Source organism: Vicia villosa, linkage group LG3 (assembly GCF_029867415.1).
Source record: "Vicia villosa cultivar HV-30 ecotype Madison, WI linkage group LG3, Vvil1.0, whole genome shotgun sequence".
In the NCBI taxonomy this organism is placed as follows: domain Eukaryota; kingdom Viridiplantae; phylum Streptophyta; class Magnoliopsida; order Fabales; family Fabaceae; genus Vicia; species Vicia villosa.
In genome coordinates this window covers 40,617,356-40,689,444 of record NC_081182.1, presented here as the reverse complement: position 1 = coordinate 40,689,444, position 72,089 = coordinate 40,617,356, and the positions used below count along the sequence as shown (strand labels likewise).

Here is a 72,089-nt window from a genome sequence, read left to right as displayed (position 1 = left end):
GGTATTGTGTACTTGTTGGAGGAAACCTTATATCCTGGAAAGGTAAGAAACAAAATGTAGTTGAAAGATCAAGCGCCGAGGCAGAGTATAGGGCCATGGCAATGACAACATGTGAACTCATTTGGTTAAAATAGTTACTCAAAGAACTTCAAATTGAAGAAGCAAGACCAATGGCACTTGTTTGTGATAATCAAGCTGCATTGCGCATTGCTTCAAATCCAGTCTTCTATGAAAGGACCAAACATATTGAGATAAACTGTCACTTTGTCAGAGAGAAGATTGAATCAGGCGAAATTGTTACAAGCTTTGTCAACTCCAATGATCAATTAGCATATGTGTTTACAAAATCCCTACGAAGTCCCAGAACTAATTATATATGTGGCAAGCTTGGTGCATTTGACTTATATGCTCAAGCTTGAGGGGGAGTGTTGATATTTGTGAATATATAGTGTTAAGAATATTTGTATATAGAATAGTCCCACATCGACTATATCATGTAATTAACTGTAATCTCTCTCTATATAATAAAGTCTCCGTAGTGCTTTACAAAACACACTGTTTATTCAAATGCCTCTTAGTCTTTCGTATCTTAACAAGAACCATCCATGCCTCTGGTCCTCACTGCAAAATTTAAACATATAAGGAAAATAACTTCTTTTTAAAAAAAAATTGAAATACCGAAAATTTCAAAATTTCAGGTATGATAATACGCACTGGAAATTTCAAAATTTCCGATAATATTGGTAAAAAAATACCGGAAATTTTGAACCGGTAGCAAATACCAAAATTTTTGAAATTTCCAGTACAATATACCGAAAATTTCACAAAATATACCGTAAATATAACTTGTTTTCGCCAAATTTCCTGTATCGTCAGAGAATTTGAAAATTCCGATTCTTCCAATAAATTTATGAAAATGTGGTAATGAAAATCGGTTAGACAATTTGGTCTTTTCATAAGTTTGGGGGGTGAGAAAATAAATTCTCCCGATATGTCTACCGGTAGATATAATTTTCATTTCTATTCACATCACAGCTGACCTATCACTAGTCCCGCGTAAGTGAAGTAAAACCGTCCACGGGATACTCAACGAAAACAGTCCATGCGATAGTTCTGAGTCTCATTAATATTTTGGACAGCATGTTTTTGGGAAAACTTATATCTGTAATTTCCAATTCAGTTACGGTTAATTCAAGAGTCCAAATATGCGCCAGTCTTATGTTCCACCAATTCAACAGCGAGGAGAATGGCTCTCTTACTAGTTGAAAATACTACAATACAAGTAGACTGGAGATAATATTTTAAGCTAAAGTCAATAACATACAATACAATGTCTCCAATCCAATGTCCAAACTTGAAATACAAACTTCAAAAAGTAATATTTTGACAGGAAAAGTCGACAGCTTCATCTCAGTCAGCAGTTAAATATGTGAACGTCGAAGTTTTACTTGGAAAATGGCCTATTTACACTGGAAATATGACAACTTAACTAAAGGATTAACCCAAAAGCCATAATAGAATCTCATTCTGCAAATTCTATTTACAATTTCGCAATAGAATCTAAATCCAATGAAAGATCAAATTTGTCATGTTTCAACTTAATCAACCATGACACACCAATGGTCTAAGTGAATTTTGGACGCACCACCATAGAACTAAGACACGAGGACGTTCTTTAGTGGTAGAGAATATATACTCTTCATTTTCTTAATTCAAATCTACATGCTAGCCCGCAAGAGTTTGCTCCAGAAAGGCCAAATGTTTCTGTTAAGATCTTTCTGTATAACGCAAACTGAAACTGGCTACAAAGTCAAGGAGGGGGACATTTTTTGGACCTCTCTTCCAAGACCAGATCCGCGCTGCCGCAGAATTTCGAAAATCTAACCTGATAAAACAAAATAATATAAACAAAACATGCATTTGATTTCCAGACGATACCATGATGAAAATATTTAGTCAAAACTTGAGCAGCGACTCCATCTTCCTTGCAAATAATCCTCCAATGAGACAGTCTGCTCAGTGCTACTGATAGAAACTGCATCATCCTCCACGTCCAGCAAAGCAAGGTTAAGGTGGGACTGGATATTTGTTCGAACTGGTTCCTCATCAAATCCATCATGTGTCTCTGGTGCACAGACTTCTTGTTCTGCCCATCGTGTTATTTCTTCATCACCGTGAAGAAGTTTCAGTATCTGCATTATTGAAGAAACATGATTGATAACCCAAAGGACACGGCATGAGACAAAACGGAAGGGAATGAATTTGCATAGACAAAGGACTTACAACTCGGATTTGAGGTCGCAATCTAGGAACCCGTCTAATACAAAGAGTAGCAGCTAAAATCATTCTCTTGATCTGACAATCGTTGTATTCACTGCCAAGGCTTGGGTCAAGCAACTGGGAAATCTTCCCACTTTTCAAGATTGATGTTGCCTGAAATTGGATGTGGTCATTAGTCATATTGACTTCCAACTCTTAGGATACAATACTAGTGGAATGCTGAGTTCTAGTATTAGCACATGCTTTATTTATATACATACAGTGTTGTAACTATCTTAGATGCTGAACTCATAAGACTATTATTAAAAAACAACTTACCCACATAACAAGGCTCTCCTGGCCCTTTGGAGATTCGTTGTTAATGGGTTTCCTATTGGATAGAAGCTCAAGGAGTACAACACCAAAAGCATATACGTCAATTTTGTCGGTAACTCTACCGTGCATAAAATATTCAGGAGCTAGGTACCTGTCAGATAAAACCTTTTCAGACCAAATCAAATAAAGATAAACAAGCCATGGAAGATAGAAAAAGGAATGCTACTCACCCAAATGTTCCGGCAACATCAGTACAAATAATATGAGAAGAAGAAGAACCCCAACTAGCCAGTCCAAAATCTGAGAGCTGAAGAAATAAACATGTGGCTTAGAGGAAGGGTATAATTGAAATCAAGTCCAAAGAAATATAAAAAGATGACAATGCCTATCAGAGAACAAGAAGAATAAATATATTACAGTACCTGTGCCTCAAAATCATCTGAAAGAAGGATATTCGAAGATTTGACATCCCTATGGATTACTGCTCGGGCACTGCCATTATGCAGATAATCCAAGGCCTCGGCTACACCTACAGCCACTCGGTACCTCTCTTGCCAGCCAAATGAATTATAGTCAATTCTGTTACCTATTCCAAAGAGCACAAGAAAAACAAATTAGAGAAAGTAAAGAATTACGCAATCACTAGCAATTTACAAACAATGCCAAATAAATAATCTACCGTGAAGGTTTTCTTCTAGGCTTCCTCTTGATAAAAAATCATAAACCAGTAATAAATGGTTTCCCTCTAGACAAAAACCAGATAGAGATATTGTGTTCTTATGATGCAAAGTTGTAACAATCTCAACTTCTTGAGCAAACTCTTGTACAACATTCTCAGACGGCTTCAAAATTTTCACAGCCAATTCCTTGCCTTCGGGAAGACACCCTCTGTAAACATCACTACTGCCACCTTTGCCAACCAAATTTTCTAAAAAACACAATTAAGGAGAGTATCAGAACATATCTCAAGCATATGGCTAGAATGAAAATTGGGAAACAAAAGTTGGATTCATGAAAGCTTACCGGATGAGAAGTTGATGGTTGCAGCTACAAGTTCCTGCAAACTATACAATCTACATGAAGCCGAGTACTTCTCTCGTAAAACCAACAATTCTTCAGGAAGGCTACCGCCATCACTGCAAAGGGTGGGAGGAGGTAAGATAATAGCAGATCCAAACGGCACAATGGCACCACTCTCCCCATCCAGGGTAGACTCGTCAATTTGATCAACATTAATCTGTTTATGATCTGGATACACTACAGCTGAAGAATGACTTCCGGAATGTCGTATTGCCCGTTGAAAAACAAATGTATTTTTGGGTGAAGACTTAGCTGTATGCTTTTTGTGCTGAAATACATTCCGAATGAGTGACCAACCAGGTTTTGTCTGTTTAGAATTACCCACTACGGAATCATCTTCGTGTTTTTCAAACGGTACCAAAGCAAGCGGGTTTTCCGTTTCACAATCATCAAACAACAACTCCCCTTGATTATATTCATTTTCAGAAATCTTGTATTCAGTTTCAGAAATCTCTCGCAGAGCACAACTTTCACAATTCTTCACACTTTTATTAGTAAAAATCACCAACGACTTTGATGATAAATGTGTACCTTCCTGTAATTTCTCTGCCATAACAACAACAACAACAACAATCAAATAAACCTCCCAAAACAAGAGAAAAAAAAAGACCAACACAGGATCACAATTCATAGCCAAAGCTGAAAATAGCAATAATTCACGCACGAAAAATAAATCAGAAAAACAAAGCGGGAACCAAAACCTTTATCACTAGCTTCTCTATGGAAAGCGATTTTCCCATTATCAACAGCGAAAACAGAAACACACTTATGCAATTTCTTGGCGCAATACTTAGCCACCCACGAAGACGACCGAATTGCATGATGAGATTTCGAAGTTCCTAGAATCACCGTCGAAACTCCAAACGCCTTCGCCTCTTGCACTAGAAGCTTCCGAACCGAATCACCTCTACACACTTTCAACCTAAGATCAACCTGAAAATAAAAAACAACACAGTCAATTTCACTTTCCAAAAACCGATAAAATCTTCCAACGGTTCATTAACCATTTTCCCTCCCAAAACAAACCTGCTTCAAATTGCAGAAGCCTTCGTAAACGGCGAGAACTGAATCGAACGTCTTCACCAGAGATAGCAACGACGATGTTCCCTCTACACACAAAAAACAGTCACATTATATATTCAACACAACGCTTCCAACAAAAGCAATGTTAATAAACACACACAGAGAGAGAGAGAGAGAGAGAGAGAGAGAGATACCAGTTACGGTGTCGAGAACGTGAAGCGCGATGACGAGGTCACCGGGCTCAGCGACCTTAACGAGTGCCCACGTCAGCAACTCGCGGCTGCGGGGATCTAATTTAACTCCGACCAACACTTTCCGGCCACCGGCGCCGTCGTCGATTAACTTCATTGGGAGAAATGAGAATCAGTTTGTTGTTTTGTGATTCTCTCTCTTCGTGTTGTTGTTTTATCTTGGGAATGGCGAGAGGGAACGAATCATGGTTGAGGGAAGGACTGTAAAAGCAAACTGTCTCGGGAGGAATGTTACTCTGCTACTCGGTTCTATGTAATCAATTCTAGATTCGATCTGAGCCGTTCATTAGAGCCGACCATTATCGTGTTAATTTAATTCTTTTAATTAATGTGTTTATTAATTATGGATTGTCATGCACTTAATGGACCCGTTGCTGATGTGGCGGACGCTAAATCACAAATACCGGGATAGTGTGTGAGAGAAAACACTGTAGCGTAGACATCGGAGACCGTGCTTTGAAAATGACTGATTTGAAGCCGTTGATTCTTTCACGGTGTTAACTGTTAGTAAATAAATGCTTTGAAAAATCAAAGAAATTTATAAGTGATGTCGAAATCTTAATTTAAAAAATAATAATTATTGTGCGAATCAAAACTTTGATTTTAGTAAGAACCATTTTTTCCTTTGTTAGTTTAATTAATGTGATTTATTTATAAAAAGAAAATGATACTACTTTGATGCAGGGTCCTTCCTTGGTTATTTAGAATGATTATGCTTCCTTGTTCATGTACTATTTAGAAAATGATCAAGGTACTTAGCTGGTAAAAATGATGAATATTTTTTTTTTTTTGATAAACAATAGACATGGCAATAAAACCCAGACCCACGGGTACCCACCCGAACCCGTCCCGAAGTTGACGGGGAAAACCCACTTTGACTGGGTTTGGGTCCGGGTTTGGGTTTTCCCCAATTAGAAAACATGGGGATGGGTCGGGTAATGGGGACACTAGTACCCACCCCGAACCCGTCCCCAAACCCGCCCCGTTTATTTCAATATGTACATTATTATTTATATTTCATAATTTATATTATTAAATATGTGGTTAATGTTTTAATAATTTGATTTGTATTTATTATTTTAAATATTTGAAATATATGTATGAAATTTTTTGAGATTGTTTTATTTTGTTATTTGTAATGTAATTTGATTTTTGAAAAAGTAAATATTTTTATTTTAAAAATTGATTTTACGAAATACATGGTGAAAGGGCGGGGATACCCAAACCCAACCCGAACCCGTTAAGGACGGGTTTGGGTTTTAATTCCCCATCCCCGTTTGGGTTTGGGGCGGGTAACGGGGATTGATTGGGGATTCGGGTTTGGGTTTGGGGGAGATAAAAACCGTCCCCAACCCGCCCCGTTGCCATGCCTAATAAACAACGTGCTACTTACTTCCCTTTTAAAAGGAATATTATTTTAATTAAATAAATTTCACATTTAATTATGAAAAAACAATAAATGTCTTTTAATTGTGTCCCGACTCCCGCGTACTATGTGTGCCTTTTTTTTAGATTAAATTACGCTTTACATTTATGTAGATGAAAAACATATTTAAATAATAAAATCTGTTTAAATAAAGTGTCATGTTTTTTTAAATAATTTTATTAGATTTTGTAATCTATAAAAGTTTTTAATGATACTCGTTTTTTAATAAAAAATTATTTAATTATAAATAAATTAAATTATAATTTGGATCTCTTATTTTAATCAATTTACAAAATAAATATCGCTTTCATTTTTAAATAGATAACACAACTAAGTGAACATGATAGAGAAAACAGAAAATGACTTTCGCTGATAACGGCTAGTTTCTCACGGTTGCGTCCCGTTTTTCCTCCTCTCTTCCCCTTTCCTCTTCTCTATGGATCCCTCTCTTCTATTTCCTGAAACACATCTCCAACCTTTGCCTTCGGATTCGTCTTCTAAGAAGGTCACGCCTCATCCTCAAGGGAAGTCTTTTGCCTCAGCGGTTGCAAACAGTGTTTGTGATATTCCTCTTAGTCAGCTCCCCATCCCTTGTCTTAAAGGGGACAGGCTTGCTATTACGATTCCAGAAGATGAATACAAACTGGGGGTGGATGCTTGCAAACATCATCTTCATGGAAGGGTTGTCTGGTCTAAGGGAGCTCCTCCATTGACCGTGGTTAATCTGAAAAACAAGTTAATGCAACTTTGGCCATCGATTGGGAAATGGGGTGTAACTTCCTTGGGAAAGGGTTTCTTTGAGTTCTCCTTCTCCTCCTTGGAGGATGTTCAAAGGGTGCGATCGGTTAATGCCTGGTCAATTCCTCAAGGAGTGCTCAAGTTGTTCCCCTGGACCAAGGATTTTGTTCCATCCACTTTAAAACAGACCTCTGCCCAGGTCTGGATACGAATCCATGGCTTATCTCAGGAGTATTGGAGACCTCGTATCCTTTTTGCCATAGCTAGCAGCATCGGAACACCCATCTGTATTGATTCCGCATCCAATATGTCTGCTTTTGACAGGCCTTTTGGACATTTTGTAAGGGTGCTGGTTGATTTAGATCTTACTAAAGACCTAAGTCACAAAATTCTTGTTGAAAGGGTGGGCTTTGCCTTCTTTGTCGATATTGAGTATGAAAAAATCCCGGAGTTCTGCTCATATTGTTCATGTATTGGTCACTCTGTGGCTAATTGCAAAAAGAAAGAGATGAACCAAGGTAAGGGTAAAGTTTACCTTGCCAAAACTGATAAAGCTTCGAATGTTTCTGCAGGAAAAACACCTCCCATGGATGAAGGCAAAAGCCAGAAGGACAAGAGTCAAGGGCCTGAGCAGAACACAAATGATGAAGTCAATGAAGAGGATTTGAATTCTGATCCTGTCCTCTTGGAAGTGATAAAAGAGAATGCTATTGTTCCTGTATCTCAGAATAATATTGAACAGTCTAATTCTGATGTTCATATTGATGTCACACAAATGATTGACCTTGTCCCTGAAACTCAAGTGAATCAGCTGGAAAATAACATGGTGAAAGAATTTCTTCAAAATTCTTGGGATAATATGGCTGATGGTATTAGTGACGAGGAGCTTGGTTCTGACTGCATCCCTGAAAAGGAGTTCCAGCAGGTAACTTCTAAAAGGGGGAGAGGTAAGAAGTCCAAGGTAGCAGGTAATACTAGGTTTAGATCTAGTTCTAAAAACTTAACCTTATGAAGATCCTCTTTTGGAACATTAGAGGCATTGCTAATAAGGCCTCTAGGTTGGCCCTTAAGAATTTAATTCAGAATAATCACCCTAACTTAGTTTGTATAGCTGGGCCTTGGATGGACTTTGAGAAATTTCCTCAAAGATGGCTTCATAGGCTTGATTTCAAGGATTTTGCTTTTAATAAGAGAGACAATCTCTTGCCTAATCTATGGTGTTTTTGCAAATCCAACTTAAACCCTAATGTCCTTGAAATTGATGATCAACATATTAGTTTCACTTTAAATGTCTCTAACAATATCATGGGTTTCTCCGTGGTTTATGCTTCCACTAGCTATGTGATTAGAAGGAATCTCTGGAATGCCCTGAAGCAGACTCCTACTGGTGTTCCTTGGTGCTATATTGGTGACTTCAATGCCATCATTAGTGCTGAGGAGCATAAAGGTAGGTGTGCTCCTGCCAAGGTGCCTATGGCAGATTTCTTTAACTGGTCTAATAATCTTAATCTCATACATTTGCCTACTACTGGTAATCAATTCTCTTGGAATAATGGTAGAAAAGGCCTTTGCTTGACTGAAAAGAGGCTGGACAGATCCATTTGTAACATGGATTTGTTGAACAATTGTAATTTAGTTGTTTGCAACACCCTTACCAAAATAAGATCTGATCATTTTCCTATTATGCTAACTTGTGATTTTGAAAAGGTGCACTACAGTTCTCAGTTCAGGTTTCTAAAAATGTGGACCTCCAGCATGGAGTGCCTTCAGGTGGTCAAGGATTCTTGGAGCACCAATCTTGTGGGATGCCCTATGTTCATCCTTGATAAAAAGCTAAAAATTCTGAAAAACAACTTGAAGGTTTGGAACAGAAATAATTTTGGTGATGTCAAGGTCAAGGTCAAGAATGCAGAGGCACACCTTCAGAATATTCAAATGGAAATTGCAAATTCTGGCTACACTGATGACTTAAAGGAAAAGGAAACCAAAGCTCAATATGATATGGAGGCTGCTTTGAATATTGAAGAGGAATTTTGGAAAGAGAAGGCTAGAATCAAATGGCAAAGTGATGGTGACAGGAACACCAAGTTCTTCCATACTTATGCCAATATAAAGAGGAAAACAAATCTTATCTCCTCCCTAAGGATCAATGACTCCATTGTCACTGACAAGAATTCCCTGGAGAATCATATTGTGGAGCATTTTCAAAATCTTTTCAATAACAATGCTGTTCTTCAAGAGGACAGCTCTCTGCATAATGTGATCCCTAACATGATCTCTGACCAAACCAATGCCCTGCTCACTATGGTTCCTACTGAAGATGAAATCAAGCATTCTGTGTTTAGCCTCAAAGCTGACTCTGCTCCTGGCCCTGATGGTTTTGGTGGTTCTTTCTATCATCACTATTGGGATATTATTAAAGGAGATGTTACTAACGCTGTGTCTCAATTTTTTCTGCATGGTTGGATTCCAAAGGGCTACAATGCTAATTCAATTGTACTCATTCCTAAATCTAAGGATGCTGAAACCTTGAGTGACTACAGACCTATTGCCCTTGCTAATTTCAAGTTCAAGATCATCACCAAAATTCTGGCTGACAGGCTTGCTTCCCTTCTTCCTTCTTTGATTTCTTTTGAGCAAAAAGGGTTTATTAAGGGCAGAAATATCAGGGATGGCATTTGCCTAACCTCTGAAGCTATTAATTTGCTTAATAACAAGAGCTTCAGTGGTAACATAGCTTTGAAAATTGATATAACCAAAGCCTTTGACTCTATTAGTTGGAAGTTTATTCTTAAAACTCTTAATAGCTTTGGCTTTAGTAGTATTTTCTGCAATTGGATATCTATAATCCTTCATTCTGCTACCCTTTCCATTAACTTCAATGGTAAATTGACTGGCTACTTTAGTTGCTCGAATGGGGTGAGACAAGGAGATCCCTTGTCTCCCTTGCTTTTTTGCTTGGCTCAAGAGGTGCTTAGTAGAAACATAACCTCTTTGGTTAGTAGCAATCAATTCAATAGGATTCAAGCTACTAGGAATTGTTTTGTTGATTCACACACCATGTATGCTGATGATATAATGATATTCTGTAGAGGTGATCAGAAATCCTTGTCTAATATTTCCAATCTGCTCAATACTTATGCTGAGCACTCAGGTCAGTTTTGTAGTAAACATAAAAGTCTCATATATGCTGGGGGGATGTCTAGCTCTAGGCATAAAATTCTGGCTGATATTATTGGTTTTAAAATGGCTTACCCTCCTCTATTATATCTTGGTGCTCCTATATTTATTGGTAAGCCCAAGGCATCTCATTTTCTTTTCTTGGCTGACAAGATCAAATTAAAACTGGCAGCTTGGAAGGGTAGTATGTTGACCATGGCTGGGAGAGTCCAGCTTGTAAAAGCAGTTATTCATAGCATGTTGATTCATTGTATGACTGTCTACTACTGGCCCTCAAGCATTATAAAACTCATTGATAAATGGATTAGAAACTCCATATGGAGTGGGAATATGGATAAGAAGAAGCTTGTCACTGTCAAGTGGAAGACTTGCTGCACTGGCTACAAGGAGGGGGGTCTGGGCCTGAAGTCCATTAAAATATTCAATGATGCCACCTGCTTGACTCTTGGCTGGAGCTTTCTTCAGAATCAACACAGCTGGGCCTCTGTGCTGGCTGCTAGAGTTAGAAGGAAAAACAGATTCATTAATTACTCTATCAAATCATCTATTTGGAGCAGCATTAAAGGCAACTTATCCATGATCACTGACAACTGCCAATGGCTGATAGGAGATGGAAGCAACATTAATTTCTGGCTGGATAACTGGTACGGGGAACCCCTTGTTGATGTGTTTAAAATCCCGAGTGTTTTTCATCAATCTCTTCAGGTGAAGGTGAAAGACTGGTTCACTAATGGCAGTTGGGTAATTCCTGGAAATGTGCTCACTGCATTCCCCGAGCTTATCAATATCACATCTAAGATTTCTTCTACTGCTGAGAAAGATACTCTTATTTGGAGGGCTGCTGAGGATGGTATGCTAACTGTCAAGCTTGCTTATGACTCCATCTTAAAGCCTCATCACTCTCAGAAATGGCTCTCTTTCCCTTGGCATCGTGATATTCCTCCTTCTCAATCCATGGTTGTTTGGAGACTGATTCACAAGAAAATGCCCTCTGATGACAATCTCAAGATTAGGGGCCTATCTTTCCCTTCCATGTGCTCTCTGTGTAAGTCTTCTGAAGAGAGTGCCTTTCACATTTTTTTTGACTGTACTTATGCGAAGAAGCTTTGGAAATGTTTGGCTGTCAAGTTGCAATTTCATAGCTTTCACAACTTTGAAGACTGTCTGAATTGGATTCAAAGGAGCTGGTCGAACCAAGCCAAGGTGGTATCTTTTGCCATCATTATTAACATGATACACCATATATGGAAAGCTAGGAATTCTGCCAGGTTTGAGGACACTCAAATATCTTTTGAAAGATGTTGCTCTAATGTTACCACTGCAGTGAGATTAATAGGGAATTCTTCTACCAATTGCTCCAATTCTGATATGGATAGTTTCCTGCTCCTCAAGTCTTTTGACATCAACATTCGCCCGAGGAAGCCTTCTTGTACGGTGGAAGTTATCTGGTGCCCTCCTCCTCTTGGTTGGGTAAAATGCAACATTGATGGTCTGGCCAAAGGCTCTCCTATGCTTAGTTCCTGCGGAGGTATCTTTCGCAACCATAATGCGGATCACTTGGGAAGCTTTTGCGAGTTTTTGGGTGATGGTAACTCGGTATCAGCGGAGCTTTGTGCAGCTATGCTTGCTATTGAAAAAGCTTGTGTCTTTAATTGGAAGAAGTTGTGGCTAGAAACCGACTGCACTGTAGTGGTTCAAGCTTTTTCCAATCCCAATCTCGTTCCTTGGAAAATCAAGGCTCGTTGGCTTAAGTGTCGTGCGTATACTTTAGAGATGGATTTCATGATCACGCACATCTACCGTGAAGCCAATTTTTGTGCCAATTTTATGGCTAACCTTGGTTTACTTTATATGAATTTTACTTGGTTTTCTTCTTTACATTATGGTCTTGTTAGCAATTTTTTGTTGGACAAAGAAGGCACCCCTAGAGTAAGATTTTGTATCTAATGGGCCTCTTTGTTGGTTTCTTGTAAGATCCTCTTTTTGATTAATATATTCTTCTTTTTTTTAAAAAAAAAAAAAAAAACTAAGTGAACATGATAAGTTGTGTTATCTTAGGTCATTTATATTTATTTTTTAATACGGAAAAAAACTATTTTTTAAGATATATGAGATGAAATGTGATTTTTTTTTTAAATTCAAAATAACCTCAGTTTAAAAAATTTATCAAATAAATCACATTTCAATTTAATGATTAAAAATTTACCAAAACACTTGAGTAACCGTACTGAACGGCTAGTTTAAGTGCATGCGTCATGCACGATGGCTCCAGTGGCGGTTCTATAGCCTAGCGAGTCCGAACACGCGTCGGGGCTCAACCCATATTTTCTTTGTATTTCCTCCAATTTAATAGTTGAATTTTAGACGAAATTAGGAGTAAAATTAATAAAAATAAAGATGTGAAAACTAAAATAGATGGGTATCCAATGGTCCAGACAGACCCAACCCAATTAATTATATATGAATTATAACAAAAAAAAATTTAAATTAATTATGCTACAGTGTTATAGACCGGCTGGTGTTTCATCTTTCCCCTCTCTGTCTTTAACGATTGGTGTTTCATCTTTTCCCTCTTTGTCTTTGACGGTTGGTGCTTTAAGATATACACATTTAATCATTATTATTAAATATTACAATAATAAGAGTTTTATATTGTTGATAAAACTCCAATCAACTAATTATCTTCTTAGTCTTTTTTTCTTGAATGATACCATTTTCATTTTTAAGTCTTTTTGCAATTTATGCTTTCAGAAATTTATAATTGATTAGACCTTCCCTAATTTTATAATTTTTTTTACTTCTTTTCTATTATAATTTTATAGCGGCATTATAATTTTTCATATATTATAAAATAAAACAAGAAATCATGGGCGTTTAAATTTAATTAAAAGGTAAGAGTAATACAAATTAAAATGTATGAAAATGGTGAGTTTTACTATGTGGTTAAATTAGAGAGTTCAAGCAAAATTAATTTGTCAATATGAAAAATTATCTAAGTTTTTCACATAATAAATAACATTAAAATTTTTGGTTTTTTTTTTTTAAGAAATAAGTTGAAAATGTCCAACTATTATTTTGTTAGCTTTTATGGGATTATATTTTATGTCCCTCATTTTTTATTTTCTTTTTAATTGAATAAATTATCTTTAATAAAAATAATATTAAAATTAATGTATAAGTAAATTTATAATTATAAAATAAAATAAATGCATAATAATTTGAAATTTCAACTCAATTATTGATATTATAATAAACCAATATAAAAACTAAAGTGGAAAAAAAACTATTTGAATTTTTAGAGTTTTTTAGTTTCCTCAAGGGGCACACACGTTTACAATTGAACATTTAGTATTGTTCACTATAAATAGATCTAACAAAAACTAAAAACAATTGGAATACTCTTTATTTCCTTATCATCTTTTTTTAGAGTACAAGTTAGAAAAGGCAAGGTACTCGAAATCATGTGCGGAGCTACAGCCCAGCGAATCCAGACACGCGTCTGCGCTCAACCCCTCATTTCGTTGTATATTCCCCATTTAATAATTGATTTTTAGACAATACCAGAGGCAAAATTAGTAATTTTTAGACAAAATTAAGGGCAAAAACCAGTAAAAAATATGGTGTGAGATTTATATTTTATTCCGCTCCATTATGTTTCATTCTACTCCGGTCTGTCATGTTCCATCAATCCAAACATAACCTACGTTTTATAATGATTGACTTAATTGCTTATTTCACACAAACTATATAAAAAAGGGATCTGGATTCTCCGCAGCTTTGTCTCTGCTGCTTCTGTTCAGCACTAATTCATCCATTAGATCCTAATGTATATTTACTTATCTGCCAATTCATCATTTCTTTAATGCATACTATCCATTGGATTTGGAGCAGCACCAAAAGCTGAAGAGATATAGCAGGAGAAGATCCATTCTGATAAAAAAGAGAGAATAATATTTTTACTAACATATATTTTATTAAATAATGAAAGTAGTATTAATTAGAGTGTATAAATGAAAACATGGGTGGTTTTATAGCTCTGCGAGCCTGGGCACGCGCCCGCTCAACGCCTACTTTGTATTCCCCCAATTTAATAGTCGAATTTTAGACAAACTCATGGGTAAAATTAGTAAAAACGGAGTGTGAAAACTAAAACAGATTAATAATCAATGGCTCAGTCCAATTAATTATTTTTGCCCAGACTGCCTAAAATTTCTGACTCCGCCACTAATTGAAAAGATAATTAATATTATATTGGATATTTTTTTGACTAAAAAAAAATACATTCCTTTCAATTGATAAAGTACATTATTATAATACAAATTAAAAATCACCAAAAATAAAAAGGATGAATATGCAAACAAACTCACAACAACCCTGTTAATAACATAAAACGAAAAATTGCATATTATATTGGATATTGAAAATTGAAAAAAGTGATTCATTTTAGACAATTTCATTTCAAAAATGAATTATTAATCACAAAATTCAAAAAATTGGAATGGATTGTATTATGATTGAATAGAATTTTTTAAAAGTGCTTTTTAAATAAGCCGTTTTTCCACTTAAGCGATTTGTTACTTAAGTTGCTATGAAAAATACAAATTTTTAGTCACTTTAGATATACAACGATAGAATAGAATTTGGTATCCAACCCGTTGGTTCTTGTGGTTCGATAATCTGTTACTATTTCGCATAGGCGTATATTTGCGGCGTGTCAACTATCAAACTGCGAAGGTCTATCGATTAAAATATGACATACATTCATATCAAGAACATCATAAAGTACCTCTTATATATAAAGTTTTTCAATGGAGATAGGAACTCTGTAGGCTAGTGTTACTCTAACTTGAGAGCCCTTGTTTATCAAACCACAAGTGTATGACTTCTCATAGGCTTTTGAGGACAAATTTAAAAAATCTACCAATTTCTGCGACATCAGATTCTTCGTGTTGTCGTTATCCACAATCAGATTACACACATTTTTTTTGATAAAACAATGTGTTTTAAACAAATTCGTGTGCTACCCTTCATCTTTGGATGTTAGCAAAATTCTCTGCAACACAAAATTTGTCCTATCATCAGATTCTTCCTCTGGAAACTCAACCCTTGTATATTCATTATTCTCAACTGCATGTTCTTCTCTTTCCTATTCCTTTTCTCTTTCTTCTATAACAACAACGAATCTTATTGTTGGACAAACATTTGATTTATGTCTTGTTTCATTACAACAATAACATGTGTCTCCAGTGGGTTTTGCATATGGATTATTGTGCCTCTGGATTGATGCTTTACTCTGCTACACACTACTAGGGTTGCTAGTCCCCTTATTCTCAGGGTTGGATCTATGGTTGTTGCATTCTTTTCCTCGTTGCTTGTTGATTCAAAGTTATTTTGAAGCGAATACCTAAAATATGAGAAATTTCGAGGTGATTTCTCGATTTATTCCGCCTTCAAAGCTAGACTTGATGCCTCATCTACGATCCATACAATTTGCAAACACATCTTATCCTACAAGGATCTTTTTAGGTCACTGATGTATCAAACTACTTTCTAGCTATCTGATTCTCCCAATTCATTGGGCTAAAAAATGTAGGAAATCAACAATGTATTCAATCACAATTCTCTTGTCCTGAACACACTCAATATACATTTTATAAAGAGTTTGTTCATAATTTTCTGGTAAAAACTGCTTCAACATCAATTTTTTCATTCTTCGCCAAGTTATGACTAGTACCTCGTTGCCTCTGTCCTTGAACAACAAGTTTATCCTACCAGACAACGACAATACTCTTTAATCTGATCGTCGCCATCTGAAATTGTTTGTTCTTAGGGGCGACCATAACATTGAAGAACTGGTCGACGTCGATCTGTCAATCCAAAAAACTCCTCCACTCTCATCGTTCCATATAATAATAAAATATTAGTCTTCACTCGATAATCATGGTTATGTGGATTCCTATGACCAACCACCTCTTCCTCGTAGGGTTCTTCTTATCCAGAACTCAAATTTTTAGCAATAATACCTTGATGATTGTTTCCACCACACGAAATCCTAACACGTTCTCCTCCCTTGTCTCTTTGCTAATTTATGTTATTGTTGGCGTTGTTCACCTGATTTGTTAAATTTATAGTAAAAATAGTTAGAGTCACGGTAATTCCTTCAAAATCTTTTTTGTTCATTGATTGATCTCCCATGGTTAATGAAGTTACAAAAAGCAATAAGAGAAACATGCTCTGAAGCCACCTGACAGAGTTGGAAAAACTAGGGATTAACAAGCGCTAAACGTGGAATTATGGGTGTTCAAAACTAAATCGTCCCAATTGAAAACTGCAAAACCGAACCAAACCGAAACTGAAAAAACTGTATTCCGTTCAGATATGTTTGAGCCATTTTCTAACATAACCGCACGGTTCGGTTTACGGTTAGTATTTTGCAAACAGAACCAAACCAAACCAAACCACAATATGTTAGAAAATCTTACTAACCAATATATATGTCTTTAATTCTTTAGAGAAATCAACAGGTATTGTGTGTATATTTTATCATATTCTTTGTATGATATTTATTTTAATTTACATATGAACAAAAAAATATTATTCATTTATAAATACTATTTTGATAAAATAAATTTTATCGTATTTTTTGTATGATAATTATTTAAGAATACAATTCCATGTATATCATTCTTTAGACTTAAGATAAACTTGTAAGACGCAATTTTATGTATCAAATTTTAAAATTATTTTGACAATTATAAACTTTTTTCACGGTAATGGATGAATGATGAAACACAAAATTATATTTTCTTCTATTTGTGTATGGATAACTCCATAATTTTTTTGTAAAAAACTTAACCAACCGGACCAATTCAAACCGCATTAATTTGATTTTATTTTTAAAAATCAACCAAACCAAATCAAACCGCACATTTTTTATCTTGCTATTTAGATGATTTTTAGCGTCAAAACCGCACTGCGAACACCCATACCTAGAATGATAACACATTATTGCAAGCGATAAACCTGTCAAATAAACTATGTAATCCACCGGATAATAAAACAGAGTTTTATTATATCAAAAAATGATATGTGACTCACACTAAAAATGTTTAAATAGAAAAGCAAAGAAATTCTAATATAGATTTTTAATCTAAAACAATAATAAAATAAAATAAAATAAAATAAAAAACTTTAAAATAAAATTCTAATATAGACTTTTAATCCAAAACAAAAATAAAATAAAATAAAATATTAAAATATTGTTTTTGTTTTTGAACCGAAAACAAATTTGAATGACATTAAAAACCTTTTATTTATTTATTTTATATATCTTATTTATTGATTTTTTTCTTCCAATTTTGATACTTCACATCAGCTACAGATTATATAGTCTATTGAATAGCCGGTCTAAACCGATTACACATGAGTCTACTACAAAATAATGACAAAGCTAGGGAGAAAAACTCTTCATTAGAGCCATAATTAAGTAGCTTAATACTATAAAGATCAATAAGCGAAAGTTAAAGTTAGGTATGTAGCTTATTTCACTACGTAGTCATCATACAATTCAACCACTACTTTTATTTTTGAACGAGATTCCATTTACTACTTTCTATCTTATTTTACTCATTAAAGGAAAAAACATTTCATCCACCTATACTCGTTGTTTTTTTTTTATATATATTGCATTATTATTCTCAATAGTTATTACACTCGATGCTTTTTTATAATAAAAGTTTAGGACAAATGGATGTTTTTAAATATATGCAACTTCATTCAGTAATATCGTTGATATTAATATGAATTAAATCATAGCCAAAGCACTATACGTGAATTTCAAGAATTGAGGCGTGGGAAACTATGGTGTGGTGTGGCCTGTGGGGATGAAAATGAAGAAGAATATGCATTAACGAAAAAGGCAACACAGTAGCCGTTCGAAAGAAGAATAGTGTGTGGAAAACTAAGGATAGCTTTTGCAGTAGGACATTCTCTAAAATTGAAATTTTTTATACCTTTCTCTCATCAAACAATCATCTTAGAGTTTTTATTTACTTTATTACTTTTTTGTCTTGATATATTTATTTATTTATTTATTTATTTATTAATTATGTGCAGGTATATAATTCCATTGCTGGTAAGTTGTATGAAAATTCAATTATACATCTTAAGTCTTGATTTGTAAGGACCCAAATGTGGAATCATCAATAGTGATTTTACTTTGTTCAACTTTGAGAAAACAATGAAGGAAAAAAAAACATCATTTCTGACTAAAAAAACACAAATTTTAGGAGTCAAAACTTGAACCCGTTTAAGATAGTTTTTCATTTTGAAATTTTCAAAATTAAAATTTATTTTTTAAATTATTTTTTTCAAAGCAAGAATTAGACTCAATTTTGAATTATGAAATTAAAAAAAATCAATTTTATTCCGTTATAGAACCAGAATGTTTTATGAATGGTGAAATGAGATCTTGGTGAGACAGAGCAAGTATTCAGTGCAACCAAGAGGAAGCTGATATGTAAGGTTAACATTTCAATAATCAAGTCAATGAGAGAATTCAAAGTAAAGTGAGAGTGAGAATGAATTTGAATACCTGGAATGACGCGTTTTTTTATATAGTAAGAACAGTTAAAATTGTCGGCATGAGGTGAGACGCGTTATTCAGGTAGTCATTGGATCTAATCAAACAATTTTAAATGTGTCTTGAGGGCAGAATTGCCTATTTTTGGATGAATGAGAGTCCATCTGCTCTACGCGCTTTACCGCTAAGTGGTGCTCTTTGGCCTTGTGAACGGTCCAAAATAGTTACCAATAAGTTAATGTCCTTACTTTGTACGACAAGGGTTTGTCGTGTGCGCCATAGCCTGACTGCTTTGTTGGAGTAGACGAAAAGCCTTGGTGGGACGTCACTATCATTGAGAATGGGCGCATTAAATATCTTTCTTGTAATAGGCAACCTTTTGCAAGGAGTCTTTAACACGTGTCCCTATGCTAACTAGTAATGACACTTCTTTTGCCTCATGGCACTTGAGCACTTTGAACAATCTTCGATGAAATCTCGACTATTGGGAATGCATGTTGCATTTACCTATGTAGTGGATTGTAAAGCCCTTTGTGGTTAAGGCACACATAAAGGGTTCCTAAAGCATCATTTTCCCCCTTTTTACCATTTGCAAACTGTAAAAGCTCTTTTTCTTCATCTCGCCAACTTTACTCTTTCTTGTAAGCTCTTTTGTACTGATTTTCTAATTAGGATCATCTATGATTCTTATTCGGTTGTGTCTGAGATGCACATGTGATCAACCTATATCTTTTAAGATAAAATCAATATCTTTCTTTTTATATTCACTTCCTCTTCTGTTAGGATTTCTGGAAAGTAGGTTTCTGTATCTTTGATATTTAAACTTCTACTATCGGTATGCTTGACCAAAGTTTTGTTTCTTAAACTTTCCTTTTGTGTGTTGATGGTATTCTTCATAATGGAAATTTCACCCAGGTATGGCACATCAGGAGACTTTGGACACCTCATCCACTTTCACCTTTGAGGGCGTTTGGATCGATCTTTCATTGAGGTGGAACCTCCGTATGACTGGGTAATAATTATTCATAAGGAAGTTAAGAGGGAGTGTAAAAAGTATGAAATGTGTGTCATTCTTTCAAAAAAATTGAGGTTGGCGTTCTTAATCATTTGTTAATCTCACTTTCGCATATACACTCGTTGAGTTAGGCTTAAATTAAAGTCTTCCAATAATGGTGAGAATATAAGAAGAGTGTGTCAATCTTAACGCTCTTATCCCAACTTTTCAAAACTTAGTCTAACACCTAAGGCCAACAAGGGAGAATAATGGTTGTTGGTGCACGAGGCATGACAATTGAACACTCTTGAGATTGAAGAGGGTGAGGAGTGGTCTCCGAATTCACATGGGAATCAGAGGGATCTTGAGGTTGTGCAAATATAGGACTTCATGGTTGAAGGAAGGCTTATAAATATTGATTGGCACTACCTATACCAACAAGATGTTTCTTCTTTTTAGTAGCCTAGTAAATAAGAACTTCATAGTTAAGTTTGCTTGACTTCAAGTAGTGTTTGGATGGGTGACCTTCTAGGAAGTTTTCTAGAGGAGAAACCATGCTGAAAAGACTCGTGTTGATTTGTAGGGTCAGTCGGTAATTCTGAAAGCAGTCTAGGACGTTACAAATTATATCAGGGAAGACCTCTCCCAGTACGATGTGGTTCGGAGACGAACCAAGTGGAAGCTGGTGGGCATGTAACACCCGAGGCCAACGAGGACGGGTTGGTTATCGGTGCACAAGGCATGACAATAAGACACTCACAAGACCGAAGAGGGCGGTGATTGGTCACCGAATTCACATCGAAATGAGAGGGATCCTGAGGTTGTGTAGTTATGGGATTGCATGGTTGAAGGAAGGCTTACAAGGATTGATGGTACTACCTATACCAAAAAGATGCATCTTCTTTTCGGTATCCAAATAAATAAGAACTTTGTAGTTAAGGGTGCTTGACTTGGACTAGTATTTGGATGGGTGACCTTCTAGAAAGTTTCCCAGAAAACGTGTGAGTGAGGATAAATCATACTGAAGAGACTCGTGTTGGTTTGTAGGGTCAGTCAGTAATCCTAAAAGTAGTCTGGGAAGTTACACTTAACGTATCTCGACTGCTTCATCAAAGGGCCCCGTCTTGATATCTTTATGTCAATGACCTAAGGTGTTTGATATTTTAGTCATATAGTGTAAAACACTTTTAGGATCAATTTTTCCTAATCATTCCTCTCAATAAAGAAGCTCGCGCTAAAATATGCTTTATAAACTCTTGTGCCCCTACCAATGCTTGGACATATTCTCCAAGTTCTAACCGCAAAGTCACTTCTTGTCAGAATCATGATCTTATGTTTATAGGATGAATGATTTGAATCAAGAAGACATTTCCCTAAAGAAGAAAATGGTGGAGGACGGAAAATCGGTCTCCTTGGCAGATTAGCCTTTTTTGTTATGATGTGATTATCTTCAATGAATATGTAAATTTCATGGTTATTGCTTTGCAGTTTGTGTGTCAGTTTTGTTTACTTAACAATATTTTTACCTGCTTATACGACATTACTTTAAGTGTTGAGTTCGTTCTCTGGGTGATAACTTGTTTCCTGAGATCGTGCTCGTAATTTTATTAGAATGCAATTTATGAGAAAATTTTCTCGATTTTTTTTGTAGTGGTGATTTAAGTGTTGATTTATATGGTAGTCGGTGGTGTGGTCAAATTGGTGATCGGGGGCCGAAATGATCGACGATGGTCAGAGCGCAACATCGTTGGTTTATAAGGGATATTTTTGGTGATCAGTGGGGATCATAAGGGTTGTCAGTGGCAGTCAGATTGAAGATCATATGTGGATAAAAGACTGGTTGAATGTGTGTTCAAATTGGTGATCGAGGGTGAACGGTGTGATGATCGACGATGGTCAGAGTGCAAGGTCGTTGGTTTATAAGGGTTATTTTTGGTGATCAGTTGGGGTCATAAGGGTTGTTAGTGGCGGTCAGATTGAAGATCATATGTGGATAAAAGGGTGATCGAATGTATTGTCAAATTGGTGATTGAAGGGTGAATGGTATGATGATCGATGATGGTCAGCGCGCAAAGTTGGTGGTTGATGATGGTTATTTTTGGTGGTCAGTGATGGTTAGATTGGAAATCATACGTGGATAAAATGATGATTGAATGTGGTCATAGTAATGGTCAATAGGGATCCAAGCGGTGGTGGATAGTATCGAGAATGGTGAAGTTATGGTTACCAATGACCATAATGGTGGACTGAGATAATAGTTATAATGGTAGTCAGAGGTGGTCAAATTAAAGATCATAGGTGAATAAAGTGGTTATTAAAGGTGGTTCTAGTAGTGGAGATGATAGTCACAATAATGTTTGACTGTGTTAAGAGTGGTGATTAGCGTGATGTTTGATCTGCTCAGAGTGAGAGTCATAGTAATAGTGATTAACATGAGAATTACATGTCAATTGATTAGTAATTGATTAGTAATGATTGGAATGATAATTAACATTAATAAAGTGATTGATGATCTTTGTTGTGATTTTTTAGTGTTAAAATAAAATAAAAATTATATACATTTATATATATATATATATATATATATATATATATATATATATATATATATATATATATATATATATATAGATATTGTAAGTTTTATATTTTGTATAAAATTAAAAGTTAATAAATTAGTCACACTGACTGTAGGCATGTGCACGAGGCTAATTCGTTGCATAAAAATTTAAAGTAATATTTTTATGTAAAAAAAAAATCCTTTTATGCATCTTAGGAGTTGTAGCTATTGCGAAACGTCGATTCTCTTTTATGGCCTTTTCCGTAACAATTAAAGCCAAAAAAGAGAATAAGTCAAATATATCCAGTAACTACAATCAAGTAATCTTTTCCCATAACAAGTTAAATTTGAACTGGTCAATGATAAATCCATCCCATTCCAAAAACCAATCCTGAATAAAAAACAGCATTACACTGATTTTCTACAATTTAACAAGATTTACATGATGTGATAGTGTGGACCTTTCAATTTTGTGTCAATTTTTTTATATAAAAAATGAGTACTAAAAATAAAGAGAAGAACTTTGCATTAATTTATTTAATGTCCTATAGACTAGTGGGCACATGTTTTAGACTAGTACTAATTTTTGTTTTTGCTAAAAAAACATATGCATGTGTAGTTACCTAACGTGGGTATAAAGTGATGGGTATAAAAATTTAATTTTTATTTCTATGGCTTCTCCATACTTGGAAACCCATGATGTATCACCGTCAAGTCAATTTAAAAAACATAAAAGAAGATCAAAGGGTAGCTTTTGTTGCATACGATACAAAAGGCAAAACAGCATTTTAAAATACTACTAAAAGTGTTTTTATTGTAGAAAGAATATATGACAGAGATATGTTTCTTTTCTATGTCTGTGAGAAAATGATGCCACCCGGCACCCACTACTATTATGTGTGGTGGTATAAAATTTGATGTCTCATCATGACTGAGGTATCACTTTTTTTAAAAAATGTTTTTTTTGTTTCCTCGTCGGTAATGGTAGCAATGTTTTTATTACATTGGTTATAATAATAATGACAGGAGGTTAATGATAACACGATGCTTATGCAAGTAGTTTAATACTGTAATGATTTTGTTTCTAAAAATGGGCTAATTCTTCGCTCCTTATTTTCCAGCAGTTATGGTATAGCAAGCACATGGTTCTGCAGATTTGGAAAATGGACTGTATTGTGAGTTTGTGACAGCCTATGCATCATGTTCTCATCAAATAAACGGCGTCACTAGGTTTTGTGGATATGTATTTTAAAATCGACCAAAAATAACTAAACGACTTTGTTACCAATATTTTGTAATGCTTATGCAGTGCTCATGCCGACTTAAATAAACACATAAGGAACATGTTACATTAATTACGACGGAGAGACATAACATTATATATAACAATATTCTTTTTCATTCTTATTTATAAGCAAATTTTGAACACAACGGTCAATTTTTAGGGGTGTTAGGGTTTGAAATTCCCTTCCGTAAATGGTGGTATTCTCCACCAGACAAAGCCGTTGGTGGATGCAAGGAGAAAGCACTTTAAGAATTGGGTCCCTAATTCGGATACTTTTCCTTTCAGAGGGATTCAAGGGAAGGATATATTCGAAAAGATTTCTTCAACATATTTTTTGGAATTTCCAAACAATCTTAAAGCAAAGGACTTCTATGATCTCTTCAAATGCGTGGGTAAGGTGGTGGAAGTGACCATTGCTCATAGAAGGAAGAAGATAGGAAAGAGATTCGGTTTCGCTAGATTTAAGGAGGCGGAAGATGCAAGATTGTTGGCGGTCAGTTTAGATAATGTGCAGATTGTTGGGAAGAAAATTCACGCGAATGTTCCAAGATTCGAGAGGAACAAACCACCTGTTGTGAATCATATTCGGGGTTTTTCGAGACATGGAGGATCGAAGCATTTTGCGGGGCAGAAAGGGAAATATGAAGCTTTTCATGGTAAGAAGGACAACAAAACTTTTGCGGAAGTAGTAAACAACACCCAACTGAAGTGTACTCAAAGTGTGAAGGAAATTCTAAGTTACTCTTCGACGGAGGCAAACATATCGAGACTTCGAAGGGGGTTCGTTGATCGAATTGTTTTTCTAGGTTCCACTTACAACTTACAGACCAATTTGGAGATGGAGGGGTATTTTCCCTTAAAGGTTACTCCTTTGGGTGGTTCATTATGTTTATTGAAAGAATCAGAGGAAGGAGTAATAGAAGATTTGGTTGGCAAGGGGGAGCCGTGGTAGAAGTAGTGGTTCGTGGAAATGAAAAACTGGGACGAGAGCGTGATCGATGATGGGAGAATGGTATGGATTAAGGCATACAGGGTTCCTGCTCAGGCTTGGAATGCATATTTTTTCGTGGAGATGGCGAATTCGTTAGGCAGCTTCGTTTGTTTAGATGAGAATACGGCGACCGGCTTAAATCTCGATGTTGCAAGGTTTATGGTTAGGGTGCCTCTCCTTTTAAGCTGGATGACTCTTACAAGATGGTGATCGACGGGAAGGATTTTAACATTGTTCTTCCGGAGGAAACTATCAGGCATTGTCTCGTTCCAGGTATTCCAAAAACTCAAATTACTGGCTCTGCTTCTTTTGATTTAGAAGCATATTAGACAAGTAAAAATTCTGATTTAGAGGATGCCATAGAAGAATTCTCTGTTAGGGGTGATCCTGTTGGTCTAGTGGGTAATGAAATAACAGCGAAAATAGGTGTCAGTGGGGTTGGAACAACAATTCTCCCTAAAGGTTGCAAGGGGACGGACAATATCTCATATTCTCTTGGCTCTTTTGATAAGGCTGTAGACAAAGCAAAAAGGCGGAATTTGACAGAATCGTGTAGGGATGTTGCTAGTTTTCTATCTATTGCATTGGAGAAGTCTGGTTATATGGTTGAATTTTCTTTGCGTGATGTTATGAAGAGGCGGCGTAATAAGAAACTTAAGTTCAAAAATATGGCCGAGTTGAATGGTTTTCTACCTAAGAAACCAATTTGGGCTGTCAAGAAAATAAGTGGAAGGAAATGTCTAATGCTGGGCCAAAGTCAGTGAGTAAAAAAGGTTTCAGCACGTTTAGTTTGTCCTGGCTAGAATTTTCAGCGACAGAGTGGCGGTTCTCCACGGTGAACAACTGGAACTTTTGGACATTGGAAGGAATAGCTGTAGGCAGTGGGAGTTTTTGAACAGTAACGCAGGGGCCAAACTTTGGTCCGCTATGGAAGCTTTAGGGGTAGTGGATCCAGGAGGAAGGAATAGTATTATCGATAGGCTTGAGGACTTGGAGAAAGATGCTATTTTTAGAAAAGAGTGTAGGAAGAAGTCTAAAATGGGTTGTTATGATTATTGGCTCATTGAATATTAGAGGGGGTGGCAATGCCCTTAAAAGAAGAAGAATAAATTCTTTGATTTTGAAGGGCAAAGCGGACGTGTTCATGATTCAAGAAACTAAATTATCCAATTTACAAGACTTTGTAGCTAAAAGCTTTTGGAGTAATTCCGGTATTGGTAATTCCTTTTCCAACTCTTCGGCCTTGTCGGGGGTCGTCTAACTATGTTGAAGGAGGAGGCGGTGAAGGTGATTAAAAGTTTCAAAGGGGACGCATATTTAGGTAACAAAGCACGAAGGAAGAACGATTTATTTTATTGTGAATATTTATTCTTCTTGTGATTTGAATAAGAAAAGAATTTTATGAAGGCGATTGTTGGAGTTAAAGGAGGAGTACAATGATGGTGATTGGATTTAAGGCGATGATTTTAATGTTATAAAGGAACTTGGAGAGAGGAAGGGGCTAATGGAGGTGACGACTAATAATGAGATGAGATATTTTGCGGAATTCACATAGGAAAGTAAGTTGGTGGATATTCCATGTAAAGGCACAAAATTTACTTGGTATAGTGTCGATGGAAGGTCGATCAGTAGGATCGATAGGTTTCTTTTATCGGATAATGTGGTAAATAATTGGGGTGTTGTTGGTTAACTTGTTGGTAATAGAGATATCTCGGAATATTGTCATATATGGCTTGTGTTGGACAACATCAATTGGGATCCAAAACCTTTTAAATTCAATAATGAGTGGTTTTCTTTTAAATCATTTTCCCCTTTTGTGGAAAAGGAATGGAAAGGCTTTAAGGTGGAAGGCAGAGGGGACTATGTTTTGAAAGAGAAACTACGTCTTCTTACGGTGAAATAAGTTTGTTTTTGGTAAGATTGACTTGGAGGTGGAGGCCGAAGTTAGGGATATTAATCTTGGGGTTGACATGTTCGTAGCAGAAGCGAAAATTTTACATCCCGATATCGTTAACAATAGGAAGGAAGCAACTAGTCAGTTTTGGACGAACTTGAGAATTAAAGAGAACATGTTAGTCCAAAAATCGAGATTGAAATGGCTTAATGAAGGTGACTATAATAGTGGACTTTTCCATAAAGTGACGAAAGATAAAAGAAGACACAACCATATAGTTCCTGTTAATTCTTTGGGAAATACGTTGGAAATAGTTAAGGACATAAAGGAGGAATTTTTAAGACATTTTTCAATCAAATTTGACGAAGCGAAAGAGGATAGACGTCTTTTGGATGGGATTAATTTTGCTAGTTTAAGAGGGGAAGATAGTTTGTGGCTTGAAAGGTCTTTTCAAGAGGAAGAAATAAAGGAGGGTATTTGGGGGTGTGGTGGTTCTAATAGTTCGAGGCCGGATGGTTTCTCCTTTCTCTTTATTAAAAAGTGTTGGTCTTTTCTTAAAGAAGATCTTGTGAGGTTCTTCGATAGTTTCTTTGTGGATGGTGAATTGTCTAAGGCAGTCACGTCTTCTTTCTTGGCTTTTTTCCAAAATCTTCCAATCACATATGTTTGGATGATTATAGACCAATTTTCCTTGTGGGTTGTATGTACAAAGTGCTTGCAAAACTTTTGGCTGGAAGGTTGAAACGGGTTTTGGATTCTATTATTTTCCCTTGTCAAAGTGCCCTCGTTCCGAGAAGACAATTGCTTGATGGAGTTTTGGTGGCAAATGAAGTGTTCGATTATGCAAGAAAGGAGGGTAGTTCTTGTATTCTTTTTAAAGTTGATTTTGAGAAAGCGTATGATAAAGTTTCTTGGGACTTTTTACGTTACTTGATGGTGAGAATTGGTTTCGGAGAAAAATGGAGGAAATGGGGGAAATGGATGGAGCTCTTGATTTAAAAAAGTAACAAGTCGATGTTGGTTAACGGAAGTCCAACTAAGGAGTTTGAGGTTAAGAGGGGGTTAAGACAAAGTGATCCTCTTTCACCTTTTCTATTTGTCTTAGTGGCAGAGGGTCTTACGGGGTTAGTTAAGAAGTCTATTGAGATTAGTGAGTTCGGCAATTTTGGGATTAGAAGGATTTGTTATGTAGATATTCTCCAATTTGCGGATGATATTTAGTTGGTAGGAGAAGGTTCGTGGAAGCATGTGAAAGCGATTAAAACAATGTTGAGGGCTTTCGAACTAGTCTCCGGTCTTGACATTAATTTTTATAAGAGCAAATTGATCGATATTAATATCTCGTCGATTTTTTTGGAAGCCGCTGCTTTATTTCTATCTCGCAAAATAGAAGAAAGTAACTTCATCTTTCTTGGGTTACTCGTTGGTTCCAATCCTAGGAAGGCTTCATTTTGGCAACTTCTCTTGTACAAAATGAAATGTCGCTTATCGGGTTGGAAGAATTATTTTCTCAATCTTGGAGGTAGGATTACTCTTTTGAAGTCTATTTTGAGTTCTCTTATCATTTTCACTATGTATTTTTATAAGATACCGACAAAAGTGGTCAAAGAATTTACTAGTATTCAAAGCAACTTTCTTTGGGGGGAGTGGAGGAGAAAAGGAAGATTCATTGGGTTAGTTAGAGAGTTGTGACTTTACCTTATTTGAAGGGGGTTTAGACATAAAAAATATTCCCGACTTTAATCTCACCCACCTTAATAAGTGGAGATGGAGAATCATTCAAGGTCACAATTCGTTGTGGTATCATATTTTGAAGGCCCGTTATGGTGATTTATCTATGCAAGTATATTGTGGTGGAAATTCTTGCAAATTTTCTACCTATTCTTTTTGGTGGCGTGATTTGTTGAAGGGTGGGGAAAATTTCTTCTTTTAAGGATCCTATAGTTTCAAATTGTTATTTTAATATAGGAAATGGTTTCAATATTCTTTTTTGGGAGGCCATTTGGTTGGATGGTTTAGTTTTAAAGGAGGCTTTCTCGGCTCTTTTTTTGGCTTCTTCTTTAAAGAATGTTTCGGTGACGAGGATGAGAGGTTGGTATGATGGTTTGTGGAAGTGGGTGATTTGGGGATTCCCGCATCCGTGGTAGAGGAATCAGATTTTTGCCTCTTTATTTGTCTTTGCGGGATTGATTAGAGGTGTTCGGGATGTTTGTGAAGGAAAGGATTCGGTGGTTTGGTCTCTTGACCCGGACAAGGGATTTACGATATCTTCGTGTTATTCTCATTATGCTCTTTTACGTCTTCCTTCTGGTCCTCCGAATAGGTGGGATAAGGCTTTGGCATTAGTTTGGAAGATGAGGGTGCCTTTCAAGGTTAAAGCATTTGGGTGGAGACTTTTTGTTGATAGACTTCCTACTAAAGATCTCTTGGTGTATAGAGGTATTAACATTTCTTTTTCTAATTTAAAGTGCATATTTCGTGGTATATCCATTTGGAAAGTAGGGACCATAGTTTTTTTAAGTGCAATGTGATTAAGTTAGTTTGGAGGGAGATTGCTTCATGGGTGGATTTTTAGGTTTTGGAAGGGGGAGGGAGTGTCTTTCAAATTTTATGGATTGGTACTCTATTTGCCTTGTAAAAAGGATTAAGAAAGGCAAATGTGGGGTGCTTTGGCTCAACACTTCTTGGATTATTTGGTTGACAAGGAATGAATTTTGTTTTAGAAATGATGTTTGGAATATTAACAACATGGTGTGAAATATCAAATTTTTGGTGTGGAGGTGGTGGTTTTCTTTTGGTGAAATTACTCCCTCCAATTGTAGTTTTTATGATTTTAGTAAAGACCCTTTGGTCTTTATGTCGTAAGCCAAATTAGTTTGTGATTTCGCTTTTTGTCGGTTGTTGACCGATCTTTTGTGTATCAAGGTTGGAGAACCTTTAGTTTTCCCTTATATGAATTCTTGCTTACACAATTTTTTTTGACTTTTTAGATTCATTGAATAAATGTTGTATTTGAATGATATAAAGATTTGATATATTATTTATTCAATATATGTTAAAAGTTAAAATTTGCTTATAAATAAGAATGGAAGGAGAATATCTATATGAGGAGAGTTTTGAAGAATTATATTAAAAGTTAAATTTATTCAATAACATTATATTGAATAAATATTTTTTAAATTTAACAGTTGAATTGAAAAATGTTAATATATATATATATATATATATATATATATATATATATATATATATATATATATATATATATATATATATATATATATATATATATATATATATATATATATATATATATATATATATATATATATATATATCATATTTATAAAATTTAATATTAATCTATGGTATATTATTGTGTTATAATTGCATTTTTTATTTTTTTCTAAGTCCATTTTTTTTCAAAATTTTTATATATAATTGATTTTACTTGTTTGATTTCAATTGAATAAAATTGATTTTGACTTTATAATTAATTTTTATTAGTAGTTAAAATTTGCAGATTTATATTTTAAAATGTGATTTTTCAAGAAGGGCAAAGCCCAATTTACACAGTTCTGTTTTTAGACATCCAGATTTTTTTATTATCTTTTCTATAAACTCTTTGCACCTCCCATGGACAAGTTTCAAGGAGTTCCATTCTTATTTCTTATGGCTAACTTAGTTAGTACATCCGCGCAATTGTTTGATTCTCTAGGCACTTTAATGCATCTAAATTTTCTCAATTGCTGTAGTTCGTTCTTTCTGTATAAGACAATGAAGCTACCGTCCATTTTGCTTCCCTTACAAACCCTTCATGATTTTCTCCCACGCTTCTGATGAATCCGTTTGAATTATCACTGATCTGCCCCAGTAGTTGTCATTAATTTTAGGATGCGTTTCTTTCAAGTTATCGATTAACATTTCTTTGAATAATATTTTCAAGAATAATATTTCTATCTATGTATTTGGGCAACAAATAAATTTCTTAAGAATGTTTATAAAATTTATTTAATTTATAGTTATAAAAGATTATAAAAGTGCAGATCACTATTATAAACAAAGACAATATCTCAACTCACTTCATAATATTTTTAGACATCTCGCAAAATATTCTTAGACACTCTGTTTCTGGAGGTGTATTTTCGGAAGTAATTTTTTTTATATTAAACGGTGAATTATTCCGCAAATACATTTACGGAACCGTTTAAACAATGTTAAAAAAATGTTTCGTAGATGCATCTACGTAATAATTCAACGTTAAATAAAAAAGTGCTTTCGAAGATACACCTCCGAAAATAGAGGTATTTTTGGAAACGCACTATAGAATCTCCAAGGAGTGGGATGAGAGATTTCCACGTACAAAATGCTTCAATTCTTGATCACTGTAGACAAGAGTCAATTATTACTAAATCATTTTATGCAGAAATTCCTAATATACTCTTATAGTTTATTTTCCAACATTTTAATAAATTTAATAAAAAGGACATTATAGTAAATTTAATCAATATTTTTTATAAAATCTAAAAAGTTAACTACATTTGATTGAATTTCTTAATAATTGTGAAAATCATATTTTTTTTCTTATAAATGTGACGGCGGGTGTGTATGTGATTAGTAGTTGGAAGTAATGTTTTAAAAACCAGACCGAACCGGTCGGTCGGACCGGTCAGACCAGAAATCGGAAGGGTCACCGGTTTGGTCTGATTGCTGGACCAGATATGCTATTGAACCGGTGAGTACCGGTCAAAAACGGTCAAAACTGGAAAAACCCGGTGAAACGACGGTTTAAGAAAACCGGTGGTTCAAAAGCATACTCTCTTTTTTCCCACAAAACGACGTCGTTTTCATAATTTTTTTTATAAAAAATATAATTAAACTTTATTCAAACCTTATTTGGAGCAACTTTTTCCCTTGTTTGCAATTAGACTTTGTTTAAAATTTATATAAATTTATAGTTTGTATTATTTTGTTGTGAGTGATGATTATATTTAGAATTTAAATGTTAAAAATAAACATGTGAAATTATGATATTTTAAAATTGTAAAATTTTGTAGGTGTTGTGATATATTTTAGAGACTAAGTCATCCGATTTGACCGATTTAATAAATATAAAGTATTGCATAGAGACCGGTTTATTCAACCGAGTTATCTGATTTAATCCGATTTAGTCATGCGGTTCGATCAGTGACCCAGTAGTTCAACCAATGAACCAGTGACCCAGTACCCTCACCGGTTTGATGACCGATCCGATTTTTAAAACACTGATTGGAAGTTAAAGTTAGTTGAAATTTATTTCCATAAAAATGTTGGATTTCCACCCATTAATAATGAAAATAAATATGTGAAAAATTATGAATAAACAACATTCTGGAGAATAAAAATACCCTAAAATAATTTTTAAAATTTAAAATAAACGGAAAATTATTGCATTTTTAATGTCACTTTCTCAGGAATGTGATTCCATTCCTTGAAACAAACACTTTTAATTCATTTATTAATCATAATCATTTAGTAAGTAAATCTAGGGTTGGTACAACAGACCTGACCTATTAGGAATGTCTATTTTGTCCACACTTTTTTGTGGGGTGCGAATCAAGGTTATATGTTCACACCCTCTGTTGACAAAACGTTAAAAAAAATTAACAGTGTTTAAGAAAAATAACTCAAAGAATAAACTTGAAACAATTAGTAAAGATGAGAGACCAAATCAAACTAGTCGTTTTTAAAATTAAGGGAACAATATGAACTTAATGTAAGATACATGACAAAAAATGATATTAAACTTAAAAATAATGATTAAAATATAATAAGACCTTTTTTAATCTTTTATTTTTCGTTACTCGATAACTCCTTTTTTTCTACAATTGCTTATTTAATTTCAAGATGAATTAACAAAATAGTTGCGACCAATATCTTGACCCATAACCCTCTGCTTTAATTACAACCCTATCATGTTTTAGGCAAGTTCGCCATTAAAGAAATTGTTATCAAACATTAATTATTAGTATCACAAAGCAACTAATATCCAATGTCTAGAACTATTAGATGTCAGACAATAAAATGTGATCGAGTTGTAAGAGTTAGGGTTAGTAATCATTCACAACTTGTGATTAATTAAAATGTTTGTCAATATACGAAGGCTTCAAGAATAAACTATATTGAATAATATTAATAAAAATTACATAAATTAGTAGAGAGCAAACTACATGGTTCGAGCAACTCAAAATATGATTTTAGTGGAAATAATGAATGGTGATTTTAGCTCTCTTGAAATTCTATTGAAATGAATTTGTGTGTTGAAGAGAAATGAGAATAGGTGTTTATAGGCTTCTTGATACTATAAATTCCAGTGGTACCATGTTGTCTTGAGTATATACTCTTAATTACAATAACGTATTCTAGTGTAATTTGTAATAAACAAATTTACATAATTTCCATCTTGAAATATCTGATATTTATGTGTAGGATCTTGATAATCTTCTTCTTTGCGAAATTACAGAATTGTCATCGTGGAAAAGATGATATTTTAGTTGGTGCGGAATTACAATAATTCCATTTGGATATTTTCTTGATATTCAAACAAGAAATAACCTCTTTCATTTTTCTTTTTCTACTTTATGTACTCTGGTTTTTAGGGGAATGAGGTCGTAGTAATTTAGAATTCGTACCGAGAGATCATGGCGCTGAACTCGGTATTTCCCGAACTTCATCCTTAGCAAGAGCTCGTTTATCACTCGAAACTAATTGCTTGGTTATAACCTCTTTCCTTTTAATCAGATGATTTTCTTTCTCTTGTAATGAGCTTAATAATAAACTTGAAAATCATTTATTTCTCTCAAGAGCACACATCAAATAACATATAAGGTCATAATCTTAGTTCTATTTATATAAAAGTTTTTTACTTTCAAAATATCAAAAATATTTTTTCTCAACAATCTCCTCTTTTTAATGATGGCAAATTTTTCATAATTAATATTTTGATTTTTCAAAAATAATAAATTTGTGCTCCCCAAAATAATTGCATCAATATAAAATTTGGGAAAAACATGCAGTATCATGGAGAAAGAGAGGAATCTTCCAAAATTGAGATAAATGCTCATAAACCAATAGAAATAACATGTACTTCGCATTAAGGTGTTTCTTTTTTTTAATCTTAATGAAGATATCATCTTTAACTTTTAGTTTCTCGGTTCATTTATTGATTTTAGCAAGGTCATGTTATTTCAATCTTCCTTAAATGATTTTTTTGTTCTAACTCTATCGAAACTTCGCATTAAGGTGTTTCTTTTTTTTATTCTAAGATATCATCTTTAACTTTTAGTTTCTCTTAAGGTTCATTTATGGATTTTAGCAAGGTCATGTTATTTCAATCTTCTTTAAATGATTTTTTTTCTAACTCTATCGAAACTAGTCCTGACTTGTTTTACTTTTACTTTGATGCAAGCTTCACATATTTTATCTTTATCAAAATTAATTTTAGGAAGACCTTTAACTAAATCAAAATTGAATTATTTTAAAATAGTCTTCATACTTAAATAACCATCCTGTATATGCTAGATCAATTTATATTTTTTTATAGATATAAAACATAAATCAAAATTGAATCATTTTAAAATAATCTTATACTTAAATGACCAACCTGTATATACTAGATCCATTTGTATACATTTTTTTTTTATTCAACCGGTTCAACCGGCCAGTCCGATCCGGTTTTTATTTCCTTGCTATTAAGTAAAACAAACAATTTCTATAAAATAGTTTCGCAGAAAAAAGGGAGAAAAAAGGGACGTAATATTTTGAAGTTTACATATGACAACAGGAATCAGTTGATATATCACTAACCCTATCAAATGACTTCAGGGCATACATGTACTCCTTCCGTTCCTTTATAAGTTTTGTGAAAAAAAATTGTTTCTTTTTAAGTGTCACATTTCAAAGTTCAAGAAAGTGTTTTTGTTGTTTTGTCAAAATTACCCCTAATCATTATGATAGAGAAAAAAAAAGTTACATAAAATATTAAAAAGTTTAGGGTATTATTGGAAAAAGAATAATCATTACTTAAAGAGTAACAATAATCATTGGTTGTCTTGGTATGTGGAAAAACTTAAAAAGTGACAATTATAAAGGAACGGAGGGTGTATCCCCCAAGTGATGGGATCGGGGGATTTAATCTCCACTCTACCCTAAAAAGATCAAATTGAAAATAACTCTTTAATGCTTCATGGTTTTCAATAAGCAAATTCTATAAGTTCCTTTATGCCAAACGAACAATGATCGGATGAATAAAATTTAACATCTGCATATTAGAACCAATAGAGTATCGTAGTACACGCTATATTCAACATATTTACTGTATCCATGCTTCTTAAACGCATGTAAAATAGAGGTTCTGGATCTCCCACCAAAACTTCCTTCTGGTTGATGAGAATCAGTAAGACATCAGTTTCCACGATTGGGGCAGACGTTAGCAAAGTGGGATGGATCACCACAGGTAAAGCACCTTCTGCCAGAAATAGGATCCCCAGTGGCTGTCACAAATGTCCCGCCAGAAGAATTAGATCCACTCCGACCCCTACCACGAGGTCCACGGCCGCCATTTCGACCACGGGTGGATGTTGAAACATTATTTGAACGTGTAGAGCCTCTTCCTCCACTGCCATTGTTAATGCTATCCTCCCATCTGTAATATAGAGGTGATAAGATTTACATAAGCAAATAGCTATCTCAATAACAAGCAATATGTTTTGTTCCTCTAAGCTGCTTGAGAGATATTACTCAGCACATAATGAAACAGTGTGTCCCTTCAAAAATAATGTTGAAATTAAGCTCAGCCTGTGTTATTTACGGAAGAAAAGAAATCAAGGTTGGAAGATTATTTATTCTACTTTATATACTCTAGACATCGCCAAGTGTCAATGATGTGATAGTAACAATTATTTTGGCATGGATTAGGAGTTCACGCACACAAAGAAGCTGCACTCCTGTGATTGACATGTGTAGAACTTCCTGCCCCTGTTATTTGCTGTATTTGCAGTTCGCAAAACACCTGGTGCTCCACATGAGCTGCATGTAACAGAAGATTCTCCTGCATTGTGTAATGGTTTATTAAAAGATACAATCCCTTAAATTTCAGTATTGATATTGATAGCTGGTAAACAATGATGGAAAAATATATTGATAAGTGATTTGCAAGAAAATCTAAATTTCTTTCCTATTCTTGAGAATAATTCAATTCTTATATAAAAAAAACACAAATCATAATCTCAACTAGCGTAGCAATGAGATATAGAAATTATATGGATAAAAGTTAAAACCCTTTGCCACTAGGTGGAGTCAATTATATGGATATACAAAGCCATGAAGTTTTCCACTAAACCATGTCTAGTAATAAACTCCCTAGTTGACTCTCACTACTTGCTTGTTTCCCAATGTCCACACTAAAATGTCTAAAAGATACATTTCTTCTTTCTCTAGGCTGTCTACACTGTTATGGCATTTTTAAATTCTAGAGACCTTACCACTTTGTTGGTCCATTCCAGGCTGTTGAGCATTCCTGGAGCGTCGAGTCTGTGAAGGACAATCATTAGAAGAGTGCCCTGTTTCTTGACAGTGCAAACAAGCTGACTGCCTTGGGTTGGTATGATGGTTGTTTCCGGTTGCTGGAGTAGGTCCTCGAGCTCTTGCTGGAAAAAATGACAATGTATAATTATTGGATTATAACACACATCCATGAAAGCAATTAGAATGGCAGTAAACAGGTTTAAAATGCATTCTACTCTGTCACTGATTTGTAACTGCGAAATTCTATAAAAGCTCATTTTATGCTGAATAGCGAAAAGTAAAATAAATATTGCCAAGCATAAAAACTTGCTTGAAGTCTGTAACAATATCCATAAATAAATCATAATATATCCTAAAAAAATTTAATGTCATGAGTTTTAAATGCTTACAAATATTGCTCAACCTATCAATTATCAAAAGACAGAGAATCAGAGAAACTTAGAAAATAAGGAAAAACCTAAAGAAGGGTACTCTAAAGGGAGTTTGTTTATGCCTATAAAGTGAGCACGTAGAGCTATAACATTGATTAAACATAAAGTCAATCGCAATTCCACTCCACAAAAACCTAAGGGTCTGGAACCCAACTATATTCTGTCACTATTTGATGTAAGTAGGGAATAGAATGCAGAGGTATATTATATATACTATATAACATCCCAGTTTTATTTTATTTTTACAAGCAACTATATTAACAGCCCAATTGAATCTTTTTGATACTGATATTGATAGGTGGGAAGTAACCTTATATTGCTGACAATTGTATGTCATGTGCAGTTGTTATCACCAGACTAAACTATTAACACAATTGTTAAGTATGCTTGGATCTCAAGCTAGCTCAAATGATGAGGTTGCCGTCACATATTTATACATTCAACAGTCCGGAAACTTAAGCAATGTGTGACTTCATACAAACTCCAACAACACAAATACCAACTTCAACACCCACTCTCACGCCTAGCATGGGTCTGGGTCAAATGCCCACATTGCAGTTTTTAACCCGGCTCAGATACCATGTTAAGTATGCTTGGATCTCAACCCCAAAAGCTAGCTCAAAGGGTGAGGCTTCCCTCACATATTTATACATTCAACAGCCCAGGAACCTAAGCAATGTGTGATTTCAAACAAACTCTAACAACACAAAATACCAACTTCAACAACAATCAAATTCAATTTAAACATAGCTTACACTGAGCCAATATTTAATCTGAAACAATATGTACAATCCAAATATACTTTTGTAAATGTTTCAAACTATTTAACCATCTATACAAACCTGGCATGCGAGAGCCAGTGCCACATATTTCCGTCAACTGTGTAAGAATCTCATCACAGCCACCAATGCAACCTATTAACACATGTATTTACAAAACGTTAGTGCTTCAACTTAAAAGGGTTCGAGTAACTCTCATATCAATGCGAATGAATGTATATGTTGAAGAATCAATATTTTGAAGAATCATTTTTTCTTATTCTTTTCTTTCCAATTGCTCCTTGGCCAAATGATAAAAATAATAATAATAATAATAATAATAATAATAATAATAATAATAATAATAATAATAATAATAATAATAATAATAAATTATGGGAAAATTCACTTTTCAAAGCATACAGACTTGCAATGAATTTTGTCACCAGATTGAGATTTAAAAAAAATGTAAAGGTTTAAGCTCCACATATATTTTTAAAAAGTTGGGAATGTAAACTCACAAATTAAAAGTATCAAGAAAATTCATCCTAAAAAGGACATGCACCTACCCAAATGGTTGACATTGTAGCTCGGTGGTATTTCCAGCTGCCGAAACTTGAATTGAATTAAGAAAACAGGACCTGTAACATTTTCTATAATTAGAGATTAAAATAATATCTAACACAAGACAAAGAACAAATATATATATATATATATATATATATATATATATATATATATATATATATATATATATGTCAATAATTCTTGGCTTGATACTTTTCTCATTATTATTTCTCGTATATATAAAGGTTACAGGGCTATATCGGTAATTACACTAAATAAATACATTTAAACTAATTCCTATTCACATCCCCCCTCAAATTGATGCTGCTTGTCAATGAGCATCAATTTGCTAACAAGAAACTGATGACGTGGACGCGGAACAGCCTTGGTAAGAATATCTGCAATCTGCAACTGAGTACTGACATGAGGAAGTGATATTATTCTGTCATCATAAGCGTCACGGATTGAGTGACAATCAACTTCAATATGTTTGGTGCGTTCATGAAAAACAGGATTCGCAACAATTTGGATGGCACTTGTATTGTCAGCATAAAGTGAAGTTGGCTCTATTTGAGGAAATCCAAGTTCAGCCAAAAGACCACGAAGCCAAATTATTTCAGAACAAGCAGCAGACATGGCACGATACTCAGATTCAGTAGAAGATTTAGAGACTCTCGCTTGTTTCTTACTTTTCCATGAGATCAATGAAGAGCCAAGAAACATGCACCAACCAGTGACAGATCGTCGAGTATCAGGGCACCCTGCCCAATCGGCATCACTATAAGCACTCAATTTAAGAGGAACGCCAGTAGGAAAGAATAAACCACGATGAGAGCTTCCCTTCAAGTAACGAATTATACGTCGAACTGCTGCCAGGTGTAGGTGGCGAGGAGAGTGCATGAATTGACTTACTTGTTGAACAGCAAATGATATGTCAGGGCGAGTAATAGTCAAGTAATTAAGGCTACCCACGAGTTGACGATACAATAAGGGATCATGCAACAGATCACCATCATCACGATGGTATTTAACATTAACCTCAAGAGGAGTATCTACTGGATTAGCCGATTGCAGACCAGCCATAGAAATTAAATCTGTGGCATACTTGTGTTGATGGAGGAATATGCCCTTGGATGTAGAATGAACCTCAAGACCAAGAAAATAATGCAAATTACCAAGATCTTTCATATGAAACGCTGCTTGTAACTGCTGTTTAAGGCTTTGAATGGAAGCATGATCAGAACCAGTAATAATCATATCATCAACATACAGAAGAAGTAGGACAATTCCAGTAGATGTTCTATGAATAAATAGAGAAGAATCGTACTGACTCTGAGTAAAGGAAAACCCAAGTAGAGTGGAGCGAAATTTTTCATACCATGCTCTAGGCGCTTGTTTCAAACCGTATAAGGAGCGTTTGAGCTTGCACACACCCTTAGATGACGGAAATAAACCTTGAGGAGGAGTCATATAAATATCTTTCGCCAGGTCACCATGAAGAAAAGCATTTTTCACATCTAATTGATGAAGAGTCCACCCGTTAGAAGCAGCTATAGAGAGTACCGTACGGACAGATGTCATTTTGGCAACCGGTGCAAATGTCTCATCATAATCAATTCCATATTCCTGCTTGTTTCCTAAGGCAACCAAGCGAGCCTTGAAACGGTTAAGGGACCCATCAGAATTCAATTTCACAGAATACACCCATTTGCAGCCAATGGGTTTAACATCAGGAGGACAAGAGACAATATCCCATGTGAAATTCTCTTGAAGAGCTTGAAGTTCCTCATTCATTGCTTTTATCCAGCGTACATCTTTAACAGCCTGTGAATAGCAAGTAGGAATAGATATGCTAGAGAGTGTGGCAGTCAGAGAAGTATGTGAGGAATCATACCTGTCTGGTGAATATCTATCTGGTGCTCGAGATATTCGACCAGAACGTCGTGGTTCAACCATTACAGGATCAGGTGGCGGTTCAGCGTCGGGAAGGGGTGTGGGAACCTGCTGTTTGTGTTTTCTGACATATACATGACCTGGTTTATAGCGTTCTATAGATTGATGCATAATAGAAAACTTAGGAAGAGTAACAATATCATTCATGACAGGAGAAACACATGGAAACATAAACTGATTATCAAAAAATGTCACATTCCTAGAAATACGAAAACGATGGTTAGTGACATCATAACACACAAATCCCTTATGAGAGTGACTATACCCCATAAACGCACATTGAACAGACTGCGCTCCAAGCTTATGCCTTTCAAATGGAGGTAAGTGAACAAAACAAACACATCCAAAGGTATGTAAATCATTATAATTAGGCTGAATTTTAAAAAGACGAAAAAAGGGAGAATCGAGATCAATAACCGTAGAAGGAAGACGATTGATCAAGAAGACAGCTGTGGAAAGAGCCTCCACCCAAAATCGGGGTGGTACAGAAGCTTGAAGAAGTAAAGTGCGGGTCACATCAAGCAAATGACGATTCTTGCGTTCTGCCATCCCATTTTGTTGGGGGGTATTAGGACAAGATCGTTGAGACAAAATGCCTTTTTGTTGAAGAAATTCTTGAAACTCACGAGACATGTACTCACCACCAGAATCAGAGCGAAAAATTTTAACACTTTCATGAAATTGAGTTTCAACATATGTCAGAAATTTCTTAAACATAGAAAACACTTCAGATTTAGAACGAAGAAAATATATCCAAGTAAAACGACTATAATCATCAATAAATGTGACAAAATATTTATAGCGAGCATGAGAAACTACAGGAGACATACCCCATACATCACTATGAATCAGTTCAAAACAAGAGGAAGCCCGATAAGCACCAGACGGAAAAGGAAGTGTTTTACTTTTAGCTAATTTGCAAACAGAACATGAAAGAGAGGCATTAGAAACAACACTTTTATTTCCCAATAAACCATTTTTAAATAAATGAGATAAAACAGCAGAGTTAGGATGACCCAATTTTCTATGCCAATCCTCATAAGAATTCAAGACATTTTTACAAACAAGAGATAAATGACTAGAAATAAACTGAAGTGGAAACAGTCTTCCCACTTTAGGCCCCTTCGCAACCACCTTCCCCGACACCTGTTCCTGCACAAGGCAACCATCACGAGAAAAATTTACATTACAATTATTATCAACCAATTGACCAACAGATAATAGATTGGAAGCAAGTCCAGGTGCTACAAACACATCCCGAAAATCAGAGTTGAGGTCACCAACATTCGTGATAGAGAGAGCATTACCATCCGCAATTTGAATTTTCTGATTACCATGGTAAGAATGTAAATTGTGCAAGTATTCAGAAGAGGCGGTCATGTGATTGGATGCACCAGAATCAAGAAACCACGGGCGGGAAACATTCGAAGACTTACCCTGAATTCCCAAGGTTGATAGAGCGGAAAGTACCATCTGTTGGATTATTTCAGGTTGGAGAGCACCACCATTAGATGGATTGGTGATGGAAGGACCAACTGCAGAGCTTGTACTAGCAGAAAATGCTTGCACCGAACGTTGTGTTGATCGTGGAGGACGGGTGCGACAATCAGAGATAATATGGCCCCGCTTCTTGCAATAATTACAAAACTTCTTACTGCAACTCTGAGTAAAATGTCCAAATTGTTTGCAAGAGAAACATTGGACATGTCGAATATCACGACCTTTACCTCTACTATGAGGAGCATATGCAAACATAGCAGACTCAGAAATGACAACATCACGAGACATGGATCCTTGAGTAGCAAGACGCTGTTCCTCTCTGAGAAGTTCACCGACACATGTATCTAAAGAAGGAACGGGATTCCTATTCAACAAGGCACCTCTGACAACCTCAAATTCTGCACGAAGCTTCATGAGAAATTGATCTCGCCTACTAGTATTGTAGACCTCTTGGACATCCGCGAGAGAACTTTTGGGAACATCAACATGTATAATTGCAGAGTGTTCTGTCCACAAATTCAAAAAACCAGAATAATATTCTTGAACAGACAGATTGCCTTGTTTGTAATTGGCAATGTCTAGCTCCAACTGAAAACGTTTGGCCGCATTGTCTAGGTTATAGATACGCTTCAAGTAGTTCCACATTTCTTGGGCAGTGGAAAAAGATCGCAAATTATTAATCATGTGAGGATCAATAGTACCGAGAATCCAAGTGATAATCTGAGCATCTTCTATTTCCCATGCATCTAAGTCAGTTGTCTCTAACGGTGCCAAAGAGACATCGTCCAAGTGACTCCATAATCCTTTCCCTTTGACATACATCCGAAACTGAAATTCCCAAACAAGATAATTCTTTCCGGTAAAACGAACACAAATATGATCTATCTCTTCTTCGGAAGCCATAATATCAGAGATGACTTAAGAACAATTTTGTTAACGTAACAATTTTGTTAACGTGAAACAAGAAACACCAACGGAACACTGAAGAAAATACTTGCCGACACCAAATCAACACCCCAATTCAAGATACTCGCCGACACCAAGTCAAAACCCTAATTCAGAATAATTGCCGACACAGAGTCAAAACTCTAATTCAGAATAATTGCCGACACAGAGTCAAAACCCTAATTCAGAATAATTGCCGACACAGAGTCAAAACCCTAATTCAGAATATTTGCCGACACCGATACGATAACACGATCAAAGCAAACACGATTTGTAAGCACCCGGGATTAGAATCGCAATCTTGGAAGAGATTACCGAGAACCGAGATGATTTCAAGTACCGAGAAACGAGATCTACCGAGACGATTTCAAGAGCGACCCAGTGGGGTGTCGCTGAATAAAGCCAAGATTAACCTAAAACTCACAGGTTTGATCGAAAACCTACTGATACCATGTCAATAATTCTTGGCTTGATACTTTTCTCATTATTATTTCTCGTATATATAAAGGTTACAGGGCTATATCGGTAATTACACTAAATAAATACATTTAAACTAATTCCTATTCACAATATATATATATATATATATATATATATATATATATATATATATATATATATATATATATATATATATATATATATATATATATATATATATATATATATATATATATATATATATATATATATATATATATATATCAATCAGTTGACCTATACTATTGAGAGAGATATGAGAAGCGTATACAGAAAACAATGTGTTTCAACTACACCATGAGCTAAATACTTATATGACGAATGTAATGAATAGAAATTACGATTTCCCTAGTTATTATATTTTCATAGTACGCTGAACTTGAACATTGACATACTATACAAGCTGAGTCATAGGTCATATGTGCCAATCTTATCATAAATATAGCCTATGCAAGAAGCTCCAAAACATTTACAAAAGCATCCAACAATTGATCCTTTACATTACAAAACTACAGATGATGTGATAAGTATCCAGTTACATGGGAAACTCTCCCCTAAGAGCTAGTTATCAAGGAGGGAGAACCAAACCACTTAAATATTCCATTAAGTATCTCATACTACTAGATGTCGCACATATACACCCTATAATATTGAAGTCCCTATCATTGTACCGCTCCTGAGAGCTAACGTCCCAACAGCTGCACTCTACGACACTTCACTCAGCCTTTCCGAATAGCCCCTTCATATGTAGCCCTTTATGAGATACTAATAACCAGCTTTGGCACCAATCAATATGTATTCAAGCACTTGGGGAGCCCTCTTTTAAAACTTAGCTATCATGGGGAAGGACCAAGCCACGTTAATACATGTAGAAGATAAAGGAAAGTAAATCAGAGAAATATCTCAACAGCTTTAATTACAATTCTAAACTTCCAATTTGCTTTAATTTGGTTAATTCTTCGTAGGAATTTCCATTCTTCCCCCCCTTAATCTCGATGCTATTGCCTTCTCGAGTTATTTTTTCATGAGAGTATCCTCATTCTTCCTTGACAGATACTAGAAGTGACCCCTCCATACTTAATTTGGCAAACTTGATATTTTGAACTTCGAAGTGTCTCAACCCACTTAATATATCCATCAAGATCTTCTGCACCACCTTAAATTTGAAATCTAAACTACCAGTCTACCATGATATTCACTTAATTCATCTTGACCAGAATCTACTTTATTGTCAACCGAATCATTCCCCCCCTGTTGGAAATCTTATATTACTCATCAATGTAAGTCGTCATATGAATTTCTCCTCCAACAAACCCACTCTATCAAACACCCTAGCTGTAACGAATTATTTGCTTTGCTAGCCTAAATCTTCTTCTTTTGGATCATCCAGGTAGTATCCAAAAAATAGAGCACCAGAGATAAAATGAATTCCTAACACAAACAATAGACTTGCTATGCCATAGACAAAAGTCTCTTACAAACAGTATTCTCTATCCACAATGCAGAATAACAGTATCATATACATAATTACAAACTTTCTATCACATAGTCTCCTAATAAATAACTTCCAGTAGTTTTTTTTCTATTCAGAATAGTCATTAATCAATTCTTCTACGAATTATTTCCTGGTCATAAATACTATCAGAGCTACTTCTCATGCTGCTTAGTGTACACATCCCAAGTATGTGACTTGGCTGGTTTATAGACCAATGGTCCAGCCTTGTGGATCCCACTATCAACCCTAAAGATATAATGTAAGATATCAGAGCTAGTTTTTCTAATATTTCAGAATTAAAGAAAAGAAAAAATCAACAGTTCACATTAAGTATGTGTTGGGTGAGCATATTCTAGTTTTACAACATAAAATTTTGCCTCCTTGAGTGCTCAGAAGTTTTTTTAATTTAAAAAGGAGGTAAAGAGAGAGAACCAAAGCCATGCATTAGCATGCAAACCACTGATGTACTTTTTCAATAAGAAGCTAATCAAGTATCTTGCTATATATAAAGTCACAAACCAGGAGTGCAATTGTTGCAAGTATTGGTGGTCACGACCGCTTCTGATATTGATCCAGGGAGCCAGACAACACTTCTACACTGTTTATGAGAAAGGCAAATTTATTTTAGTAGCAGTAGGTTATAATCAAAAGAAGGGACCGTGAGGGACAACACTTCTATGATGTATTGGCAATTCCAAGTCTAAAGCTTTTTTATAATTAACAAAAGACTGAAATAAAGAAAGGTCAAAAAACAAAAACCTGAGGATAACCCAAGCATCCAACCATAAATTTGCCATCCTGGTAGATGATAATATAATATTAAATTTAAATAAGATAAAAGATTTAAAACTACAATACCAAGATTATAATTAAGTATGCCCTCTTGCACAATGTACATAATATATAAACACTACAAAACTCACTAGTAATTCCAGGATAAATTATTTCATACTTCAATCTTATATCAACTAGATATATCGTGCTCCCCCTATGTTTCATGTTGCAAACCATAAAATCCAACTACCTAACTTCCACAACTACATTCCTTCTTGTTGACAGTCCACTTGATTAACTGCCACATTAAAAGAATCCACAAAAATGGCCAAACTTTTTTTTGAAACAACCAATGCTAATATTGTTCATACTCCCTCCATCCCAAGTTATAAAAACCCTTGACACTTTATACGCTTATTAAAAAAAGTTGGTGATAATTATTGTGTATGATTACAAAATTAAAAGTACCAGACAAACCTTAAAAACCCTCTTTAAAATATCACCCAGCCACCAAATAAACATTAGAACCCCCTCCTAGACCTCATGAATACCACTATTTCCACCTAGGAAACCACAACTACCTATAAACATACTCGATTTTTCTTTAGCGCCATATCTGATTCTTGGCAAAGTCCACACCGCCGAACAACTTCCACAGTTGTATTTTGATGCTCGCTGCCAACTCTATTTGATCTGCAAGAGCGGATGAAGATCCATTAACATTTTATATATAGAAGAATCCATGAGGCCGAAGGTGAAGGGATACTACCTTTCGAAAAATATTGCCATGGCTTCTAAAAGTTTCACTTTATTTAATCTTGCCTGCGTACATTTACAAGTGATCAATTATTGAAGTACATGTTGTCCATAATCAGGAAAAAAAATCATATTAGCCAGATGGCATGGAAAACCTACTTAAATTAATTTTGTATCAATACCTCCGAAAATAAGTCTTAGGAGTATTTGCCAGTTTATTTTGCTTAAAATCCCCTTGATCTAAATGCTAAGACTAGTGGAGAAAAGCCACGGGCACAAGGCAAATGAGCACACAACACATCCTTCCCCACCCAAAAAAATTTTAAGGGAGCTATAATAATTGAAAAGGGATCGGATGCATATAATTCATAAAGGTTTGGTACAATACTTATACTGTGAAGACATTCTTCATTGGTGACATATGGCAATTAGATTTATATTGTTTCGTGTAAAGAGGAATGAGATTTATATACCAAGTTTCAAGAAGAAACATAACATAAGAATAGAAAGAACGAAATAGTGGCATACATCTAAGAAACAATCTTTCATCTGCTGCAAGCTAGTATCCAGGACTTCACCTTTGCTTTTATTCCCTTCACTGACCAATTTCATGTCGCGTTCCATAACTGCTCTTAGATATGGTTTCCATAGTTTATACCTGAAACCTCACATATAGAATAATAAAAATGCACAACAAAATTTGTGTTAGGTTCACTCTTTTAATACAAATCGCATATCCTAATCAAGTGACTAGGTATATAGATAGGATACTCGTGTGGAAAAGTGAATACTTAGGTGTAGCCATAGAGGAAAGTAGAAAATGTGAAATCACCTATTTCTCATTTGAGTTTGTGAGAATTTTTCGTATTTTTCATATCTTCTCACCCTTTCCTACTTTTCTCATTTTACTCCAATCTCCTATTTCTCATCTCCAACAAAATTGAACCATTTTGGGTGAAACTCGAACTTTGTGTTGCAAACCTAGAATTTGGTTTTTCCAAACTTTGATTATTTAGTCTTTAGATTATGTGCATTTTTACATATTCACTTCACAAATTATTGATCTTGTGTTAATATTTGCATGGTTATAGCATATCAAAGATCATGCCAGGAAGAGTAGTAACCATAGACCAAGTCTATTATTGATATATTCTCTAATCTCATTAGATAATTCATAAGGGTTCTAGACAAGGTCAAAAAAATATTGCAGGATCAAATATTGTAGTTTAAGGTTGATGGATCAAATATCCATTTGTGAAATGTGTCAAGTTTAGCCAATATTTCCTTTATAAATTTGAATATTTTTGTATCTTACAATATTTTACTTAATGTAACCGCCACTAAATAATAGTAGTGTATTTTATCTTTCCCAGTCTTGAATTTCTTAATCAAATCCAAATTGTTTTGATTCTCAAGTTAGAACAAAAAAGTGCTTTCTTTAAAAAGAGCATAATGAAAGGATTCTATCTTGTCCCACATTTTAAAATATAAAGAAAAAAAAAATTCTAAAATCCCCAGTAAATACCTTATTAATGGTCTAGTTCTAACTTAAAACTTTTCTTGACCCCCCTCTATATCTAGCTATTGCCCACCCTTCATTGGTCTTAGATTTTTGGATTGGGGTTAACTTATAATTACAAAATCGGTTGTAGGTGAGGAACGCTCTTTATAAACTCTTTTCACACCTAATCTCTTAATGTGGGACTTCAGTTTTCCAAATACACATTCTCTCTCTCCAGTAATATTGGTTTGGGTGCTTAGATAATTACAAAACCGACTTGTACAGTGGAGGTCATTCTTCTTCATTAACTCGTTTCACACCTTATCTCCTCTTAATGTGGGACTACAGTTTTCCAAATACACTTCCTCGCTCCAGCAATATTGGGTGTGTAGATAATATAGTGAGTGTTTTGGTGGATAAACTCTAATACCATATTAGATTTTTGGATAGGATCTAATTCAGCCTTACAAAACCGACTTGTAAGGTGAGGGTATTCTTTTTAATCAAAAAAAAAAAAAGATTATGGCCTTGTACCTTTTACACGAGGGGCTAGAGTTTTTCCAACCTTATCTCAAGAAATCCTTATAAGACTGGGGAAATCCTCACTCCTTGAGCTGACTTTTAGAAATGGGTTAGGTTTAAAAATTCTAAGATAGTATCAAAGTTCCCAATCTAAGATACTCTGATTTTGCAATTCATGGATCCTTGTCTAAATATTTCTACCCCATCCTAGGTCATATCCAATATTCAAAACCATCACATTTTACATACATGATTGAAACAACATGAGTGAAGGAATTTCAAGAAATAATTGTTTTCATTTTAGATATAATAAACAACCCAAACGATTACTTGTTGGTGAACTATTTACCACTTTTTGAAACCATTAACCAATGCAATCATTATGAGGACGAGCGAAATCTTGAACATCTCTATAGTTGAATGGTTAACTGTTCATTTGTTCCTAGACTAGAAATACATCTACCAAGAACTCTTCGATCTGATAACTCCAAAATTCAGTTCCACCTAAATTACAGTTTTTATCGTGAAAAGTTTACAAAATCAAGGCATCCCCTTGAGTGAGACAAGCGAGATTTTAAAAATAAAGGGAATTACTTACCCCATGTCATCATATCCCATAACAAGTGCCTCGCCCTACAGTAATGTCAAATCCATGATCAGTAAAAAGAATACAAGTTATGAAAAATATTGCACTTCATTATTTATTGCAGCACAATTACATCTTTGAGAATAAAATACACTAAAGCTACACAATTTTGAAAAAAGATTCTTCCAGCATTAACATGAAGAAAAACTTTGCACGAGTAAAACTTATATAATTCATAACATATTTGCAATAAATAACCATGCTCATGCCATTCTATTTTGCATATCTTTAAATGACAAGGATTTATAACATACAAGATAACCAATGCTCGTGTACCATGTTTTAGGGGAAATATTTTTATGCAGATTTCTGGTCTGTGATTATCTAATGTAATTGTATATTAGATTTTGTCAAAGTTAAGGCAGATTGCATATCAATTCTTGTTTACAAATATCATAGTTATTTCTCCTATAGAAGTTACGGTCATTTCATGTTCAAAGAAGTGAAGTTGTCAACCTAAACTATATGGTTGACATCTTAATGTATGCATTCAGTTACTGTTGGAAATTCCGCCTTCATTACGATCCGCCCCTAATCGCCTAATAGTGGCATTTGGCTTGTCTTCATTGCATTGCAACTTCCAACACCTCCATTTGTGTTGGGTTTGAAGGGTGGATTTAGTCTCAAATTGTTGAAAGATATGTCATGTGTGTTTATAAAGATTGGGGGCAACCCTCACCTTACAAGTCAGTTTTGTAGAGTTAAGTTAGGCCTAATCCATAATTCTAAGATGGTATCTCACTGTCTTAGCCTATCCTAGATCTGTTCTTGGGCTTCCTGCAACGTCCACATTTCGGGCTAGTTGAGGCTTGAGCGTGAGGGGGCGTGTTGAAAATTCCTCCTTCATTGTGACTCACCCCTAGTCGCTCAATTGTGACATTTGCCTTGCATTCATTGCAACCCCCAACACCTACATTGTATTGGGTTTAAAGAGGTGGATTTAGTCTCATATTGCTTAGAGATATGACATGTGTAGTGTTTATAAAGTTTGGGCAACCCTCACCATACAAGCCGGTTTTCTAGGGTGGAGTTAGGTCAAATCTATGTAGCACCGACACCTCCGTAAAAAGGTGTGTTTGTGTCTATGTAGGTGGCGGACACCTGCACCGACACTTGTTATTACATTTAATTTATTCATTTTTTCAAATTATTGTTGGTGTCGCAGTGTCAGTGTCGGGGCCGCGTTCGGGGTGTTTGTGCTTCATAGAACCCAATCCATAAATCTTAGAGTTACTATCACAAATTTGTACAATAATGCTCCAACAGAGAACATAATATCACTTTTATTAGAGCGAAATAATCACATAATGGTTCATTAATTACTTTCTATATCCTCTACTAACCTTACACGGTAACTTCTCATAACAGCAATAAAACAAGTCAACAATCCATGAAAAACGGAAGATTAGAGATCACTGACAAAGAAAAAAAATTCCCCTCAAAATCAACAATATGAGCTTACCAAATTAGTTGGTGTGAAACGCATGTTAGCATCCTTAGTTGCATAAAATCGTTCAAGCAGCTTCTTGATGTGATCATGCATTGTAGCATCCGTACCAATGCCCTCCTATACAATTGTCAATATTTAATGAAACATATTTTGACTTACGGGCAGGAAACGATGATACTGCTAATTATATGATTAAGTCTGTAAGATTCAATATCATTCTTGCCTTGTCCATACAACTCAGCAAATCTGCTTCACTAAGAAGAGGAGGTGGTCTGGTTACTCCTGGATCAAGGGTCAATGTTGTTGGAATGAACTGTAATATCAACAGCTCTATCATTAATTCTTATTTTTTGGACTGAGATGCAATTTGCATACAGTGCATTCAAAACCCATGGATTATATAAAAAAAATATATAGAAAAAGGATCTAAAAAATTATATTGATAAATTGGACTTAGTGATGCATATGTTCCCAAATCCCAACCATATCCTAAATAACTCCATTTCTGAGAATATGCAAGGAAAAAAGGTAATTTGTCTGGATGGAATTCAATGTGAACAAATTTTGCATAATTAGAATGTCGTTATGCAAATTGATAATAGTCCTTTATATGGTAACCATCATTTAAATAAATAAGAAAATGTGGTTTGATTTTAAAAAACCAAAGAGATCCTTGAGTTAAATTGATGAGAAGAAGGTAAAAATATAAAGTAAAATATACATAAGCTTTCTTAAACTTAATTGGCACTTTAACATGGATACTTAGGCCAACTACTTGCAACATGTATGCATGGATCATTTTATCTTCATTTACACATGAAGATAAAATTTGTCAAAGATCTAAATCTTCAGCATCGAATAGCCACTAAATGCTACAGTGAAGCTCACATAAGATTATCAGTAAGTATGATAATTTTTGTAAACCAATGATGCTGGGATTTATTTGGTGTAGAATTCAATCAAGAATCTGACAGTAAGGATAGTGAACAGCTTGCAATAGATAGAGTTCATAACAGAATTACAATGGAAGCTTAGATAAACAATATCAAGCAGTTTGGAAACTTTTCATTTTCTGTTATAACAGAACTCTGTTTTGGAAAGTTACAAACAATATCAATTCTATGAACTCTATCACAATGGAATAACAATAACTAGATACCATATGAAAAAAATAATAATAATAATCAACAAAATTCAAGGGGTGTAGCATATAATATGATGTAGTAATCAAAGACAAACCTGTTGGTCAATAGTATATGTTGGAATCACTGATCCACCCCAAGATTCAAAGCGATAGACATCCAAGTAGTTTTTCTGTTCAAATTAAAACCAGCCAATACCAAATAATCAGAACATGTGTAGCTTTCCCATACATTTATTGGAATTTGGTTTAAAAAACAGCAAGAAAATGCATATACATTTATTCACACTTCTATGCAAATTTTAGTTATTCCCAAAAGAAACTCAATGATAGTCATAATTATATAGTTTCAATGTTTGTAAAATGACAAAAGTGAAGGTTTGATAGTAGCTACAACAAAAAATTATGGGCTTCAATAGTACAGAACAATGGAGGCAGGCAGCAACAATAAGTGGTCCGTTTTAAAATAGAAAAAGAACTTTTGAATGATTGAAATAGTAGTATGGCAGAAAATTAAGAGCCAAACCGAGTTTCAAAGAGATGAGCTGAAAAAATTAAAATCATAATGGTTAGTCCATTGTAGCTATAAGGAATAAGGAAATCTTATCAATTTTGCTTTGACAATCTGCACAATGTCGTTGATTGGACTGCAATTCATTCTCTTACGTTTTTTAGGAGAAAAGATGTTTTTTTTTATTATTAATTTGACATTTTGCATTTAGGCAACGAAAGTTTGACCCCAAAAAGAAAAGGGTGTGAAGATAAAGATAGTTTTTGATAGAGGGCAATGAAATTCAATCATAAGATAATCATATTTTATATTTACAAAACACAGCAATAAGTTCTTCTATAGAGAAAGATGAGCAACAGAAAGAAAAATAAAATAATGCTTTCAATTAGGGGGTGTGAAGATAGAGATAGTTTTTGATAGAGGGCAATGAAATTCAATCATAAGATAATCATATTTTATATTTACAAAACACAGCAATAGGTTCTTCTATAGAGAAAGATGAGAAACAGAAAGAAAAATAAAATAATGCTTTCAATTAGGGGTGTTCACAATATAGTTCATTAAGAGAACCATACTGTACCAAACTAAACCATAATAACAGTTTGCAAGAACCGAACCAAACCGTTTAATTTTGTTTTAAAACCGAACCGAACCAAATAATTGGTTCGATATACCGGTTCTTAATTCTGAACCGTACCAAACTATTAGTAGTAATACTCTAAGAGAACATTATGGTTATGGTGAATAGAACCGTTATTATGGTTATGGTGATAGAACTGTTATATTTTTATGAAATTTTTAATAAAAATTATTTTAGATTTCTTAAAACCACTTTTATAAATATATTCTATCACTAATATATAATATATAGTATTTAAATTTAAATTAATTTAAATTAAAATCTCAAATTTATTAAAAAATTAAAAATTATTAAAAGTAATATTGTTCAGAATAATTTTTCAAAATCTTTCCATAAATATAAACTAAAAATAATGTTATGCTTGTGCTGATTGCCTAAAGAAAAACAATATATAAACTACCGGTATTGTTATAATCTTGAGAGATAATCTACCAGAATATAACAAAATCTATCAATAAGATAGAGATGTTAAATGCAATATGAGAAACAGTAATGTTCACATGAAAACAAAAATTCTTTACTTAATTGAACCTTCAGGTTGTTTTTTACGACACTGATTACCTATATAAAAAATTTAATATTAAATATTATTATTAGAAAAATTTATTTAAAAAAAGTAACTTTTTCATAATTAAAATAAAATTTAATATTAAAAAATTAATTTGGAGAAAATATCACTTAACTAAAGTTCTAACATAATCAAGTAATACCATACCATACCATAAACATGGTTAATTAATAACGGTTCAGTTTGATTAGTTTTTGGTTCTGTTAACGGTTTAGTTCGGTTATCGAACTGTTTGATAAGCTATGGTTCGGTTCATAAACTAAAGATAACGGTTCAGTTTTTTAACAACAGTTCGGTTCAGTTCTGTAGTTCAGTACACTTATATGGATTTTTTGAACAGCCCTACTTTCAATATTCACTTTATTATTATTAAAAAAATAACCTACAGAAAAATTTCTTCTTGAAGGGTTTTCCCTTGATCACAATTTTGAAATTTTCTGAATGCCCACTTTCAACAATTGCACTGTATCTTCTTAAAAAACATTTTCCCTTTATCTAGTTGAGTTTCCTCAACTAACCAACTACACTAACTAATTTTGATTCCTCTTTTTTCTACCCTTCTAATCTTATATAAATGCAACATATTTATTGGGACTTCATATATTTGAGGAAGAAAAAACATTTCATCTCATCAAGAAATCCACATAGGAGCAATTGAATGTTATCTATTCTCCAATAATGGCAGCAGGAAATTGGGGAACAATGCAAGTATTTGCTTTTTATAAGCACTAATAAATTATGGTTTATCTTAAGTCGTCCTAATCTCATATATAAGCTCCAAAATTTTAGTCTACAATAACTAAAAACTTGTTTGGTTTCGAAGTGCAAAAAAAAATTGCTACACCGCAAAAATTCTTGTCTAAAGCATGTTTATGAAATAAATAAATCAACCAAGTCAAATCACATAAATTCTTGAAGCGGAATATATACATAACATGACTGAGAAATCTCACCTCTAGAATTACCCTCCCACATGCAGAAAACAGTTCACCAGCAATATCAATTTCCACTGTGGTTTCAGCTCCTACGGCCGCCTTTGAGACACATGCCAGATAGTGGCGAACAACCAACTCATATATATTCTGTTGTCATTCGAGAAATAACATGAATATGATGAATGTCCAGTAAAATGAAGGATTTAAGAGTAAAAAAATGGTAAGCATAAGCAATTGTGTCTGACACGGTGGTTTTGGCTCCATCCTGATTCTCCAGCAGAAAATTTAGTCGGATGAATGGGGGGATGGGCCTTGTCGTCATGTCCACCACCTCTAGGGTTTCTCCAAAGTCCAGTCTCAGGGTCTAACAACCGTTGAGCATATGTTCCCCATTCAGGATGTCCTTGTTGTTCTTGAACAATTGCCTACAATTGAACGAGATAAAAATACAAAGAGGAATAAAGGTCAGACACTACAGAAAAAATAAATAGATTAATAAGTATTAAAATAGAATTCATCACTACTGGTTGTTATTTTAGATTACTTTCTAGAATATTTTGCCATGTGGCAGCTTGTGATAGGCGCTGTTACAACTGCTCAAGCAGTCAGTTACAGGGGTGTAGTTTAACCCCTTTGATTGGTGTAGAATAACAAAGGATATAAATGTCCTTGTAATCAGTTTTACATATAACAGATAATATAATTCTATTTTTCAGTGAGATGAAATCACATCTCATTTTGTTATGGCATTATAGAGCTTAGGTTCGATCATGGTGAGTTCATGGAGAATTCAGAGAAATTAGATGAAAAGAATTGTCTAGTGTGGCATCAACAATCTGAACCAGTTGTGAAAGCTCACAATCTTATGGTCTCTTGTATTTTGCTGAACTTTCAGATCAGTACATTATTGATAGGTTAAGAACTCCGTTGTGGAAAATCATTTGTATCTTACATGGCTTCAACAAGATCAGTGGTTGCTTTCGTAGCTTCGATCAAGAATCAACAATGCAATTATGACTCGAATTCTTGGATACAGGCGTGCTTCACAACTTTGGGGGCATATCCATGATCAGTTTCAGAAACACACGAGTGTGCGTGTTCGTCAATATCAACCTAAGATGCGGGCAACGACGCTTGATGATCATATTGTTGAGGATTATCTTCTTCATATCAAACTTCTTGTGGATTTGCTTGCCTCCTCCTAAGCAACACATTGATGTCGTTCTTGAGGGCCTACCTTGTGATTATGGTCCCGTAATTGAGAGCAAGTTTGGAGACATCTAATTAGAAGAATTTGAGGCACTCCTTATTGCAAATGGGATGTGTGTGTCAAAGTACAACGAGCAAATTCAAGAATAACTCTGCTTCAATCAATCTCACGCAGGCCAAGAGCTCTTTTAATTCGTCCTCCTCGCCTCAAAATTCATCTTCTCAAGCTAACCGCATTGTTGATCATACCTCAGTTTAGAATGGATTTGGATCTTAGAAACCTAACTTTGGTGGTGGTTCACGAGGTTGTGGTGGTCGAGAACGTGGCAGGGGACGATTTGTCAATATCCAGTGTCAAGTTAGTTTTTGCTTTAGTCACATAGTTTCTATGTGTTATCATCGTTTCAATGATCAGTAACAGGCTCCAATTTCTTGACTTTTATGGATACTTCACAAGGTTTCTTAGATTTTCCTTCTCAAGGAGGAGCTCCACCTTATGGTTTTGTCATCCCTTGGGTTTGTCCTCCAATTCAACCTTATACCAGACCTAGTTCAATCCTTAACCTAATGCAATGTTAACCAATACTATTCCCACAACCCATGTTGCTTGGTTCCCAGATCCAGAGCCTCTTTTCAAGTCACCAACATCAACCAAAACATCCAACATTAGGTTCCCTTCGAAGGTCCGGGCCAAATCTTCATAGGAAATGGACAAGGGTTGAAAATTTTCATCTGGTCTTTCTCATTTTAAATCTCCTATTTAAAATAATTCCTCTCTTGTATTACAAAACCTTCGTCGTGTTCCTTCTACTATCAAAAACTTAATAAATGTTAGTAGGTTTGCAAAAGACATTAGTGTTTTTTGAGTCTCATCCTAATTATTGTGCTGTCAAATCTCAGGCCACCAATGAAGTTCTACTCCATGGCGGTGTGGGTCCTGATGGTATCTATGAGTTTCCTCACCTCAATTTCCAATCCAATGCACCATGTTTGGTTAGCAGTTCTACCCCTACGATAGGCACTAGTAATGAATCCCAAAATGTAACAAAATCTCCTTCTACTAGTGCTCACTGCTCAATACAATTGGCATCTAAGATTAGGGCATCTCAATCCCCGTACCTTGAAAAGTTGCTTTTGACCTATGTAATATGCCATTTCTTAATAAAAACTCTTCCATGTTTTGTTCGGCTTGTTGTATGGGTAAAGCTCACAATTACATTATTCTTGTTCACTCATACAATACATGACACCTTTAGAATTGATATATAGTGATTTATGGGGTCCTGCTCCTTCTGTTTATGGCTTTCCACTAATCAACTCAAATATTATATAACATTCATTGATCCTTCACTAATTCACATGGATTTACCTTAATATAAGTTTGATTCTCTCCAAATGTTTATACAATTTAAAAGTATGGTTGATTTACAGTTTGGTTACAAAATCAAGTCAATTCAAATAGACTGTGAGGGAGGGGGAGAGTTCATACCCTTCCCCAAGTTCTTATCTGACCTAGGGATCATTCATAGACTCACTTGTCCTAACACTCATCACCAAAATGGCATAGTTGAGCGCAAACACAGACACATTGTGGATTTGTGATTAACCTTATTGAATCACGCATCTCTTCTTATATGCCTTTCTTGCAATTATTTACCAAATAAATAGACTTCCCACAGTCTCTCTAAATATAGTTATTTCTTATGGCGTTTTGTTCAAACAAAATCCTTATTTTCAGTTCCTTAAGGTGTTTGGAGTGCTAGTCTCCCCTTGCACAGACCCTACAACACTTAAAAAAATTGATTTTAGTCTCATGAGTGTTTGTTACTTGGTTACTCTATCTCTCATACAGGGTAAAAATGCCTATCTCCAATTGAAAGATTTTATATCTCAAGATGTGTAGCTTAATGAGTTCAGGTTCCTTTACAAAGATCTATTTGTTCATGTCTCTCCAACCTATATCTAATCCTGCTCATCACTCCCTTAGTCCTATTTCTCTTGTGCCCACTCCCACTCCATCTCCTTCATTCAATACTCATGTATCTCCCTCTATTAGGTCCAACAACAACTCCATCTCCTTCATTCAATACTCATGTATCTCCCTCTATTAGGCCCAACAACAGTCTCTTACTTGTATCTTCTACAGGCACTTTAAGCCAAGCACACTCTCCTCAATCAACTTACAATATTCCTACTTTATCCTCACCTCCACTTACTCAAATATCACACCCTTCTCTCAAACCACTCCATCTCAACCTTTGTTATTATCACCATGACTATCTCAATCCACTCCTATGGCCTCACCCTTCCCCCGCCTCATCTTCTATTATTTTTTTATTTTTTTATTTCCTCTCATATGGTATTCATCTCTTTCTTTTTCTTCTTTCTTTTAGGCATTTCTTTTTCCCTTATTTAAAATCATCCCAAATAAGGTATTCATCCCAAATAACCCATGTGAAATGTCGTAATTTAGTATAGTGGCTTCAAAAGTCATATTATCCTAACTTATTTGAAATCAAACATTCTATGAGTGTATGTTACAAAGTATTAAAAAAATCATGACAAAGAAAACTCATGTGAAATATTTTCTAATGATATATTATTTAATTCAATCTTATCCAACCCACTCTTTATGTATCTACAAGTAGTCATATACTCATACAGTATTCTAATGAATTTCCAGCAACATGGAAAGTGATAAACACTACATATTTCATTGTTTCCACCTTAATACTGACATAGAGAACTCCTCTTCAAAGTCATTGTTAAAATTATTGTAAATAGGGTAATTGTCGTATTTAGGCATTTGTTTATTAATTAATCATACAAAATACTCTTCATGGTGTAATTGAGACATGCAGATTCACTCAAATTCCTTTTCAATTTCATTATTTCAACAACCATAATTTGTTTAACCCATTTTATTTTATTTGTAGTTTATAACACAGACAAACAGTTCCAAAACTTCATGTCACACAGCATGTTCTCCAAATCTATCGAGAATGGCGAACTAGTAACTGTAATAATTATTTGTGCTAGGATCAGAAGTTACCCACACGCAAATCAGTCCTTGAAGAAAAATTATCAGTTTCAGTACGAGGATAACTAATGAAACCACCTTGGTAAAGTTCTTCTGCCACCTATAAAGAATTTAAATAAGGAATAAGAGAAAGATGCATATAAAAACATGTTGAGTAGTTTAATGTATTTGTTTGTCACTAATTGTAAGCATGTTATTGCATAGTTTATTGCATTTATTCACCACATTGTGGCAAATAGAGAAAAAGGTAAACAGAAAACAATTGTCCAATGAATAAATACAATGGCATAGTTAGAGATTCGTTAAGTCATAAGTTTTTTTGGAATTTTTCTTTGGCATCGTCTACAAATGCATTACTTAATTTTATATATTCAAAATTGTGAAGTTAGTCTACTTTGAAGTTTGAACAGCATAAATCATCCAGAATGAGTTGTAGATTTAAATGCGCATTACTTATAACTACAACACGAACAATGAAATAAATGGACTCTCAACATTTACTAACCTTCATTGTATGCTCAGAGCTCATCCGAAAGTATCGTGAAGCCCGTTTCTCAAGCTCAATAGTACTCAGAGGATGGGGAGGATACTTAAGCTTCTCTTGTTGCCTAACGTTTGTCACCTAAATGGTAATAATATGTACCATTAGTAAAAAGGTTGAGTTCAGTATATGTCAAGCCACAAAATTTAGGGAAGAGGTACCGTTGCAGTTGGTTCCTCGACGCACATCTCATATATTATGACAGCACATGTATAATCAAACAAATGCCCACGTCTGCCAAGTGAATCCAGATTATAAGTAGTTAGTAAAACTCAACAAGAATTATGAACACACCAAAAGCTTTGCATACTACCCCCAACTGAAATTAGCAGTGCCTTCATCTGATCTATGAGAGCAATTAATTGACCAAAATTCTTCTGGTTCATGTGCTTGAATCTCCCAATATCTTTCCACAACAAATCCAAGCGTAGGAAACTGTAGTAAAAATGAAGGTAAAATGGAAACTCATAATCAGCCCATACCAATTTAAGCATAAAAACTACACAATGTTGCCATATTGTCAACATAAACCCACCTGGCAAGGGCCGTAACTTAAGACAGTATTTCTGCCATCTGTAACAGTATCTATGTTAAAAGCATCTTTCATTAACATGGTCTGAAATCTGGTGAATGAAGCGCCTATACGAAGATCAATTTCCTAAAACAACAACAAAATTAACCATCCTCACAAAGTGACAATATCAATTACCATATGTTGGTCACTAGCATACAGAAAGTGATAGAAATAGAATAGAAGCCAATAATATCAGATTATTGTTTCAATTGGAAAAACAGAATCCAATAATCAGAAAAAATGCAACTCACCTGCCTAGCATCCACGGCATCAGCAAACCACTTATTTGGCTCGACAAGATTTTGCACGGACTGAAAGATTTCGCTGCATCAAAGCAGCAACAAGCAAACATTATGAAACATCAAAGATACCTGACACAAAACTGACGCATCGACATTGACCAGTAGACATTGATAATAATTTAAGAAAACAGAAGTTATTAAACTAATGTGTTACATTACACATGTGACAATAAAAATATGAAATAAAATCAACTAGAACCATCGTGAAACGGCAACAAACCTGGGGATCAATGCCGAAAATCGAGCCCTCTTGATAGTGAGATGAGGATTTACCGCAGTACATACGTCTACAACTTCAAACGCAATATTCTCACCTTCCCTATCGCAATCGAGCCACAAAACAAGCCACTGACACCGCCTAGCTTCTTCCTCTAGTGTCCTCTTAATATCCTTTTTGTCCTAGGGTTAACAACACAAAGCAAAATTACACAGAGAATCAGCGATGTTGAATAGCGAGAAACATTTAAATAATGAAGAAATACAATGGAGAAAATAACTGACCTCGGGAACTGTTTTATGGACAGGAGCCTGGAAGAGATCGGCGGGATCGCAAGAGTGCCATTTGCGGTAACGCGTATCGAACTCTAGCTCCATGAGATGGCCAATGACGGAGGTGAAGAGCATTTTACAGGGTTGGTCGCGAATGGTGTAGTCGAACTCGAATATCTTGTTGTAACGAGAACGACCGTCTCTCACTCGAAGGCCTCCTGGGTTCCTTGAAAGTATGGCGGCCACAGCTTTGGCTACCGACGGCTTCTCCGCCACGTTAAGGACGGTGACGCTGCGCCCAGCCATTGGTTACTGAAACCTGCCGCCGATTCTGTGGGGTATTGATTTTCCCGCCCAAATGAGTGTGTCTGTCAGTCTAGGCGTTCGGCAGAGGGAGTGGATACTCCAAATTTTTTGAAAATTCAATCAACGGGAGACTTCGATTATAATAAGTGGAGTAAGGTCAAATTGTTACATGTGGAAATAATGGTTATTCTCTCCATTTTTCTCTATCCCACAACTAGTCAGAGACCCGTGCTTCCGCACGGGTGATTTTTTTTTCTGGTGTAGTATTTTTGTAATGATATGAATAATATAAATAAAAGGAATTATAAGCAATATGCATAATTAAAAGGAGTTAGAGTTTTATTGGTTGCTCTGGAGTTGTTTTACTTGAATAGAGTTACAGTTTTATTGGTTGCTCTCCCAATTCTTTGAAAACCAAATATCCATAGGAATCGTTTTGAAATTTGAAAATAAATACTTTAGTTTTCAAATAAAAGTCATTATTGTTTAAAATAAAATAGGCATTGTATTAAAAGTGACCCTTAAGATTAAACATTATTATCGTATTCATGTGCTAATTTTGTGTGTAATAAAGAACCATATAAAAAAGGACATGTGAGTTGGAGAAAAAATAAAATTTTAACAAATGCAAATGTAAAATTTTAAATATAAATGAAAAATATGAAATAATTTACTTAATTGTAAAATTAACAATAATTATAATTATATAGAAAACAATGATCCGCAAAAAAAATGTTTAAGATAGGTTAAGAACACAATAGCAAAATTGAGTCAGGTAATTTAATAATTGACGGTCCAACAACAATTAAAAGAAAACGATATAGATCACTATGATTTATTTTTAAATGAAAAATGATCATATAAATTCAATTATATTAAATAATCATATAAAAAAATACTATAAGATGAGGATAATAAAAATGAAATATTAACATTTAAAAATAAAAATTATCTCTCAATTAATAGTAATTGTTGATTAAAATAAAATAGCTACTATGTTGATAATGACCCGTGAAATAAAAAAATAATTTGATGCGATATAAAATATATTTAAAAACAAATGTAAAATAAACAATAATCATGGAAATTTAATTGTATTAAATAATGATAAAAAATCGTGAGATGGAGAAAGAAATAAAAATAAAGATATTATCTCTTAAATAAAGACAATGATGAATTAAAATAAAATAGAAATTATGTTGATAGTGACCCGTGAGATAATAAATAAATAAATAAATAAATAGAGAAAAAAATTAAAATAAAAGTAAGAAAGTGTGAAAAAATGTGGGAGAAATTTGAAATTTTAATTAAGATAGAGAAAATGTGTAATGATCGATTAAATATTGAGTTGATAGTGGCCCGTGAAATAATTAAATATTTTTGGGAATAATAATTAAATGATCGATTATTAATATTTTTTGCGATAATAGATAAATGTAGAAAAATTAAAATGAAAGTATGGAAAAATGAAATGTAAAAGAAATTTGAAATTTTTGTAAGATTAAAATTTAAAAATAGATTATTAATATTTTTTGTGGTAATAAATAAATTAAGAAAAATTAAAATGAAAGTAAGAAAGTGTGGGAAAATGAAATGTAAAGGAAATTTAAATATGACTTCCATCATCCATGGCTTACATGTGATGTCATCACTCATGCAATAAAGTTGTAGGGAAAATATTATTTAATTCGGACCAATGAAAAACTAACACTTAGGGCATCCATTCAATAAAGTTGAAAGAGTGAATACTTAATTTGTTAGTTACAAAAATGACCTTTTATTAGTGCAAATAAATTTTGGTGAAAGGGTAATTTAGGCAATTTGGTCAATCTATTATTAATGAATAGATAGTAGATTTTATTTTATTTTTAGAATTTCTCACTCCACCCCTTATATCTTTCACTTACCATAATGTCTATAATTTATTTAATATATATATTTTGATTTCATTTTTTATGATATACATTTGTTTTTTTTTTTATTAACAAGAGGGACTAAGCCCAAAAAGAGAAGAGAAAACTACAAATCTACCACTATAGAGGTAGAGATACTAAGAGAATTTTGCTGAACAAGATTCTTAAGAAAATCGAGGGCTTCCTCAAAGAATTTATGATCATTCTGCAATGACCGCCCCATCTTTACTAGCGCATATGCAATACAGTTAGCTTCACGAAAAGAATGTTCAATCCTGACAACATCATGTTTGGCCATTAACGAACGAATTTGCCAGATTAAAGCCAAATTTGAGTCTCCATTATTCTCAACTTGCAAAATAGCATTAATAACTCATTTGGAGTCGGTTTTAACAATAACTCTCCCAAAGCCTCTCGAAAGAAAGAGGTTGAGCCCTTCGAACACTCCCAAGCCTCAGCCAAAAAAGCATTGCACGAACCAATGAACTTCGAGAAACCGCACATTTGGTTCCCTTCCTCGTCTCTAATGGCACCTTCACACCCCGATATATATTATTCATGTCGCAGGCACCGTCCACATTCAACATAACAAAGGACGGGCCAGGAGGTATCCACCTAATTGTTTCGATAATTTGCTTCTTTCCCATGATGGCATGCTGCCATTTCAAGGCAGAAGATTAAACCTGTATTCGACATTATTGGTTAACGATTTATACTTATATTTTATTTTTGGTGTACTATTTATTTATTGCCTTTAAATTGCATTACTTTAATTGATTGGAATTGGGTTTTCAATTGTTGTTATAAAATTTGAGTTTTTGAGTGAAATGTATGTGATTTTAAAAAATAACAGACTGTTTCGTATGTGCATCTACGAAAAACTCTATTTTAACACATTCCGTAGATGCACCTACGAAAAGAAACAAGTTTTTTTTTATAAAAAAATATGCTTCCGGATGTGCATCTACGAAAGCCGATGGCAAAATTGGAATTTCGCCGTGTGGGTAAGAGTTTCAAGGGGTGGATTGAGAAATTCTCTTTTTTTTTCATTATTATAGTTTTGTGTATCAATAATAATTTTTTAATTACATCTGATATTCATTTCATATTTATTTAACTTCACATACATAAAATTATAATAATACGTTTCTTTTAAGAAATTAAGCGGATCCCTACTCTGGTTATATAATATCTTCCGATAACAATAATCACTTGATATATCATATCAGTAATTTATAAAGTATGGTGTGTTTATGGTCTAGTGGTGAAGGTTTGAATCTTAAAGTATTTCTCTAAAGATCTCAAGTTTGAATCATGATAATTGTAAATTGCTTATGAAAGAATTAAAATTACAATCTGATTTGCCAAAATTTATAATAGTAATTTATTGATAATATAAAATTAATTTATATTATTCATATATATTCTATTTTCTCGAAGCATGTGTATTCACTAATTTAGTTCGTTTCGTCCTGATATCATGGTCTTAAAACTCAAGCAATAACACTCATATCTAACAACCTCTTAACTAACTCCTGGTTAGTAATTCTATTTGCCAATTATATTCTAACACACTCCCTTAATCTGAAACTAGCAAAAGATACACTCATATAGATTGCAACATGATGCAAACATTAGATACATGCATATTGTCAAAAAGACTCAAATGACACAAACTCTAATTCTTATTCTAATATAGTTGAAAGTCTCAAGCTTCAATGGTTTAGTTAGCACATCTGCAAGTTGTTATCTTGTGTTGTAAAGATTTATCTCAATTGTACCATCTTTGGTAAAGTCTTTGACAAAATGAAACCTCGCATCTATGTGCTTGGATCTTCCATGCATCACCGGGTTCTTTGACAACTTGATTGTGCAACTGTTGTCACACATGATGATTGTACCTTGGCTTTGAGTCTGACCATGCTTGTAAAGAATACTTCAAAACCACATTGCTTGATGTAGCACCCTGCCCTAAAAACAAAGATTTAGAGTCGCCACCTATTCTGAAGGGCGAATAGGAAACCCTACGCAATTAAGAGATCGGGGTAAGTTATTATAATCAGGTCGAGGGAAGGTGTTAGGCACCCTCAACCCTTTCCTATTGGCTTTGAATCTAAGGGTCAAGTTTTATGGTTAAAAATTAAGGTTAATAGCTAAGGAATTGAATAGGGGAAAAATTGAGATTTTAGGGAGGGGGACTCGCCTTGGTTATCCAAGTGCCTACGTATCTCCTTAGGGAGAATCAGAGTCAACATAGTTCGGGCACAGGGTTGTACGCCTTAGAATTGAATTTGATTATTGAGGTGTTTGGAGTTGTTTTGAAGTTGTTTTGAAATGCGAAGTTCGAAGGTATTTTGAATTACCTTATCGTAGTTGTGAACATCGCAGTGTTTGAAAGGATGTAAGTCCGTAGTATCGTGGTTTAGTGTTTGATGTGTTTTAAGTGTTTGGGCGTACAACCCTGATTTGATTTGGCACTGTTAGATGCGGTGATCAATAGATTTGATCAGTATAGCTAACAGATTAATAGGCATTGCTGGTTACTCAGATCGATAGATTGATCGTCGCGGGCAGCAAATTAAGTGTGTTTTAAATTTATGTATTTTTTATCTCTCGTCTAAAGCGACTAATAGCTTTAGTCGGGTCGAGGAGAGAATTGATTTAGAGTTAATAAATTAATAAAAAAAAATATTTCTCGTCTAGTGCGACTAATGGGTTTAGTCGGTTCGAGGAGAAAATTAAATTAAATTATCAAAAAGAGCAAAACAATTAAACAATTAATCTTTATCAAAATTAATTTAAATAAGTTTTTTTTAATTTACAAAAGGGGGTGTATTTTGTTAAAAGGTAATAATTCTTGGGTGTGTTAATAGCAAAGGCTGAGCCCATTAAGTTTTGTGAGAGTTTTTTTTAGTGGTGGATGGATGATAAGCCCAACCCAACTACACATGAAGCCCTAATCCCAAATACTCCAACACCATTAGAATAGAAAAATAAAAAAAACACCAAAGTAGTAGTGAGGGCGGCGCCCCATATGCTGACGGAAGAGCTTTGTCTCTCTCTTTTTCCTTTTCTTTTTTTAATCCCAATAACAATTAACAAATCAAGTGATAAATTAAATGCAAAAATAAAAACAAAAGTAAATGGTAAGCCACACACGTGAATGACTTTATCTTCCTCATTATTTTCTTTAGAACTACACACCATCAGCTTCACTTTCTTCTCATAAAGTTCCTGGTGTTTTCTCTTGTTGATCAATCCTAAACATCACCTATGTGTTCAACCTAAAGCAAAATCATGGCAGCGACACGTAAAAAAAACAGAGTGAGAACATAACGACTTACCTGTGACGTGAGATCCGATGGCGGCCGATGATGCTTCGTGGAGCGGCGCTGTTCGGAGATGAGGGCTCGTGAGGGCGTGGCTGGATCCGTGTGGAGCTGATCGGAGTTGGAACGACGGTGTTGGGGCTGCGTTGTTAGCGTTTTGTCCGTGGCGGTGTGGACTCAGCGGTGATGTTGTTCGGTGGTTGCGTGTGCGATTCCGAAGCGGGATCCGCGTGGTAGTGGTGCGGCTTGGTATGACGGCCGCGGTTGCACGTTCATCAATTCCGGCAACGGTTGGCCGTGGGTGGTTGAATCGTGACGCTTTTGTTTTCGTTTTCTTCTTGCTGTGATTGTTGTTGCGTTCTTTCTTTACAGGTTTTCAAGTTGTGGTCCGAGAGTGATGCTTTGGATAGAAATTGGCCGCGGATCTCCTTCGACTTTCTTCTCTTAATCGAAACCTGCAAGCAACACTGAGAACAACCAAACAATATAACACAGCAATGTCAATTCAATTCTTATTTCTTTTCCTTTGTTTTGATTTTGTCTTATAGGAGATGGACTATTGGCAATGTTGTCATGAACAAAGAAGAAAAAATTAGTAATTATATAGTTACTGCTAGTGAGAGGTTAGAGATTGGCCTGTTAGTGTGTATGTACAAATGTCTGGTAGATGGAGATTGGCCTATGTGAGTTAATAGTTATGCAAAATATATCACTTGAAAGTGGGATTTTGTTGAAAAATCTTGTGTGGATATTGTAATGGTTGTGTGGTAACAAAATTTGCAGGGAAGATGTTTGGCATGAGGACTATGTGTGTATGAGTTATTTTTTTTGGCTTTTTGTTACGTTGACTAAGACAAAGATAAGGGTTAGTGACTGTACGTGAAGGTGAATTGTTAGTGAGAGCAAGGTTTGTGAGAAGGGTTCGAAAAACTAGGTTAGAAAAAGGTCGCCTCCCCTAATTGACAAAAAAACACCCTATTTATAATGTTTAGATTAGGTTTTTTTTTTTATTCCTCATGGGCCTAATACCCAATTAAACTAATAATTATAAAAAGACTAAAAAATAAATCCTAATAAAACTAATATTAATACTAATCCTAATAATAACACAATTAATCCCTAATGACAATTCTATTAATAATATTAACAATAGTTAATTAGTAAAATTAATAATATTAATACTAATAATTAGTAATAATAAAATTAATAAAAACAAATGTTAGTAAAAGAACTATAATCCCAGAAAAAAATAAGATCCTTGTAATAATTGGGCCCAAGGTTTGGATTCCAAAACACCTGTTGATTGCACCCCATTTTAACTCAACCTGATTTATAAGAGAGCGAGTTTGACAATAAAAATGTCAAACCATATGGCTCTTAATTTTGATTCTTGATGTGTTAAGAGACGTAGGTCTGATCGGGCAAATTTTGGGGTATGACAGCTGCCCCTGTTCAATCTTCTTAAACCTGAAGAGTTGGATAGGCACGTCTGCCTATCATGATCTTAAAGGTAGAAGATGATTGAACACTGAAAATGCCCTGAAATTTGCTTTTGTCGGGAAGAAGTTCTGTGGGGGATGGGCTTACAGATGCCACCCAAGGTGAATACCCTTCTCCTTGTGAAGCATGTACTTTCTGGAAGGAACCAGATGCTTTGATTGTAGTATAGCCTAAAGAGGCAACCCGAATTTTATGCAATGGTATGATGCATGCGATGTATGATGCAGTAAGCTCCTCAAAATAAATGAGAGCGATGTATGTATATGCATTATGTATGAATGAGATATGTTAGTTGAATGATGCATGACTATTAGTTGAAGTATGTTAGTAAGTTTGAAAAAGAAAAACAAAACCTTGTTTGAAATTTTGATGACGTTTTGGAGAAGATCACTGCCGAGGGACTAACGTGATAAACCCAATGGAGAAACCCTTTGAAAATCTTGTTGTAAAGCCCTTTGTAAAACCCCTTTGTTTTTTTTTTCGAAGTAGATCACTGCCGAGGGACTAACGTGATAAACCCCATTGAAGAAATCCTTTGTAAAATCCTTTGATCACTGCCGAGGGACTAACGTGATCGGTAAACGTAACTATTAATAGCGACGACTCGAAGTTTGTGAACCCTACTTACTATAGTTCTAGTAAGTTTCCGTAGTTTTGTGAACCCCAAAAGGATTACTTGCTATAGCTCTAGCAAGCTCACCTGCACCAATAGGATTACTTGTCATAGCTCTGACAAGCTCACCTGCACCATTTGGATCATCTGCCCTTGTTCGGACAAATTTCACCTACACCATTTGGATCATTTGCCCTTGTTCGGACAAATTTCACCTACACCATTTGGATCATTTGCCCTGGTTCGGACAAATTTCACCTGCACCATTTGGATCATTTGCCCTGGTTCAGACAAATTTCACCTGCACCATTTGGGTCATTTGCCCTTGTTCGGACAAGTTCACCTACACCATTTGGATCATTTGCCCTGGTTCGGACAAATTTCACCTGCACCATTTGGATCATTTGCCCTGGTTCGGACAAATTTCACCTACACCATTTGGATCATTTGCCCTGGTTCGGACAAATTTCACCTGCACCAATAGGAGTCACTTGCCCTGGCTCGGACAAGTTTACCTGCGTCAATAGGAATTATTTACTATAGTTCTAGCAAACTTACCTGCACCAAAGGAGTTACCTGCCATGGTTCTGACAAGCGTACATGCATAAGAGGAATCATTTGCTATAGTTCTAGCAAACTTACCTGTATGAAAAAGATTCACTTGCTATAGCGCTAGCAAGTTTATCCGTATAAAATCCTTGACGGTATCCTGTAGATGTATGAAGATCATGCTCGCGACTCGAGGGTCAGAAAGAAAACGATATGTTTAGGAACTCACGACTCGTGGGTCGGGAAATACACCTGTCACAACACGAGGGTTGGAAACTGGACTTTTGTAGTATGTGAATGCACTAGATGATATGTATATGCTAATGCGTACGTATGTTTATGAGTGAAATGAACAGCAATGTTGCTATCATCGGTAAGGTTACCGGGAAACATCAATCAGGTGATTGGAAATAAACCAACAGTAAGGTTACTGTCATCGGTAAGGTTACCGGAAAGCATCAATCAGGTGATTGGGGAGAATATCTCAGTAAGGTTACTGGCATCGGTAAGGTTACCGGAAAGCATCAATCAGGTGATTGGAAAGAATATCTCAGTAAGGTTACTGGCATCGGTAAGGTTACCGGAAAGCATCAATCAGGTGATTGGAAAGAATATCTCAGTAAGGTTACTGGCATCGGTAAGGTTACCGGAAAGCATCAATCAGGTGATTGGAAAGAATATCTCAGTAAGGTTACTGGCATCGGTAAGGTCACCGGAAAGTATTAATCAGGTGATTGGAAATAAACCAACAGTAAGGTTACTGTCATCGGTAAGGTTACCGGGAATCGGGTGGGCAATGTAGCTTAGCACTAAAGTTCTGAATTGGATGTTTTGATGTATGTGATAATGCTTATGCTCATGCGTATGTTGATTAATGTAATGAGTGGAACGAAGCAATGTCTTCTATAAGACTACCTGAAAAGGTTTCTGGAGTGGATATGAAAATTTGTCTTAAAGAAGACTACCCGAAGAGGTTTCTGGAATAGATATGGAAATCTGTCTTAAAGGAGACTACCTGAAGAGGTTCTTAGAAAGGATAGTGAATGTCTTAGAAAAGACCACCTAGAAAGGTTCGCATAATGTCTTAAAGAAGACTGAAAAGGATGCCGAATTGTTTTGAAAAAGACTACCTGAAAAGGAACTTAGAAAAAGGAATGTCTTGAAGAAGACTACCTAAACAGGCATGGTGTAATGTATCAACCAGTGTACGTAATGCATGGTTTATATGTAATTGCATGATGCTCCAATGATAGGTTGTTGATAACCGAAGCGTGTATAGCTTGCTAGTGTTGTAAGGTCGTTGGATGCTAGCGCGACTTCCTAATCCCCGTTTTTTAACTTTGAAGATCGTAGTCCGGAGAAAGATTTGTCGGATGTTGTAAATTGCAAGAACGCCTTTTCCTTTTGCTATGCACCTTGCCCCAGTTTGGTTCTTTGAAATACTCCACACCTTTGAATTTTCGAAGTTCTCCATGTCTTTCACCTTTTGCAATTCACACCTTTAACCTTTTCGAGGTTAACTACACCTTTAACCTCTCGAGGTTTTCCACACCTTTAACCTTTGACTTATTCACCTTATGTAATTCTCCACACCTCACCTTTTTTGGAACTCTCCACCTCTTTCGAGATTCTCCATGCCTTTAACCTTTCGGGGCTCTCCACACCTTTAAACTTTGAGTTGTTCACCTTAGGATTTGATATCCGATGCCCCAGTGTTTAGTGGAAAAAGATGCCTATGATCCCCAAGCCATGAAGGAAGTGCCCCGAGCAATAACCTTGTCATATGCTTCGATGTTTAGATTGCAGGGTATGCTCTTGATCTCCAGGATATGGAGGGTTATCCATGGTGTTCTATCCTTTGAATTTGAATTCTTCCCATATTTGACATGCCCCTGATTGCTGTTGCTTCGAGATGTGCCCCAGGTCGATTGAACCTTAGGAAGAATGCCCCCAGTTAATAGGATTTTTTTTCGTATGCCCCTGCGATCCTTGAGTTTTTGCCCCTGTTAAGGGGAACCCCCTAGATGTGATTCCCCCCATTCCAGAGTCTTCATTAGAAAGATCGCCTTTGATTAAACCAATTTTGAGGTCTCCTCGATGCTAAGTGTATACTTGTAGATGACGTTGTACCCTTTGAGAAGTAACTCCAATGCGATGCGTATGCATGTTTTGAAATCGAAGTCCGTTATGAATTAGGACTAGATGATTAGAAATGAATGCTTGAAGAAGCGTAGTGATTAGAAATAGTTTTAACAAACATAGGAGTCAGTATAACAGATCCTGCTTAATATGCTTTCGTAGTTAACCTTGCCTCAATTAGGACTTTTGAATGTTGTAACTTGGCCTGATTCATGTTTTAAGAAACAATGGATATAAGACTCAAAATTTTATTTAACCCACCCCTTTCTCCTTGATGTTCTCCAGATCCTAAGAATTCGCCTAATCCAATGATTGTGCTTTGTTTGTAAGAGAATTAGTTTTGATGCTAAGCAGAAGCCTTTAGTAGAGATCCAAGCATTAATGAAGATGTTGTGAAGATCCAAGCATTGATGTGAAGCTTTGATGGTTTAGCAGCCACAAGATTATCCTTTGTATTTCGCCTTTGTTTTTATCCCTTACTTTTGCATGAACCAATTCCTTTGAGTTTGATCCATCGGGATGCCCTAATTTTTGCCTAAGTCGTTTTTGTTTTTGTTTTTTTTCTATTGACTTAGCGGGCGCTTTTTTCTCCTTTTTGTGAATACTCCTTTGAGATTTGATCCTTGGATATGAAATTTGTGACTGCCATGTCGACTTTGATTTGTAAGCTTCGCCTTTGATACTTCCTCGATCTTGAATGATGTAATGAGGAAGAAGATTGTCGTGAATGTTATCTCCATTACTTCCTCATTCTTGGATGAATACGAGGAAGAAGATGTGCTTGAACCTTTGCTTTGCTTGGTCCTTATGCTTGAACCTTTTCTTTATCCTTGCTTGGATTGACTGGTTCTCTTGACAACCAAAATACACCATTGAATTAACCGAAATCTACCCTGCCCCTGGTTGAAATCAAGGTTTATTTGAAAAAGTAGAAACAAACTCCAACTCCTGGCTCGAGGGGGTGACGAGGGATTAACATCCTTATATCTCCACTGTTTGAGAATTGAAACAATGCCTGTACATCCTCGGCTCGGTCTTACCTTGAAAGCATATATTTAGTTGGACTTAGTTATTTGTATTCGTCATTCTCCCTTAAGTTTGTTAATAACCCTAAAAATAGAAGTGTGCGACTGGAAAGTCGTAGTAGTGAGCGAATGAATTGACTCCAAAACCTGCATGGTCATCCCATTAGAATTGCTAACCCGAAGGTACAACTTTTATCCTGATTAACACTTAACGATCGTAGGGATTGAAATTCTGACACGATAGACACCTATTGATCCTAGGGATAATCTCCTTTATAGATCCACTGACCTTGTTTTACTCCTTAGTTCATGGGCTTGTAGGGGTAAAGGGTAATCTCGAACTTTCCTTGAGCACGTCAAACTTGTCGGGAATACATTGTTAGCGGTGAGTTTTCGTCGTATCGGAACTTCATGAGTTTCCTTTGACTGAACCTCTTTTGCGTTTCCTTAGGATAGTATCACACCATTCGTAACCTCCAGAGCTTGTAGATTTATAGAGAGAACCTATGACCCTTTTGCCCCTTGGCGTGGAGTTAACACACGTCGCCTTCTCTCCATCGTAGTTATGCCTCTTTGTTCAAAATATTGCCCCAGTTGGACAAACCCTTGTCCCCAGGTCATCGTAGAGCCTCATTGTAAGTTTGATATGTTCTAAGATGAACCCCTTTATGACTAGATACATCTTGAGTGTATCTATGAGGGAACTTCTTTGTTGAACTAATCCTTGCTCGATGAACACCTTTACGGTATTTATGATCCTGTTACGACAGGGCATGGACATGCGGCTGGCATAGTGAAAGGCATCCTTATTCCCTTAGTAAGACT

At 35.0% G+C, this 72,089-nt stretch overlaps 3 protein-coding genes across 3 annotated transcripts; 1 reads left to right on the top strand and 2 right to left on the bottom strand.

Annotated features, from left to right (window-relative positions):
* Positions 1 to 1,525: 1,525 nt before the first annotated feature.
* On the bottom strand, positions 1,526 to 5,178 carry LOC131661100 (probable receptor-like protein kinase At3g17420). Its single transcript, XM_058930519.1, has 10 exons — positions 4,893 to 5,178; positions 4,702 to 4,784; positions 4,377 to 4,608; positions 3,619 to 4,221; positions 3,275 to 3,523; positions 3,018 to 3,181; positions 2,826 to 2,902; positions 2,599 to 2,746; positions 2,284 to 2,433; positions 1,526 to 2,192 (listed from the first exon to the last, which is right to left on the bottom strand). The coding sequence occupies exons 1-10, from the start codon at positions 5,044 to 5,046 to the stop codon at positions 1,953 to 1,955; spliced, it is 2,100 nt and encodes a 699-aa protein (XP_058786502.1). The 5' UTR covers positions 5,047 to 5,178; the 3' UTR covers positions 1,526 to 1,952.
* A 1,633-nt stretch (positions 5,179 to 6,811) lies between these two features.
* Positions 6,812 to 12,240, top strand: LOC131657925 (uncharacterized). The gene is made up of 2 exons (XM_058927272.1): positions 6,812 to 8,038; positions 8,128 to 12,240. Exons 1-2 carry the CDS (start codon positions 6,812 to 6,814, stop codon positions 12,238 to 12,240), a joined length of 5,340 nt encoding a protein of 1,779 aa, XP_058783255.1.
* A 22,417-nt stretch (positions 12,241 to 34,657) lies between these two features.
* On the bottom strand, positions 34,658 to 60,331 carry LOC131661099 (DNA topoisomerase 3-alpha-like). Its single transcript, XM_058930518.1, has 24 exons — positions 59,903 to 60,331; positions 59,622 to 59,800; positions 59,351 to 59,423; positions 59,061 to 59,183; positions 58,839 to 58,960; positions 58,687 to 58,759; positions 58,490 to 58,606; positions 58,001 to 58,084; positions 53,981 to 54,160; positions 53,754 to 53,882; positions 51,180 to 51,254; positions 50,164 to 50,253; positions 49,953 to 50,057; positions 48,443 to 48,477; positions 46,350 to 46,479; positions 45,835 to 45,887; positions 45,659 to 45,758; positions 45,051 to 45,089; positions 44,811 to 44,889; positions 37,921 to 37,992; positions 37,436 to 37,507; positions 36,120 to 36,284; positions 35,566 to 35,686; positions 34,658 to 35,281 (listed from the first exon to the last, which is right to left on the bottom strand). Exons 1-24 carry the CDS (start codon positions 60,194 to 60,196, stop codon positions 35,041 to 35,043), a joined length of 2,751 nt encoding a protein of 916 aa, XP_058786501.1. The 5' UTR covers positions 60,197 to 60,331; the 3' UTR covers positions 34,658 to 35,040.
* Positions 60,332 to 72,089: the final 11,758 nt, after the last annotated feature.

Bases quoted from the DNA above. Each gene is read 5' to 3' on its own strand.
- LOC131661100 (XM_058930519.1), bottom strand. From the start codon at position 5,046: ATGAAGTTAATCGACGACGGCGCCGGTGGCCGGAAAGTGTTGGTCGGA. The intron at 2,747-2,825 runs GTGAGTAGCATT...TTTATCTGACAG, and splicing joins GATGTTGCCGGAACATTTGG to GTACCTAGCTCCTGAATATT. The intron at 2,434-2,598 runs GTAAGTTGTTTT...ATCCAATTTCAG, and splicing joins AGGAGAGCCTTGTTATGTGG to GCAACATCAATCTTGAAAAG.
- LOC131661099 (XM_058930518.1), bottom strand. From the start codon at position 60,196: ATGGCTGGGCGCAGCGTCACCGTCCTTAACGTGGCGGAGAAGCCGTCG. The intron at 58,961-59,060 runs GTGGGTTTATGT...TTTTTACTACAG, and splicing joins TAAGTTACGGCCCTTGCCAG to TTTCCTACGCTTGGATTTGT. The intron at 54,161-58,000 runs GTGGGTAACTTC...GTTCAATTGTAG, and splicing joins CTTCAAGGACTGATTTGCGT to GCAATTGTTCAAGAACAACA.
- LOC131657925 (XM_058927272.1), top strand. From the start codon at position 6,812: ATGGATCCCTCTCTTCTATTTCCTGAAACACATCTCCAACCTTTGCCT. The intron at 8,039-8,127 runs GTAACTTCTAAA...AACCTTATGAAG, and splicing joins CTGAAAAGGAGTTCCAGCAG to ATCCTCTTTTGGAACATTAG.